The following is a 71,269-nucleotide window of genomic DNA, read 5'->3' as shown; positions in this document are numbered from 1 at the left end:
TGCCAGATAGTAAAAGCAGCATGAAGAAACCAAAGTAGGGAAAGGAAGAAAGAGTTTATGTGAAGGATGCATTTTTATAGGGTGCCCAGGGAAGATCTCTTGAAGGGCAAATATTTAAGCCTAGACTAGAATGTTAGGAAGAGACCCACTAGGGAAACAGTGATCCAGGCAGAGGGAGCAGCAAATACAAAGACCCTGAGGTTGGGCTTAGATCAACCAATGCATAGTAAATGCATGAATCTATATATAGCAATTCCTGGGCTCAGAACATTCTTCCTGCCCCCATGTGGAATTTTTTTAATGTCCACTTTAAGAAAATAGGCAAATTTGAGAATTTCTGTCATCCATACAACTTCTTCTTGCTGCCAACTCTCAGAAACTGATTCTGCCAAGGTCATGTTTGTGGGGAACCTGTGCCTGCCCTTTAGAATTTCCAGGCCTGGCCTTGCATGATTCTACCTTCCTGAGCAGCCCACTGTGCACAGGCTCTGACTCATCTAATCCTCTCCCACCCCCTACATGGTAGAGACCATTATTTCACCTTCCAACGGCAAAAACTGAGCTCAAGAAGGTTAAGTGACGTTCCCAGGTTCACTCAACTAGAAGGTAGAAGGATTAGCCCAGGTTGTCCGAGGCCAGAGCCCCAAGACTGGCTGTCCTCCTGCAGCCAGGGTGTGCAGCAGCGTGAACTAGGCTGGGATCTCCACCCTCAGGGCTCAGAGTCTGCTCTGTTAGGGTCCAAGCCTTGGTGTCGCCCACGTCTTTAGTGCATTGCTGGATTTTCAGGTCCCAACTGTGGTACCTTGAACCCATCTCCTCACTTTGATGAAACTCAGTTTTTCTCAACCACAAAATGGGTACCATAGCACCCTGTTCCTCTGGGTATGAATTTGGAAGTGGGAGCACTGTTAGTGGCCCACAGGAAGGCCTTGGCAAGTGTTCCCTGTAGTAGCAGCAACAATAATAATAATAACCACAATTGTCCCCATGGACTGAGCCCTCTGAGTGCTGATGGTGATATATATTGATCTAATTTTATCTGCCAGCAGCTACACAAGGCTGGTAGATGCTACACTGACCCCATTTCACAGGTGAGAAAACTGAGGCTCAGAGGAGCCAGATCCAGTAACTCCAGAGTCTGTTTTTCTTAACCTCTTGCTCTCCGGTAGTTGACCCTGTGATTGTTGACAGTGCTGTTATTCCTTGTATATACCAACAGTGACAACATCTTCAGTGATTGGGGCAGTATGTGTTAAATGCCAGGTGCGGAACAGGAGGGAAGATGCTGTGAAGTGAGGGGTCAGAGATGGCTTCTTGGAGGGAGGGAACTTGAAGGATGTCGCTGCCACCTTGGGGTTGGGCGGGGGGGCCTCAGCACTGCTGCCCCTGACCCTGAGAGCCGGAGTAGCAGCATCACAAGGAAACGTGAATGTGAAAAGCCAACTGAGGACAGGGCAGAATTCACCCTGGCTGGAGGCAGGAAGCGCTTGCATCAGGAAGTCTTTGGCTTGAGGAGGACCTGAAACAAAGGCTGGGCCCAGGACAGGCTTCCGGGGAAAAGTTTCTGATTAGTGTGGGAGCAGGGTGGCCACGGTGGGCGAGGCCAGGGTCCAGGGAGAGAAGAGGGTAGGCATGCCCTATGGCTGGGATGGTCAAATGTTTGCTGCTTCCAATCCAGGCTGGGCTTCCCATGCTGTCTTCCCCACCTCCAGGTCCCGTTGGTTGGGGCTTGGGGTATGGATGGAAGGGGCATTCCTTTGTTAGGGAAACGGAAGCATAGGAGAGCCAGGGTGATGCCATTTTAAAATCATCTCCATTTTAAAGTTGGCAAGGCACATTCCTTCCCAATCACAACCCATGATCACAGGATATTCACAGCTAAGGAAGCCACTTAATAATACTTGCAAGGACAAACTCCTATGACAGCAAAATGTCCAGATGTTTCCATGTTACATAACAATATGTGCTTTTAAAATAATCATAGTCATGCTTTGATGTGCTTACACATTAAAATGCCAAGGATAACTTTCTTTAAATCAACAAAGTCATAGATTTTGTCACACTGTCAGTCCACCCACAGAGAAATAGCTTAGCTTTTACATAAACAAGACTCATATATGAGAAGAGTTTAAAACAAAGACAATGTGTTCCTCCTCTTGCTTTCTGAGAACACCATTCTCTGTAACTGAGTAGCTTTCAATAAACTATCTGTTCTCAATGCACTTTGCGACTTGCCTTGAATTCCATCTTGTGTGAGGCCTAAGAACCCTTTATTTTTTTTTTTTTTTTGAGACGGAGTCTCGCTCTGTCGCCCAGGCTGGAGTGCAGTGGCGCAATCAGAACCCTTTTTTAAGGTTAGAATCCTGATTCCTTTTCTGGCAACATCTTCCTAGCGATCATGAAGGAAGCATAAGACGAGACCCTATGCAAGAGAAATTCAGTCTGCGGCACCAATTGGCCACTTCTGGTAAGTGAGGTCCGTCTTGGTGTACTATGTGAGGCTTAGGCAAGGACACTTGCCTAGAAACTCAGGCTAGAGGCCTGGCCCATGGAGTCAGAGGCCCAACTCACAGGGTTGGAGGCCCTGGGGTATAATACTCAAATTAGAGGCCCAAAGACCCCTGGGGTTAGAGCCCCTGGGGTATATTTGGAAAAATGGAAGTAGCTTTGCAAGATGTTTGCTATGAACTAATCCATATTGTCCCCTTTGCCAGGTGTGGGAATGCTGTAATTCTCATCGTTTCCCAGCTTGTTACCTTTGCTTTACTGCAGCCTTATAACAGCTCTGTATGGCCAGCCCAGAAGTTTGCTACTTTCACTTTCCATGCTTGCCTCTGATTATTGCTTCTAAAGCTCTCTTATCTATTTCTCCCTTTTCTTTTCTGCCTGCTTTAAATCTGCTATTATTAAGCTGCTGGTGTTGAGATAAGACTCACTGTTTATGTATTACTAATTCAAGGCTACTTGGAGATTTTATTTTTCTTACACAGTTCAGTCAGTTCTAGATGAAATGGAAACATTAGAAGCTCATTTGACACTGAAGGAAAAAAAGTGGAAAAGGCTTTTTTAAAATTTAATTTCATTTATTCTTTTATTTATTCTTTATTTCTCTTTTTTTTTTAGACAGGGTCTTGCTTTGTCACCCAGGCTGGAATGCAGTGGCACAATCACAGCTCACTGCAGCCTCAACCTTCTGGGCTCAGGTGATCCTCCTACCTCAGCCTCCCAAGTAGTCAGGACCACAGGTGCACACCACCACATCCAGCTAATTTTTTTAATTTTTTATAGAGACAGAGTCTCACTATGTTCCCCATACTGCTCTCAAATTCCTGGTCTCAAGAGATCCACTCGCCTCAGTCTCCCAAAGTGCTGGGATTACAGGCGGGAGCCATCATGCCCAGCCAGGCTTTTAAAAAAAAAATCTTTAAATCTTTTGTTAAATCTTTTTTTTCTTAACTTCCATAAAGACCACTTTACCCAAAATTTTGGTCCACAGGTTTCCTTAGATTACTCATCAGATGTCTGGGTTATTTCCAATTAAGAAAAGTTGATGATATGGGAAAACATGTTTCTAAAATTATAGAATGGTTTTATCTATAAAATGCTAACATCTGACAAACAGCTCAGGATTTATTGCTTTTTCCAGTTTTGGATTCACAGACTGGTAAGTGCCCTTCCCTTTGTTGTCACTTTTCAGCCTAGCCTTCTGAGCCCCAGGAGACACAGGGACACTCATGTTCATTCATATTCTCAGGGCCCAGGGGTTGGAGCCCCCCACTCAGAGCTGTTGGATCCTTTGGGATATGTCTGCTAGGAAGCCTGGAGTTGTGGGATCCTTCTGGTCAGCTGCCACCCTGTTGTGCGGCATTTTTCTGCTGTTAGGGGCCCAGGGTTGCAGTGTCACCCTGATGGATAAACTGTTTGAGGCTCAGACGGATATTTTCCAGCACCTACTGCTTCTTGATCCCTTTGTCCCTTTTGTTGACTACATATTTGCTGTCTGTGCCTCAGTAGTGACACATGTCGCCCTATGCTGACATGCCTTGAAGTTTACGCTTAGCATTTTCCTTCCAGTCTTGATGATTTTTGCTCCTTATGTTGTTTCATTTGGCGTCTCTCTAGGTGATATTAGAGGCCAAAAGCCTGCCAAGATCTAGTGTTACTGAGAAAAAAAAAAATTTGTCTAATTCAGAAGTTATCTGAAGGTCAATTCAAATTATGAACTTGAAAATGTTTACTTATGAAACAAGGTAGAAAGGGACCAGTAGGTAGGGAAGAGAGAGAGATGTAAAGAAAGTTATAAATATGAATATGTATTTATGGTAAGAAAGGTTATAAAGAAAAGAGAATAATTTTATACGAAAAAGAGTCTTATATGGTAAATTTTTGTCCTGAAGTAAAATGACTGATTGTTTAGCAAAGAGGGAAGTTCAGGACAAGTCAGAGAGTCCAAGCATATCGTAGATGGTCTATGTAAATCATGAAGGGGAATTTATAAAAGGGATTTTGTATGTGATTAGTTATAAAAATTATTTATAATAATCTGTCTAAAAATTGGTCCTTTACATCAAAACAAGGTTTTCTTAAGACATTGATATGCTCTTTAAATAAATTATAGAAAATCTTACCTTTAATTTTATAACCTGTTTCTTTTTAAAACTTCTCAGAATCACATCTTAGAAGTTCAACTGTTGCTGTGCTGTTGAAAAAAACAGCTTTCAGCTGTTTCTCCCTTTGAGAATGCTTGAGATAATAACTCTCTCCTTTAATTTTTGTGTCAGTTTTCTATAACCGACACAACTTTTTGTGAGAAAGTTTTCTATAACTTTCTCCCCACTCTGGTTCTAACTGTCGTTATGGCCAAGTGCTAAAATATTGCATCTTGGAGGTCTAGAAAAGCAATGTTTTCCTCTAGTATAACTGCATTCTGTACACTGGCTTTTCTTGATATGTCTAAATTTTCAATGCAATCAGAAAACTTCTCATGCTGTTCCTAGAAATCATGTATTCCCCTGCTATATTCATAGCCTTGAAAACAGTCTTCCTGTGTCTGATTAAATTCAAGCAATTTTTTCATCAAGTTTGACTTCCTGGTTATCTAAATGAGCTTCAAATAAGTAAAAGTAGTCACACTGCAGTAGGGCTTTTTTGCTTTTTTTAATAGATGGCTTAAAACACTGAGATTTTACATATGATCAAGATAATTTCTATGCTGTCTTTATTAGGTTTTTGATTGCTAAAGAAACTGAGATTTTAAAAAGGTTAAGGTTTTTACATCCATGTAACCTTCTGTATTGCCTTTAAAGTATTTTGATGATCACTTTAGGTAAATGAGTAACTGCTATTTTTACCATGAACTGTGCTTCTGTTTTGATCAAATGTTTTGAGCCTTTTAAAATCTTTAACAAACGTCTTCAAAATCAAAATCCTAAATTAAGTCTCTGACTTAGTCATATTGCTGGGGCTTATTAAAGCCATAAAAATTAAGCACTGCAAGGTTGTAAGTCTTTACAGCTTCCAGTCAGACCATGAACTCCAGGATCACCACCTCCAGCCTGATAATTACACATACTGGAAGAACAGCAATTAAAGGACTCACTCTATCCCTCTCGAAAGCATCCTTATCAGATGCTGTTAACTAATCCTTGTGTTGTTAAGTTACAGGGCTTTGACTTCTGGGTCCAATATCTCATCTAAAGAAGGCACTGACTGCCAGGCACAGTGGCTCATGCCTATAATCCTATCACTTTGGGAGGCTGAGGCAGACAGATCGCTTGAGGCCATGAGTTTGAGACCAGCCTGGCCAACGTGGTGAAACCCTATTTCTACTAAAAACACAAAAATCAGCCGGGTGTGGTGGTATGTGCACATCTGTAATCCCAGCTGCTTGGGTGGCTGAGACATGAGAATTGCTTAAAGCTGGTAGGTGGAGGTTGCAGTGAGGCAGGATTGCACCACTGCACTCCAGCCTGGGTGACAGAGTGAGATTCTGTCCCAAAAATGAAGAAGGCACTGACTCCTGCCAGTATCTGACACCAAACTCAAGTTGACCAAAGTCTCATCTTTAGACCTGGACAAAAGTGACAATCAAAATAAACTGCTTTCATAAGACACAGAGGCAGTCCTGTATTCAAAAACATTAAGACTTATTTAATAATTTTGCCTTTATCTGAAATAATATAATTTATTCTATGCCTTGATACTAAGTAACTTAAATGCTTAGCTACCTGTGAACTTTCTTTCCTGTCACTCTCAAAACTAGGTAGGGCTTATGACCTTTTGTTTAAAATGTTGTTAATGCCTTATGTTTTGTTTTACCTCCAAAATTTGAAACTATTCAATTCCTCCATGCCCAGGGACTATCACATGAGATTGTAAGGGCCAGTTTTGAGGAATAAAATTAGTTCTGACCCTCCAAATCAAGGACAAGCACACAGATCCCTAAACAGCTAAACATAATGCTTGAGTTTGTATAGCTAATTGCCACAAGCCAAGATTATAGTAGCTCTTGCATAGAATTTATAAATAAGCCAATTTTATACCTTGCCTTCTGGCTTTTGATTTTTGGCTCTTATGTTGCTTAAAGAGGCTTTAAGGTTAATGAGTGCCTGCTCACCTCCATTCCCATCTGGCCTAGAACATTTGATTGGCTATAAGTATTTTGACTCTAAGTTCCTTGACCATAAGGGTTCCACCAAGGGAGGTAATGGACCAGGGCAAGCAGCACACCACCCCAGCATTGATATGGGACACAATAAAAGCTTAGCCTTCAATACTGCCTCTGGCACCTTGACAAAGTGGGATACCATAAACTAAACTAATAAATAAATAAATATCCTAAGCCACCCAACAGAATGGACCTCTCTCTTGGCAAAAGGAAATAATAATTTTTTTTAAATCCTGAAAAACTGGTTCTGGCCATGATGGGAAGAGGGGCTGGGGGGTCAAACACACCTTGCTGTACAATTCTCCCTCTTGGAATTCAGGCACAACCGACCAGCATTAACATTAAAACAGAGATCATAAGACTGATAGAATAGAAACTTTATGGAAAGAAGATATCAAATTATAAACAGGATCTAAGACCATGCCTGGCAAGGATTAAGTCTCCACCTTAAGGTGAACAGAGTCATATGTTACATGCATGTTTGTTCAGTATACATGTGTCAGGACCATCTTCATAAATATTCTCTCCTGTTCGACCAGGAGATTTCATGCTATTGAAACCTTGGAAGGAGGGATCCCGTGCAGATCAGCTTTCCCCAAAATAGAAAGAACCTTACCATGTACTTCCAGGCACTCCTACTACAGTTAAACTTAAGGGATTACATAGTTGGGTACATTTATCCCAAGTTAAATCTGTCTCTCATGAAGTCCCACAGGCATCTGGTGCAGGGATCACCATTCCAGAATACTCCTGTAAGCCAATAGTGGATCTACGGCTTCTCTTCCAGAAAAAGCCATCCAGTGGATAAGTGATGCTCTGAAAATAAGACCACTGGTTTTAATGTTGAGCTTGCTGTATTATAGAGTTGGAGCATATCTGTTTGGAGAATGGGTACAAACTTTGTCAACCTCGGGCTTACTTTGGCATATCCAATCAGCTAATTTAAGTACAGAAAATAAGTACCCTCCTTTTCCGAAAAGGGCACACGTCACTCTTTCTTCCCTTCCTCCACCGAAACCAAGAAATTCCTTCTTCAGTTAATCCCAAATAACTTAGTAGCATCCCTACCTTAGGCTATACCATACATGATGGACTCAGTTGGTTGACAGGTATCCAAATTCAGGTATCAAGCAAAGTACCCTTATGCCTTGGAAGGCATAATGGTTATGAGGACTAGGCTCTGATGTTTTTTCTTGTCCAAATTCCTACCTAAGGGGTTTGGGGGGTCATGCCCTACAAACCATAAATTGTCCTCAGATGGGTTTTTTTTAACCCTACATATTGTGACTTACTTTCCAACCTGACTCTGGCATAATGCTATGAGACAAGGAAGAAAATTAAAATATTTTACCCTAAAACATGTTTCTTTGCTATATTTCGAAATGGTCCTGCAAAGCTGTCCTTTGTGGGGACAAATGTGCATCTGTAAAGAATCTCTATTAACATAGCTACATCTTTTTCTTCCAGGCCCTCCCAATCCTGAAGAGGTTAAGTAAGAGTCTATCACCTTTTTAAAGGTCTAAATAGGAAACATTTGTCATCTATTGTCTCTGAGGGCAGCTACTATGAGACTTCAAAAGAACCTTGGTCTCCACTATCTTTTATCTTAACCTAAACATTTCCTTTCTATTGATCCCAGGTCTTTAGACAAACTCAACCAATTGTCAACCAGAAAATGTTTAAGTTCACCTATAGCCTGGAAGCCTCTCCTTCCCCCCACTGCTTTGAGTTGTCCCGCCTTTCTGAACTAAATCAATGTACTTCTTAAATGTGTTTGATTGATGTCTCATGCCTCCCTAAAATGTATAAAATCAAGCTGCACCCCAATCACCTTGGGCACATGTTCTCAGGACCTCCTGAGGGCTGTGTCACAAGCCATGGTCACTCATATTTGGCTCAGAATAAGTATCTTCGAATATTTTACAGAATTTGACTCTTCATCAACAGTAACCACCCCCAAATCAACATCTATAATATCGAATGGTTGCCAACCCAACAATGCAATCAGACTCTCCTTTCAATTGACCAAATGTGGATGGGATGGCAAAATGAATCTCCATGGTTAGGTGACTATCCTTCCCCTTGGGAATGATTATGGGCATGTGGGTCTCATAGTTGGCCATATTCACCTTACAATTGGGCTGGATGATGCACTAGGGGTCATCCCTACCTTCTAGGATGTACCCTTACACATCTAGATTCCCTCTCCACCAATTGGGAAGTAGTCAAGGTCTGTGATAGGCAACAGAAACAAAATTTTTGGTGGTTATATCCTGTGGCCTTATTCTGTCTTTAAGCAGCATCTATAGACGTTGAATTGCAGGTGGGAGCCCCAGCAAAACATACTGCTGTGGCTTTCAATGACACTCATCTGGTGATCACCCTTCTGACAGAAGAAATGTCCTGAATAAGACAAATGTCCTCACAAAGCCATATGGCTTTAAATATTTTAACAGCAGCCCCGGGGAAATCTGTGCATTGATCAAGACTGAACGCTGTGTCTATATTCCTGGTCATTCTCATAATGTATCTCAGGCCATGAACTCCCTAGAGACTCATACCTCAGCAATTGACTCCCTGTCATAACAGCACAGTTTGGCCAGCTCCCCAGCACTTGGAAGGCGTTCCTTTTTAGCATGCTTCGTGTTGTCACACTTATTGCTATTGGTTATTGTGCTTTTTACTTCTGTTACACTTATTGCATGGGATTACGGAGATAAAATAGTCCAGCAGCTTATCCGCCCCTACACTTACTAAACCAAATCACTGGGATGTCATTCAAGTGAAGAGTTTCCCTGGCTCCCTAGAAGATTCTCTGCAAACTCTTATGAGAGAACTCTCTCCCAAAGGTCAACAATGTCCACTGTCAGCAGGAAGTAGTTACAGAAAAATGGCCTTCACCTTTCATCTCCCCTTAAGATTAAGGGTTCTCTCTTAAGTAGAGGGGGGATTATGTTTGGGAAACCGGAGCATAGGAGAGCTAGGGTGACACCATTTTAAAATCAACTCTATCTTAAAACTAGCAAGACACATTCCTTGCTAATCACAGCCCACAGTCATAAGATGTTTATGGCGAAGGAAGCTGCTCAATAACGCCTGCAAGAGTAAACTCTTACGACAGCAAAATGCCCAGATGTTCCAATATCACATAACAATTTATGCTTTCAAAACAATTACTGTCATGATCTGATGTACTTACTAAAATGCCAAGGATAACTTTCTTTAAGTCAATGGTGATGGATTTTGTCACACTGTCAGTCCATCTGCACATAGACATAACTTAGCTTTTACATAGATAAGACCCCTACATTAGAAGAGTTTAAAACAAAGACAGTGCGTTCTTCCTCTTGCTTTCTGAGGACACCCTTCTCTGTAGCTGAGTAGCTTTCAATAAACTAACTCTTCTCAGTGCACTCTGCAACTCGCCTTGAATTCTTTCCTGTGCAAGATCCACGAAACCCTATCTTGGGGTCTGGATGGAGACTTCTTTTCTTTTCTTTTTCTTTCTTTTTTTTTTTTTTTTTTTTTTTTTTGAGACTGGGTCTTGCTGGAGTGTGGAGTGCAGTGGTGCCATCTGCGCTCACTGAAACCTCCGCCTCCCAGACTCAAGCGATTCTCATGCCTCCGCCTCCTGAGTAGCTAGGATTGCAGGCATGCACCACCTCGCTCGGCGAATTTTTGTATTTTAGTAGAGACAAGGTTTCGCTCTGTTGGCCAGGCCGATCTCCAACTCCTGGCCTCATGGGATTGGCTTGCTTCAGCCTCCCAAAGTGCTTATATTACAGGCATGAGCCACTGCATGCAGCCACTATGCCTAATTTCAAGAGGGAAGGCCCTGGGAGGAGGAGAGACCTGGAAGTCTTGGAGAGCACTAGGGATTTGGATTTACACTTACATGTTGATACTCTCCAGAAAGCTTGGAAGGATGAGTACGTTTTTGAGAAAGAGGCAGCACGGAGAACAAAGAAGCAATAAGAAAGGTCACAGGTCACATCTAAGACCACCGTGATGTGAAAGAGGAACCCCTCGTTATGGGGTCCCTGCCATGTGATACTGACAGGTGCCATCTCATTCAATCTTCACAATGACTTTGAGGGGTGCATATTTAATCCCCCATTGTACTGAGGAGAAAACTAAGGCTCAGCAACTTGCCCAAGGTTCCCAGCCAGTAACTGGTTGAGCAAAGAAAATGCTGGGTGGAACTGTATCAGTGTTGCTATCTAACAGACCACCTCTAAAATTCAGTGGCTTAAAACATTTATTTCTCACATCTCTGCAGGTCAACTGGACTTTGCTTCTGGTCTGCACCAGTTTGGCTGGGCTAGATAGATGGTCTAGGATGGCCTCACTCACAAATCTGGTGGATGGTTTAGTATCAGCTGGGATGACAGGATGACTTGGCCCAGTGTGTCTCATCATCCCTCAGGCTAGCCAGGACTCATTCACATGGTGGTCTCAGGGTCCCAGATGCAGCAAGAGAGCAAGCCCCAGAGCATAAGCCCTTTTCAGGCCTCTGCTTGAAAATGTCCCATTGGCCAAAGCAAGTCACATGGCCCAAGTCAGCATTAAGGGAGTGGAGAAGTGAACTTTGCCTCTTAATAGGGAGAACTGCAGAGTCACATTGCAAAGGAGCATGCTTACAGGGGTGGGTAGCATCTGTGGTCAGTTTTGCAATCCTACCACAAAAACAAACCCTGTTGTCCAACAATAGGGAATTGGTTAAGAAAATCCCAGCAACACCCCAATGGAGGCTTTCAACTTATGCCACCTCGAAACATGCACGTACAGAACAATATTCTGCACAGGACAATAGTTCCATAATATACTGTTAAGTAGGGAAAGCAGGCTATATAATTACATGTATGATTTCACAGCCATCAGATTGGAACAAAGGTAAAGCATGACCATCTCAAGGGGTGGCAGGGGTGCAGAGCGATGGAGACCCCTGCACCCTACTGGAATTAACTCGACAGAAAGACTTGGAGCACAATTTGGCAACTGCCTCAGGCTGGCAGCACATATATTCCATGACCCAGGAGGAGCATGCCTGGATGAGTTCCCCAGAGGAGCCCTTGCTTGTAAGCACAAGTATTCCCATATAAGACGGTAATAGCAGTACTGTCAGGAATAACAAGATAACTGAATTAATTTAAATATCCATCTGCCAAAAACTGGATAAAGAGTGTTAAAATTATATAATGCAATGCTGCACAGCAGTGAAAAGGAAATGTCCTTGGTGACAAGATCTATAAGTGTCATTTTTATCACTCTGGAAAGTATAATATAAGCAGGACATTGCATTCAGTATAATAGCATATACTTAAGTTTTGAGAACACAAAAATATTATACATTATTTATATACCTAGATATGAACCTATGGGCAGGGAGGGAGAGAAAATGAGACCAAGAAGGAGTTATAAGGAATACTGACATTACCTGTAATATTTCATTGTTTTAACAATCGAAGACAAATATGCAAAATGTTAACATGTGCCCACTTGGAGTGATGACTATATGGGAGTGTATTATGTTATCCTGTGCACTTGCCTGATTTTTTTTTTTTTTTGAGACACAGTTTCCCTCTGTCTCCCAGGCTAGCATGCAATGGCATGATCGCAGCTCACTGCAACCTCCACCTCCCGGGCTCAAGCAATTCTCGTGTCTCAGTCTTCTGAGTCGCTGGGATTATAGGCGTGTACCACCAAGCCTGGCTAATTTTGTATTTTTAGTAGAGATAAGGTTGCACCATGTTAGCCAGGCTGGTCTCGAACTCCCGGCTTCAATAGATCCACCTGCCTTGGCCTCCCAAAGTGCTGGGATTACAGGCATGAGCCACCGCACCCGGCCAACATAAATTCCAATTGGAAGTCAGGAGGTTTCAGTATTTTTTTTTTTTTAAGAGACAGGGTTTTGCCATGTTGGCCAGAATGGTCTCGAACTCCTGAGCTCAAGTGATCCTCCCACCTCGGCCTCCCAAAGTGCTGGGATTCCAAGCATGAGCCACTGTGCCTGGCTCTAAATTTTTTTCCAAAAGAAAAATCCAAAATAAGTAAAAGAAAATAAAAAATAGTTGAGACAATATTCCTTTGTTTGTTGATTTTTTTTTTTTTGCTAGAAACTCTACCAAAAAAATATGCATCTATATGCAGAGGAAAATTATTTGGGGGGAAAAACTCCAAAATGTTAGCTATGGTTTTTGCCTCTGGCTGGTGAGAGCACAGGCAACATTTATTTTCACTTTCTTGCCAATATGTATTTTCTGGCTTTTCTATGAGAGTCATGTTGTGCTTGTTTAATGAAAACAAAACACAAAGGGGCCTGTTAGTTTTCTGGGTCACAGGGTCCTCTGGGTCTTTATGGGGTCCCAGGTTCTAAAATAGATCTGCCCTCTGACCTGGCAAGCTTATTCTTCATATCCTGGAGGGAGTGCCAGATGTGGGTTCAGAGGCAACCGAGCTCCCCGGGCCTGAGAAAGAACAGGCATGGCTGGTGGCCCAGACTGGGCACAGCCAAGAGAATGCATGTCCTCCGCCCTCATCCCCTCAGCCTCCGAGGAGGCAGAGCCAGGACAAGCTCATGGTTCAGAGGGGAAACTGAGGCTAAGGAAGATACCCCAGGAAGTAGTAACAGCGTTACTAACAGAAGCAGCAGCTATGTCCCAGGCCAGTCTTGCTCGGACTGGGTGCTGCTGATACACTGGGTGACTTGGGACAAATCCAGTGCATTTCTGGGCCAATTTCTCCAGCAGCCCTGATGGAAATTATCCTGCTTCCTCCTGCACCTTTGGCTCCCACAGTTTCTGAAGGACATTTTTATGCAAAGAGATGCTGGGTCTTTCCAATAATCACAAAGATAATAATAACAGCTACCAACTATCAAGCACTTACATGCTAAACACTTAAATGGCATTTTATCATCCGACCCTCCCATGGCCAATTGTATTTTCTAAAAATGGCCATAACAGGCCAGGCCCGATGGCTCACACCTGTAACCCCAGCACTTTGGGAGGCCGAGGCAGGTGGATCACTTGAGGTCAGGAGTTCAAGACCAGCCTAGCCAATGTGGTGAAACCCTGTCCATACTAAAAATACAAAAATTAGCCAGACTTGGTGGCATGTGCCTGTAATCCCAACTACTTGGGAGGCTGAGGCAGGGGGATTGCTTGAACCCAGGAGGCAGAGGTTACAGTGAGCTGAGATCACACCACTGCACTCCAGCCTGGGCAACAGAGGGAGACTCTTTCTCAAAAATAAATAAATAAATAAAAATTTAAAAATAAACAAAATAAACAAACAAAAATGTCCACAACACTATCCGCCATCCTACACCTTCTTCTGAAACCTTGATCCTCCTCATCAAGAGGTAGAGTCTGTTATTCCTCCCCTGGAACTTAAGTAGGACTTTGTGGCTGCTTCTGTGACCAGATACAGAGGACTTGGCCCTGCATGACCCATGAGGCTAGGTCGTAAAGATCACCTACCTTCTGCCCAAATCTCTCTCCTGAGATGCTTGCTCTGGGAAGCAGCCACCATACTGTGAGGAAGCCCTAGCCACATGAAGAGGCCATATGCAGTTGTCCTTGCTGAGTGCCCCAGCTGAGGTTTCAGATATGTGAGTGGATGAGTTTCAGATCCAAACCCCAGCCTGCAAGTTGCTGCAGCTGACACGGAATGGAGCACAGTTGAGCTTTTCCCAGGGAACTTGGCCACAATTGCAGATTTGTGAGTAAAGTAGATGTTGCCACTGCTTTAAACCGCTAGATGTGGGGATACTTCGTTACACAGTACCAGTAACTGGAAGACCCCACCATCACCACCTTCCCGGTGAAGGATTATTTTCCCCATGTTATAGATGAGGAAACTGAGTCTCATCTACTGAAGGGAAGTCAAGATTGAGCACCAGGAATGTGGGGCTCTTAACAGCTAGGCCTGGGTCACAGCATGACCTCAAAACCCACCCTAGGCCCCTTGTGATCCAGCAATTCTGTTGCGGCTCTGGGTTTGGGTTGGTAGAAAATGGAGGCAGGGCAATCAACAAACAGACTGTTGTCTTGGGTGGAAAGGCTCACGGGGACACCATGATATTTGCTGCACAAGATTCACCACCAGACCTTCTGAGGACACACAGACTATCCCCTGGGATTGTCAATGGCCCCAGAGCTTCCCACCAGGCTCTTGCCATGTTGCCATCACTAGCTCTGGGAGATGCCCAGACAGTGCCCTCAGGGGCATGAGCAGCACAGGACCAGAGGCCTGGGGTCTGTTTCAGCTGCCCCAAGTGCAACCCTCAATGATCACCCAGGGTGTTGAAATGCAAGGAGTTGCCAAGGGAGGGGCTGGCAGAAGGGCTGGATTGTGGGAACAACCCAGTAGTGACCATCTCCCCAGAGTGGGAGATTCAGACTGGAGACAATCTTCTTCTTTTGGATCCAGATACTTGGCAAGTGGTCCTCCAGGAATGACCCTGTTTTCCCACCCTTCACTCCCAGGAGCAGGAAGGTCTGTTCTTCCAGGAAAATAGATTCCAGCATGTAACACTGGGCAAGTGGCCTCCCTCTCTGGGTATCAGTTTCCTCATGAGTGAAATGCAAAGTAAGGGTCCATGGCATCTCTAATTACTCCAAGGGTCCATCAGCTCTGAGCGGGAGGTGGTTCACTTGGTGGGTGGTAGGGATGGAGAGACAGGGTGCAGGCAGGCAGGTGCTTTATGCCCACCAACTCCACCCGCCTCCTGATCATTCTACTCCAGGTTTCCTTGAGAGTCGCTGTACCCCACCCTCAGTCCCTTCGGATCCTGTGAGGTTGACCTGCTCCAAGGCTCCAGGCCTGGACACAGGACCCAGCCTGACCATCCACAGTAGCTCATCCCTCTGGCTATAATAATTGGTTCAGGAATGACTGTACAGCTCAAGCTGGAACTTTTCCAAGAACTATTAGGAAAGAGGCACTCTTAAAAGAGGTTACTGAGTTGATAGATTGGAGCTGCTGTTGCCAGTAGTGGTGGTGATTATGGTGGGAACTCTTATAGAATGAACCCAAAGGAAAATAAAGAAATGAAGGAAAATAAGAGCCTGGAGCTGGAGGAAAAAAAAAAAATCTAATGTCATTTGAGCACCTGGATCCAGCCATGCCTGAAGCTAGATACTCCTAAAATTTTCAGTTAAATTGGCCAATAAATTCCCTTTTTACCCAAGCTATTTGAACAAAAGCCAAAGTATCCAGGTGAATGTAAGTTTATTCTCCATGCTCTACCTCCATGGTAGCAGCAGACAATGGGAAAATCAACCTGGGTTGGTTTGTTTTTAGGATTTGGAGGCCAGACACTCAGAACAACTCAAACAGAACTTCCTGCTGCCCCTGCTGGAGAGGAAAGGGCGACTGCCTTCCTCTCTGCTTTGGGACTGCAGCTCCTATTCATTCAACATAACACTCATGAGGACCACTATGACCCTAACCTTAGGACAGGCAACAAACACAGAAATGGAAAGTGTGACAGCAGCCCTGGAAGAGTGTTCAGTCTAGACGGTGACCAAGGCCTACAGACAAGCCTTTCTAATGCAGTATGAGTGCTTTGGTGACGGACAGGCAGGCAGGGGCCTTTGGGCTCCCAGAGGTAGAAGGCCTACTCCCATTGAAGAGGGAGGGACAGATGCAGAAAGGCTTTCCAGAGGAGGTGATTCCTGAGATAAGATCAAAAGACAGGCAGAAGGAAGCTGGGAGAATACAGGTGGGGGGAAGTTTTTAAGCAGAAGTTCCTGCCAGAAGCATAGACACTGAGGCCTCAGAAGGCAGAAAGCATGCGGGGGAGTAAAACCAATTCCAAATGATAAGGTATAAAGTGCCAGGGAAACAGTGATGAGAATGGAGGCCACATCCGGCAGGGGCTTGTAAACCACAGAAAGAGTTGGAGTTTAAAACTGAAGAGTTTTAAACAAAGAAGTCGGGGCTGGATTGTGTCTTAGAAAAATCACTCTGAGCTGGGCATGGTGACTCACACCTGCAATCCCAGAACTTTGGGAGGCCGAGGTGGGTGGATCACCTGAGGTCAGGAGTTTGAGACCAGCCTGGGCAACATAGTGCAACACCGTCTCTACTAAAAATAAAAAAATTAGTTGGGCATGGTGGCGTATGCCTGTAATCCCAGCTACTGGGGAAGTTGAGGCAGGAGAATCACTAGAACTGGGGAGGCAGAGGTTGCAGTGAGCCAAGATCATGCCACTGCACTATAGCCTGGACAACAGAGCAAGACTCTGTCAAAAAAAAAGGAAAGAAAGAAGAAAGAAAGAAGAAAGAAAGAAGAAAGAAAGAAAGAAAGAAAGAAAGAAAGAAAGAGAGAAGAAAAGAAAAGAAAGAAGGAAGGAAGGAAGAAAAGGAAGCAAGGAAGGAAGGAAGGAAGGAAGAAAAGGAAGCAAGGAAGCAAGGAAGGAAGGAAGGGGAAAGAAAGGAGGGAGGGAGGGAGGGAGGGAGGGAAGGAAGGAAGGAAGGAAGGAAGGAAGGAAGGAAGGAAGGAAGGAAGGAAGGTCACTCTGGTTGCAATAGCAAAGGTCAATTAACCAGAGTTCACTTCTGAGGCTGTTGTTCTCCCTGCAAGAGAGGAAGCACCCTGGTCTAAGAGAGTGATGGTGGGGTGTCTTAGCCCATTCAGGTTGCTATAACAAAATGCACTAAGCTGGGCGGTTTATAAACAACAGAAACTTATTTCTCACAGTTCTGGAGGCTGGGAAGTCCAAGATCAAGGCACCAGCCAATCTGGTGTCTGGTGAGAGCTCCCTGCTTCATAGATGGTGCTTTCTTACTGCATCCTCACCTAGCAAAAGAGAAGGCCAGCTGTCTAGGACCTGTTTGATAGGAGTGTTAATCTCATTCCCAAGGCAGAGTCCTCATGGGCTATTCACTCCCAAAGGCCCCACCTCCTAATACCATCAACTTGTTGACTAAGTTTCAATAGATCAATTTGGAGGCACACAAACATTCATATCATAGCAGGGAGTAATGATGATAGCTGTCATTGGCTGAGCATGTATTATGTGAAAGGCTCTGTGCTAACCTCACTGCAGGAATCAGTCTTTTAGCCACTGTAACATCACTAATTTGACAGAAGAGGAAACAGAGACAGGTTAGGCAACTTGGCAAAAGGCACACAAATGGGGGGTCAAGAAAGCCAAGATTCCAATCCAGATGTGCTGGCTCCAGCATTCTGAGTAGTGAAGAGGTGACAGAGTGGGAAATATCTAAAAGATCATGTTGGAAGAACAGGTCTGATTGGATGGTAAGGTCAGGAGCAGAGTGAGGGATGAGGGAAGCCTCATGTCTCCCAGGCAGGGCCTGCTACCTAATTTGTGGAACTCAATGAAGAATGCAAGTGCTGAGTACTTTGTTCCAAATGTATTAAGAATTTCAAGACAGTGCTGGCAGAGTGTAAACCAAGCACGGGGCCCATTTAAGCTTGGAGCCTGGTGTAACTGCCTCATTGGGATTATCAAGCAGCTCAGTCAAGACAATCATAATGATGACCACCATTCACACTGGCCTCCTCTGCACCCAGCACTGTGATAAGCTATCAATCCACATTACCATGCCTCCTCTCACACGGCCAGGATGCTATGACCCCATTTACAGCTGAGGCAACTGGGGCCAAGCGGGGCACGCAGAGCTCAGAGCCTGGGGGAAGGCTCAGGGGAGGCTGGAGGCTGATAACCAGCTGCTTTTCCTTTGCCTGCCAAAGCCCCACACCTGGTGTAATGTTCTCAGTCCCCAAATGAGACCCCAGTTCACAGCTGCCCAGAAGCAGCCTGCCCCAATTCAAAACTCTATCGGGATTTGGGAGAACAAAAAGGAAAATACTAAACAGCCAGACTGGCCCCTACTCTGAGGAAACAAGCAGGGAGAGAGGAAAAGCCCAAACAGCTGGCAGAACACAAAGGCAGCCCATGCAGGAGAGGCCCCACCAACTCCTGGGCACCTCCTGCCTGGAGACCATGTCCCCCAGGGACAAATCCCTGCCGTAGAGGGGTTTATGCTCCAGTGGGTTGTGGGAGGGGAGGTGCAATGGGAACTATAACATTGACAACGGAAACTATTTATTTAGTGTTCACTCTGTGCCAGCCTTGCTCTAACTCACCTAATTTTCATGCCCTGTGAAGTAGGTGGTATTATTTTCCTCATTCAGGAGGAAATGAAGGCACAGAGAGGTTAAGTGACTTACTCAAAGTCATACAGCTGGTAGATGGTAGAGCCAGGATTTGAACCCAGAAGCTGAAAACTTCTCCATCCCCTTGCTGAGGAGTCACACGCATTCCTCCTGCAAGAGATAAGGTTTATCCAGTTTACAGATCAGGGTGTGGAGGCCCGGAGAGGCAAAGCTGCCCACCCTAGGTCTCGTGGCCAGCTGTCGAGGAGTGAGATTTAGGGTTAGCCTCCTGGCACTCCAACCTCCTCTCCCCACTGCCTCCTCTCCGCCTCCCCACTCCAGCAGCCCCAGGACAATCTGCCCCAGGACATGTTACAAGCAACCAAGCCAGGGCCATCCTGGGGCATACCACTTTCCCCTGGCCCTGAGGGAGAAGAGAGGACAGGAAGCAACTCCCAGCTGGGTTGCTCACTTGCCCCACCTTGGAAGGATTTTCTGTGTCTCTAGAAGCAAAGTGGATTCGCTGGGCCCTCCCCAGCCTCATCCCTCTGCCTCCTCCCCTCCCTCTGCTCTCTCTGGGGGTCACTTGTACTCCAAGCACTAACATGGAACCAGAGGGAGGAAGGTGCAGCGGGCAGAGAAGGGGATGGCAGCAGGGCTGAAACTTGAGATCTTAGCCTTGGGGGGCAGGGGATGGGGGTGGACGGAAAGAGGGAGACTGAGACAGAGACAGGAAGGGAGAGTTAAGTTGCATTTGGTTTTCCAAAGCGGGCAGCATTGGAGCTTGGCGTCTGTGTGTACATGAATGTGTGTGCGTGTCAGCGTGCGTGTGAGTGTGTGTGTGAGTGTGTGTGTGTGTCTGTGTGCTGTTTTCTTCCCTCCCCTCCAGCAGGGAAGCCAGGCCTCACTGGATAATCAGAGGGCTCAGAGGTGAGGCAGGCAGAGCAAGGTTGGTGCACGCTTAGGATAAGGGCAATGTCCGGCCAACACTGAGGAAGGAAGAAGGGAAGGAGTGAAGAATAGAGGTGAGAGGGTGTTGGGTGGGGGCGGAGGGAGGCGGTGAGAGGAAGCAAGCAGAGCAGCCGTGGTATTCAGAGCAAGTATAAATAGCTGCCTGGACAGAGCTCGGCCAGACAGAGGTTTGTAGCTGCAGCTGCAGGCAAGCCTGGCCACTGTTGGCTGCAGCAGGACATCCCAGGCACAGCCACTGGGGCTCTGAGCAGACACCCCTCGCCATTGCCACATCTTCAGAGGCTCTCCCAGCTAGCCATGCTGCAGGGCAGCCTCCTCCTTGTGGTTGCCACCATGTCTGTGGCTCAACAGACAAGGCAGGAGGCCGATAGGGGCTGCGAGACACTTGTAGTCCAGCACGGCCACTGTAGCTACACCTTCTTGCTGCCCAAGTCTGAGCCCTGCCCTCCAGGGCCTGAGGTCTCCAGGGACTCCAACACCCTCCAGAGAGAATCACTGGCCAACCCACTGCACCTGGGGAAGTTGCCCACCCAACAGGTGAAACAGCTGGAGCAGGCACTGCAGAACAACACGCAGTGGCTGAAGAAGGTACGGGGCATGGGAGGTTTGCAGGGGGCAGAGGGCGGCTTTGGGGTCTGTCACAATCGGCAGGTGGAGTGTCCATCCCAGAGGCCTTCCCTGAGCATAGAGGGCTGGCTCTGAGCTGCACAAAGAGGGACAGGGATGGGTCTGAGGCCACACAGCAAGATTGGGCAATGTCAGCTGGCAACCTGGCTTTTTAACTGCCATCCCTTCATTCATCCAACAGAAATCCATTCAGCCCTGACCAAGGGCTGAACGGACCAAGCCATCCTGGGTGCTGGGGATACAACAGTCTAGTACGTCTCCCTCTGGACTAGTGGGGGAAAGAGGCAATAAGAGATAATCTACTATGTCAGATGGTGAAGCAAAATGAAGAAGGAAGAGGGCAAGTGGTGGCCCTGGGTGGCTGCTTGAGGTCAGATCATTAGAGAGTACGTCTCAGAGGAGGTGACATTTGAACCCAGAGAACAAGGGAAGTGATAGAGTGGGCCAGGCAGGTATTTGAGGGAACGTTCTGCAAAGGGAGCAGCATGTATTTTGACCATGAGGAGGGAATGCATCCGCAGCGGTGTGTGCCTGGAGAACCGTGGGGCGAAGGCCTGTGTGGCTGGAGCAGAGGAGAGGGAGCAAGGGTGCGGGGAGGTCTGAGAGGTGACAGCGGGGCAGGTCATGCAGCTGGGGGAGCCACTGGAAGGACTTCAGCTTTTGTTCTGAGTGTCATGGGAGCCACTGAGTGTCAAGGTTGTGAGCAGAGACAGACACCCGTGATTTGATTTGAACAGCATGGACTGTAGGAGGCAGGGTGGAAGGAAGAAGCCCAAAGAGGTGGCCACTGCAGCCATCAGGCGCAAGGTACCGGATGCCTGGAGCAGAATGGGGCTGGCAGGGGGTGTGGCCAGTCAGATTCTGGTGGGTTCTGGAGGTAGAGCCCATCAGCTCTGCTGGTGAATTGGATATGGAGTGGGAGGAAGCAAGTTGCTGAGGACACCACTGTGGTTTTGGCCCAAGACCAGGGCTGCTGTAGAATGCCCTGTCATGCTTTCGTCTTTCAGCAGTGTGAGCACCTACTGTGTGCCCTCGGCGAAGCACTGACTACGGAGGTGTGCAAAGCAGGCTTGGCCCTGGCGGGGCATGAGGGCACAGGAGACATCCTGGGGGTTCTGAGATGGGACTCTTCAGAGTCCCTAAGTGAGAGCTACCAAGGAAAGGGAGAGGGACCCAGGAGATAGTCTGGGTGATGACTGGGGAATGAAGGATGCAAACTAATTCCTGGAGTTTTAGAAGGTATTAAACAGCAGACAAGCTTGACAACCACCTCTGGCTCCAGGCAGGATAGCTGTCCTGGCTGCCTCCCTGGCTCCCTGCTAACACTTGGCCCCTACCTCCTATTCTCCATGCAGCAGACCAAAGAATCCCCATCAAAACCTAAGTTACAACCTCTCCCTCCTCCCAGGGCTACCATGCATCCGAATAAAAGCAAGAACCCTTTCTCCCTGGAGTTCCCTCTCCCAGACTCCTATTTGGCTTATCCCAGCCTCCTATCCTCTCCAATGTCATCTCCTCAGAGGCCCTCCCTGCCCTCCCTGTATAAAATAGCTACCCTCCTTCTTCCACCCTTTATCCCTTCTGCTGGCTTTGTTGTTGCTTTTTTTTTCTTAGCACTTATCCCTAACTAATGTTCTTAAAAACATTTCTTTTGGTCTGTGAGCTCCCAGAGGGCAGGCGCCATGTCTCTTTTGCTCACTTCTGGGTTCCCAGGGCCTAGAATAGTGCCTAACACATAGTAGGTACTCAATAAATGCCTGTAGCATGAGTGAATGCATGAATGCATAAATGTTCTTCCAACCTCTCAGGTCCCAGGTCTCCATCCTGCTCCCGGATGATGCAAAATTGGCATTCATGGGATCCTGAGCCCAAAACTCATGACCTGGATCTCCCCCAACATCTCCCTGAGGGTCCATGGGTGTCTCAACTCCAAAGCTGCCTGAGATGACTCCCTGCTTTTCTCCAAACACCCTCCTCCTGCCTGTCTCTCTCTGTTTAGGGTGACACCACCACCCAGCCACAGGCTGTCTGTTCCCTGGGGGCTTCCTGTGGCTCCCACCTATCCCCCAGGCAGCTGGCTCAGCCCATCCTGTGGCCTAGGCTTCTCTCATGGTCCATCTTTCTGGCTGAGGCCTCGTCATCTTTCCCAGGATGCTGTCATCACCTTCCACTGGGCCTCCTACTCCAAGTCTCACCTGTCACTCTCATCCATCTTTGAATCCCCCGGGTGTCGGATGCTTGGGAAACATTGGCTGAGAGCTGATGGCTTGAACTGATGGCTTGCAGGATCAGAAGGTCACCTGGTCCAATGCCTCAGCCTGGGGTGGAATGTCCTCTCCAGGCATCCATTCACCTAGCCTGAAAATTCTGAGCTGGGGGTCACTCAGGTCACCGTAGAGTGCCGTAGGGCCTAAGATCACTGATATGGGAGTTCAGCTGACCTGGCTGCAGGTACTTCCTTACCAAATGGCTACGGATGAGCAGGTTTCAGTCTCCCTTGGTTCATGTAAACAATAATTTCTCTCTCCCCCCACCGACACTCCTGGTCCCCAGTGGAGAGTGCTTGCTACCTTCTGTGGCTGTGGCTGTGACCTTCCTCTGGTTATTCTCTTGGTCCAGGCATATCTCAGATCTTCTGAAACTCAAAGCCTTTTTTGGCTTTTTCTCTAACATCTTAGAAAAGTTAAAAAAAGAGTTTTAAAATACTCTTATCTAATGGCACCATCAGCAGCATCATCACCATCATCACCAATGCCATTAGGGATGAACAAGCTCTCAGCAAGATTCTGTTCATCTAGACAGACACAGGGGAGACCCTTCCTGTTGCGAATCCCAGAGGCCATCATCTGCTCAGCCTGTGCCCCCAACTCCCCTCCTGTTCCCCCAGTGTACAGGTGAGGAAACAGGCCAGAGAGGGAAAGTGACTTGCCAGAGCCATGTAGCAGTGAAAGCCAATCTGGATTCTCACTCCAAACTGCAGGTTCTTTTTCCTGACTCTGGAAGGTGTCAAGGAGGCAAGGGCAGCAAGATCTAGAGAGGATGGGGTGCTCTTGGTGCTCCCTTCTACTGCAGAGTTTCCAAGTCCCCAGATACCCACTCTCTTTTCCTAGCATACGGCTTGCTGTGTCCTACTGCCAGTGCTCATCAGGCATTGCGAGAGCCCCGGCCTCACCCCTTCTCTCTCTCTCCTCTTTCACACTCTCCTCCTCCCCTGCACTCCCCTTCCCTTTCTTCTCCCTGCTCTCCCCCTCCTTCTGCCTCCCTCTCTCTCCTCCTCCTCCCTCCTGGAAAGCCCCTGCCCCAGTGACTCCCATCTGGAGCCAGCTCATGGGGCTGCACATCAGCTCTGGGCTCTGCTCCACCCCCCTCATACGGATGAGAAGCTGCAGGCAGGAATATTGAGGAGGTTGGGCGACAGAGCCAGCTGCAGTGCAGGCATCTCTAGCTGGGCTGGGCAGCTCAGTGGCTAGTCACATGACCTCCTCTGTCCACCATGCCCTCGCTCTAGGACCCAGAGCTGGCCCTTCCCTCTCAGTGCCTCATCCGGAGGCTGGGAGGAGAATGACAGCACCTACTCCTGACCTTTGATGTGGGGTCAAGAGAAGCAGAGCCTCTGCACACAGCAGGTGCTCATTAAGGGCTCCCGTGTGTGACTGCCATTCCCCCAGTTGCCCCAGGTGTCCCATCCAAGAAGTGCCATCCTCTGCCTTCTCTTCATGTCCCCACAGATGAGGAGAAAGGAAAACTAGGGCCAGACACAAGCCCCAGCCTCCCTGGCCCACCCCCACCACCTGAGGGCAGCACATCTTCCCCAGTCTCTGAGCTCCCAGGGGCAGGGCTGACTCCACCTGGAAACTGCAGGTGAGAACTACTTTCTCACCTTTAGGGAGCAGCCAGCAGCTGCTGGCCTGGGGTCCGTGGCAGCCCTCTCTCTGCCTATCTCCCTGTCTATCTCTGTCTGTCTCTGTCTCTTTCTCCCTCTCTCTCTCTCTTAAAGACAAGATCTGGCTCCCTCAACCACGCTGGGGTGCAATGGTGCAACCACAGCTCACTGCAGCCTTGAACTCCTCAGCTCAAGCGATCCTCCCGCCTCAGTCTTCCAAGTAGCTGGGATGGCAGACACGAGCCACGGTGGTCAGCCCGTCTCCCTATTTCTGAGTCTGTCTGCCTCTGTGGATCTCTCTTGGGGCGCTCGCAGTGGCCCTGACTCACTGTTGTTAACTCTGTGGGTGTCTCTGTCTCTGATTCTCTCTCCTGGGTGGCTATGAAAGTGTCTCCCTGCATCTTTTCCTGTCTCTTTCTCAGCTCCTCCTTTTCTCACCCCGAGGCCATCCCTCCCACCTCTACCTCCCTGGGTGTCCACACTGAAGACCCAGGGCACAACTGCCAAATGACCAATGCCCACCCTGCAGCTGGCTGCTCACCCGGGGCCTCCTTCTCTTCCTGCTTTGCACCCAAAGCCGAGCAGAGAGGGGTCAGGGGCTGGGCAGGGGCCTCCCAACCTGGCACTGCCCCAGCTGCTGCTGTTTGCTCCAGGTCTCTGACACCAAACCTCAGAATAACTGGGCCCCTCGGCCTGGCAGTTGTGAGGCCCTGCCTAGCTGGGTGTGGGTCAAGAAAGCACCAAGGAGGAACCCAGGGTGGGGTCCTTGCCCAGCCTGAGACCCTCCCAAACTGACCTGGTTTGGGAGTCAGGGTTCCAGTTGCCCCAGCCTTCCCAGGCTGCCCACAAATTCTTGGCATTTTCAGGCTTCAGTTATCCAAACAAGAAATGAGTCTCCGTGCCGAACAAAATATCTTGGGATTTGATTTCCTAACCTCACCGCTGGCTCCTTTCTAAGCAGTTTGGGACTGGGGGATGGGGTGGGGGAAACAGCATCTGCTTCTTAGAGGAATGGGATTATTTTTCCAAGAAGGGGGCCTAGAAACAGCTGGCACAGATACCCTCGGCCTGGGGATAACCAGCTGGCTCATGCCTGGGATGAGGTGGGGGTGCAGGACAGGCACCAGCAACAGCAGCCTCCCTGACGACTGCCCCCAGAGGGATGGGTTTATTTGTTCAACTGGCTTGGCCAGCCATCCCACAGAAGACAGGGCCACAGAGGGCAGGGCCACATGTTTCTAGTTCTCTCCTCCCCGGCCTTAGAGCTCAGCCAGGCTGGGATGTACACAGACCTTTTTCCCCTTCTCCTTGGGCAGGAAATGTTAGAAAACAGGCCCCAGGTCTGCCCCCTAAGCCTGCACCTCCAGTCAGACTCCGGCCGCAGTTTGTTTGCATAACCTCAGAGCCAGCTCTGAGATGTCAGGAATGAACGCTGAGAGTTGGCTGTGGGGTCTGGGGAGGACAAAGTTGGGGTCAGGAGGTCAAGTCCCAGGGGTACCACTCCAAGCTATGGGAGCCCGGGGAAGCCACATGTATCAATTGGCTCCTCTCTAAAGTGGAACTCAAAATACCTGTGCCTCCCAGAATGAGTGGAGGATGAAAAAACAGTTATGACATAATGAGTAACTACTCATTTAGTGAGCATTTACTGTATGCCACACACTGTCCTGGGTGCTTTATGTTACTGCCTTTAATTCTCACCATGACCCAGTGAAGTAAGATTGCTTGTCCACTAACAAATGAGGAAACTGAGGCACCAAGAGATTAGGTGACTTGCCCAAGATCTTACAGCCGAGAAGGGCAAAGTCAGATTCGGCCATCTGATGCCAGAACCTATTATCTCAGCACTTAGGCCAGTTTCCTGTCCAATAAATAAGCCATGTCCATGGTGGGCAGGTCCCTGGGCATTAGTTGGGACCTGGAAAATATAGAGGACCCTGGTCCCCAAAGGGGAGATCCATAGCTGCTAGATTTTTCTTCCTCCAGGAGCCCTTTGCCCAAGGAGAGCTTCCCTAGGGCTTTTCTGCCAGGGATGATTCAGGTGGGCCTCAGGCAGCTGTGGCTGTTCTGAAATGCTAAGAGGCTCTAGAAGCTGAGTCTGGGTGTCCCCACAATTACACGCCCCATTCTTGGCCCAGAGCCTGGGGGTAAATCCCACAGAAGCCGAGTGTAAGGCCCTGAGTCCCAGCTGACTCAGTCTGAATCCCAGCTCCACTGCTTACTGGCTATGCCTTCTCAGACCATTGCTTTTCCACTCTGTACCTTGGTTTCCTTATCTGTGAAGTGAGGACACTAACAGAAGCTACTTTGCAGGTTATTGAGGAGATTAAATGAGGCAATGCACATGTGGGGCTCAGTACAGGGCCTGGCAGAGAGTAAGTGCTCAGTAAACGTTAAGACTCCAGGATTCACAGTGCAAGGAAGGAATCCTGTCATACCATCCATATCTTACTATAGTTTGCTTTTGTTCCCTCAACTTTACATCTGTGAGATTATTAGCTGTGTAAATATGAGAAAGACCTGAGCTTCAGTTTTTCAATCTATAAAATGGAGGTGATGATACACACATTGCCTGGGTTTGCTGTGAGGCTCAAATGGCTGGTCAGGGGATGTGCCTGGCACTGCCCCAGCATACAGAGAACCAGGAGATGCTACTATTGTTTCCTCTGTCTTCTGGGATAAGTGCTTTGCTGTGGTGAATTCACATATGGGACTTTGGGCCAGGCACTTTATATGTGTCTTATAAACATTGACGCATAAACCTCGTGGCATCCTAAAAGGTGGGGCTGTTATGATCCCCATTTATTGTGGGGAAACAGAGGCCCAGGGAGTTTACACAGCTAAGAAGTGAGGGAGGTGAGTTCGTACCCAGGCAGACTGGCTCCAGACCCCCCACTCTTAACCACTACGCAGGCCACCTCTCTGTGCCCACCATTTACAGATGGGAACACTAAGCCTGGGCAAGGGAGTGACTCAATCACATTCACCCAAGGGCCAGTGGCAGGAGTTGGCCCAGAACCCAGGGTTCCTGACACCCAGCTGAGACCCCTGTTTCTCCTCTCCAGAGGCAACCAGATTCATAGCATGCCATAAATGTCATGAAAAATTCATGCATCCTTTCAATTCTGGGACTATGTGTAGATGTGTAACCCCAGACCCCTGCCCCCCACCACACACAAACACAAATGTGTATACACAGCTCTGAACTTAATTTGCCAGGTAAGAGTATTCATTCCTGCTTTCATTTAATTGTCCCTTCCACCAGTGTTTATTGAGGGCTTACAATGCGCCAGGCACTATGAAAGTGGCAAGGATTTAGTAGTGAGCAAGGAAGACCATCCTTCCCCCTTGCCCCTGGAGCAGCGGGTGTAACTAACCTAGTGATTTCCCATGTGCAACGATCAACCATGATATGTGCCGTGAAGGAGGGACCAAGAGATGCTAGGGGTGGATAATGGGTGCCTGACCTTGAGGGAGGGAGGCACTAGGAAGAAGGACAGAGCTAAGATCTAAAGGCTGGGTTGGCAGTGGCGAGGCAGGGAAAGGAAGCAAAAGCATTCCAGGCACAGGGGACAGCAAGTGCAAAGGCCCTGGGGGTAGAATGGGCCAAAAGCAAAAGGCATTCTGTGTGTCTACAGTGCAGAGAGCGAGGAGAGCATGGCCAAGATGAGAATGGAGTGCTCACCAGGAGCCAGACCAGATGTCCCTGGTCTTGCCCCTGTTCTCCATGGAGGACCATGGAGACTGGGAACTGATGTGGCCACTTTTCTGTCCTGTCTTCACTGAGGATCATTCTGTGATAGACTGTGGACCTCTGGGCCTGCTTCTACCATCTTTGTCTGACCCTAATCTTATCCCTGTCACCCCATCTGCAGGATCAGCCTCAGCCACCAAGAAGGCAAGATAGGCACATAGAAAGAGCTCAGGCATTAAGTTAAAAATCTTCCTTTACCAGCTGTGAGTAATGCTTGGCCTTTCTGGGCCTTAGTTTACTCATTTGTGTGGGGAACAATCACCATTTTCCTCCAGGCTGCTGGGGATCCAGTAACAGAAGACGTACATGCTGGAGTTGTACAGGCAGAAAGGCCTGGTGCCACGTGGGGAGATACCCCAGCAAAGCCTCCGTCTGTCTAGAACATACTTTGCCCTATTTTCCCAAGGTTGAACTGAGGTTGGGGGATGGGCAGGGGTGCTGTCACATGATCCCTCTAGCCAAGTGGCCTTTCAGAAGCACCACCTGGTTACACCTGTGAAGAGCTACCTGTCCTTGGACAAGTTGTTAAACCTCTCTGTGCCTCATCTGTAAAATGGGTTGATAATAGGTCCTACCTTGGAGGGTGGCTGCAAGGACTTAATATACCTAGTGGTTAGAACAGTGCTGAGCACATAATAACTGTTCAATAAGCATGTTGCCAAGCAAAATGGACACACCACCCCATTCTGTGACGTTCAAGTGTCAGGGAGGTGAGCGATCGCAAACACCTTCCAAGATCAAGGTTGAAATATAGACGACCACCAAAGGCATACCTGAGCCTGAGGAGGCAGGGACCCTGGCAGCCCCTCCCAAGTCCAGATGGCAGAAGCGGGCCCTGTTCCCTTCCCTCTGCATCCCCTTCCCCCACACTCCTCATATTCTCCTTGTGGCCTTTCACCTGGGATGAACACTGGACCTGCCACCCCATGAGAGGTGAGGCTCAGGAGCCAGGGAGGTCCCAAATATTCCACAAATACTGGAAGCACTACTGTGTGCCAGGCACTGTGCTAGGCCTCATGAACAAGACAGACAAGAATCCCAGCCCAGACCCGCAGAGCACAGATCCCAGTGGCCATTTCCCTATTCCTTCCAGGCCCTCTGCAAGGGGGAAACAATGAGGCCACTGAGGTTCAGAGAAGCTCATCACTGGCAGAGAAAGGAAATGGCAAAGCTATTGAGCAAGCTTGCTGACTCTCAGTGCAGTGCTCCAGGCCCAGACCACACTGGACGTTTGGAGAGGCTGGGCCTGTGTCAAAGAATTGAGGGTTGAGCTAGGGTTGAGAAGCTCAACCCTCCGTGAGAGCCTGTTGGTCCCCAACTCTCTCTACCCCTGGCTCTCAGCCCACTGGCTCTGCTTGCCCAGAGCCTGACCCAGAAGAAAAGCAATAGAATGTCTTGCAGAGACGAAAACAATGAGGAAGGCTTGGGCCCAGCTGCTCAGACAGGACAAGACAAACCATGTCAGTTTGCATTGAGCCACAGGGTGAGGGCCTGGTGCAGGCCCGGGGGACAGAAGAAAGGCAGAGGAGGAGGGGCCAACCCTCAGAAATTACAAGTCAGCCCATTGTCAAAATGAGGCAACTGAGGCCTGGGGATGGCAGAGAAGAGAAGCAAGAGGGTTAAACCTCTGTAAGCTCTGGAAAAGCAGTATATTAGTTATCTATTGTGGCATAACAAATTACCCTAAAACATTTAGCAGCTTAAAATAACAATAAACATTTATTATCTTTCACAGTTTCTGAGGGTCAGGAATTCTGAAACAACTTAATAAGGTAGTTCCGACTTGGGGTTTTTTTCATGTGGTTGCACTCAGATATCAGCTAGGGCTGCACTCATCTGAAGGCTTGACCTGGGCTGGGGCTCAGCCTCCTGTGGCTGGTGAGCTGGCGCTGGCTGTGAGTAGAAGGCCTCCATTCCCCTCCAGATAGGTTCCTCCAAAGGGCTACTTAAGGGTCCTCAGGCCGTAGTGGCCTACTTCCCCTAGAGCATGTGGTCCAAGAGAGGGCAAGACAGAAGACACGATGCAATGGTTTAGCCAAGGAAGTCACAGTAACATTTCTACAATATCTAATTAGTCATGCCAGCCAGTCCTGACTTGTTGAGAGAGGGGACTACACAAGGGCATGAGCACCAGGATCCCTGGGGTCATCCTGAAGGCTAGCTGCCACAAGCAGCCCACTGAATGGCTAAGGGTGTGGTCTTTGGAGACCAAAGGCCTATATTTAAATCCAGTCTTTGCCACTTAGGCAAGATGCTCATCTTCTCAGTGCCTTCCTTTCTTCATCTGTAAAATGGTGACAATGGGAGAACCAAGGACTAAATGAGCTGTATTTGTAGGGCTTTGGGGTCATGCTTGGGACACAGTAGCCCTTTAGATGTCTTCCTTGGGAGCCCCTGGCAGCAGTGCAGAGCCTGGCCTGTTCTGGTAGCTGCTCTCTCCCCAGCACCATGCCCAGGTCTCAGCACATCTAAATGAGTTGGTTGGAGGAAGTAAATGAGCACCAAGACTAGGTCTTGTTCATTTCTAGAACATTCCTCCTACAGATACCCCAAGCTGACTCCCTCCCTTGCCATGGGCCTCCCTCCACTCCCCCTGGAACACTCCTGCCTGCCCTTCCCGTCTCTGTGCTGGTGTTTCTTCCCCTTTCTTTCTGCCCTGGCACCAGTTAGCTCTCTGTTCTCTGGCCTCTGTGGTCTCCACTGCCTTTGCCTCTCACAGCCTCCAGCAGTGGCTGGGCCTGGGCTCGAGGCTCCAAACTTGCTTCTAGCTGCTAAACAACTATTCCGTGGAAATCTGGTGCCCCTTACACAAAACTGACCCATTTGTTCTCTCCACAAATATTTATCGAGGACCTCTCATGTGCCTAGCCCTATTCTAGGCATAGAGGATGTGCTCATGAATAGGGCAGACAAACCTCTGCCAATCCTGGGGCTCTTCTGGTGGGGGAATTGGACAAATGACAAATGACTAAAGTGATTTCAGATGGCATGAAGTACTGTGTAGAAGCCAGACTGGACACTGTGATAAACAGGTGGAGTAGAATGGGGGTGGTCAGGGAATGCTTCTCAGAGGAGGTGACATTTTCAGGGAGACCTAGAAGTCAGAAGGATGCTGGTGGGAGATGCTTTGGTGCTACTGAGATTGGGGGGTGTGGATGTGTGTTGGGAGGGGGTGCAATAAGCAACTCTGTGGCTCCTGTGGCCACCTCTGCAGACCCTAGGGCCTCTCCTCCAAAGGGGCAGAAACCACTAGGCACAACCTCTGCCAAGGGCAGTTTATTAACGATAGTCAAAATCACAAATGTTTTGGGAGGCCAAGGTGAGGTGGGAGGATCGCTCCAGCTCAGGAGTTCGAGACCAGCCTGAGGCAACAAAGCAAGACCCTGGTCTCTACAAAAATTACCGAAAAATTAGCTGGGCCTGGTGGCACACACCTATAGTCCCAGCTACTTGGGAGGCTGAGTGGGAGGATCACTTGAGCCTGGGAATTCGAGGCTGCAATGAGCCATGATCACACCATTGCACTCCAGCCTGGGTGATAGAGCAAGACTCTGTCTCAAAAAACAAAAGACCAGAAAAAGTGTGATTTCACTCAGCAATTCTACTTGGAAGTATTTATTCCCCACATAGACTTGTGGGAATGTTAAGTGACAGGTGTACAAGGATATTTGTAGCAGCCCTGCTTGTGATGGTTAAAGCCTGGAAACATCTTACAGGCCCAGCTAGAGGGGACTAGATGAGCAAACAATGGAGGCCCATAGATGGAATTGCAAGCAGCTTACAATGCTGAGGCAAGTCTACCTGGATGAATGTGGAACATGCTATGAATAATGTTAAGCAAAAGGAAGCCAGGTGTGGAATGGCAAGCTGAGGTTTTTGTAGCCTGAAGGGCAGGTGGTGGGATGGAAACACAGTTACTGCAGATGTATGCATAGCGTTTCTCTGGAAGGAAACCCAGGAACCTCCCTCACTGGCCTGTAGGGAGGGAACTGTGGGTTGAGGCAGGGACAGAAAAATTTGTTTTTCACTTCACTCCTTTTTGTTCCTTGGAATTTTGAACAATGTGTTTATATCACCCATTTGAAAAATAAAATTACAAAGATTTACATTTAAGTTGAAACACACACACAAAGCTATGAAAGATCTGATCCCCCAGATTTTCATACGTCTGGACCAGATCTGGCCGTTGGCTCCTGTGTCTCCATTAGCCTCCGGCACTTTACTTTCCTGACTGGGACCTCAGTTTCCCCATCTGTGAAATGGAGGGGATGGGAGCTGAGTGGTCCCTGATGGCATCATTTAGGTCTCCCCCTCACTAAATCTTTGCTCCCCAGATGTCTCCCTGACTGGGCTCCTACCCCTGGGGCATCCCTGCTAAAGCCCTTTTCCTTTTACCATCAGGCCAGGCTCAAATCTCCACGCCCTGCGCCACCCCAGCCATGGGGCTTTGGTTCAGCCTAGGACCTAGAACAGGCTTCACCCCAATTCCCACACCATCCCAGTACAGCCTGGTTTGGACTCTGTTCACTGGGGACTGTTTTACCTGTTTCCAGAGCAAAGAATTTTGTTCTCCACTAAAGGAATCTGCAAGGAGTCCTGGTCCTCTCTAAGCCACACGGGACCCACGGCAGGGTTTAGAGCAGAGAGGGTCATAATCTGACAGGTTGGCCAGGACCTCACTGGTTATGTGTGGAGCATAGCCTGGGGGCCCAGGGAGCAAGGACAGATGCCAAGAGTATCAAGGAAGCTGTGATCCCCACTAGAGATAATGGGGGCTGGGACTGGGGTGGAAGTGGCAAGGCTGGGCAGAAGTGGTCAGATTCTGCAGAAGGCTGGGCAGAAGTGGTCAGAAGAGGGTAGAGACAACAGATTGGATGCAGGATGTGAGAGAGACAAAGGAAAGCAGGGCAGCTCTGAGAGGCTGGGTCTGACCAACTAGAAGGGTATAGTTTACTTAATGCACACCCCGATTCACAGAAACCCTGGTGCTTTGGGTCTGTTTCTGGAACAAGTCTAGGCAAAGACCCAGGAACTAGGTCAACAGGCAGAAGCCAGCGGCAGGGTTCACCCCGTCCTCTGGGCTCACTGGCTGCAGGGCTAAAGCCTGGGTCGTACCCTGGGTGAGGGAAGCACCACTTTCACCTGCCCAGCCCCTGCCCTGACCCTCTTACACCCACCAGACCTGACCTCCCAGCCTTCTAAATCAGTAGACCTGGGGATGAATCTAGCATCTGCAACTTGATGGGTGACCTCAGGGAAGTGACTCTGAGCCTGAACCTCCATTTGCCCATCTATAATTGGGGTCAACAGCAGAGCCTACAAATATCCAGACAGTCTTCCAGGCCCCAGAAGGCAGGCAAAGTCCCTGCACTCTCAAGAGTTGGTAGCCTACTGGGGACACCAGTGAGGAACCTTGTGTGGGACAGGCCTTCAGGGGTCTTAACCTTTCCTGTGCCTTGGGGTCCTTTGGCATCTGGTGACCCTCTCTCAGAAAAAAAAATTTTTTTTTGAAATGTAAAATTAAATGCATAGATTTATAAAGGAAATAAATTGCCTTGAGATGCAAATGTCAACATAACAGAAAACAGGTTTCTGATATAGTCCTATATTATCTCTGTATTAATGCACAAAACAACAAGACTGAGTGGTGAATCAAGTACCTTCCATCATTTCGAGGCTGAGGTGAGTATACACAATGTGTCATAGATGTCCACAATCACTGCAATGAGACATTAGAGTTATCTGCGGTTTCTACTAGTGACAAAGCCGCAGGCCCTGCTATCACCGCTCTAATAGCCTGTGGCATATACTCACTACCACAGGAAAAGTTAATTTCAGTTAGAGACTAGTGAGAAAAGAATGTCCTTTTTTTAATGCAAGTTTACAGGTTCCTTGAATTCTATTCACAGATCCCTGGGGGTCCAGGACATCGGTTAGGGACTCCTAGTGTTTATATACTAGTTGTTAGATATTCTATTAATTATACCTGTATACACTCTCATTCTACTTTTAAAATCCAAACTATTTCAATACAGGTAATGTAAAAAGAAAATGCCATGACCATCACCCTATTGAAACCCCCTCCTCTGAAGCAAATCGCTACTGTTAATAGTTTGGTCTTCTCGGTTTTTATATAAAAATACATCATTTGGATCATGCTTACACACAAATGGATCCACATTGTATACAGTGTTCTGCCTCTTGGTTGTTTTTTACTCACAAGCATGACAGGGACATCTTTTCAGATCAGCATCTGATGTAGCTCAACCTCATTCTTGCTGGTTTGTTTGTTTGTTTTGTTTTAAGATAGGGTTTCGCCCTGTCACCCAGGCTGGAGAGCAGTGGCATGATCAGCGCCCACTGCAACCACCTCCTAGGCTAATGCCATCCTCCTGCCTCAGCCCCCCAAGAGGCTGAGACTACAGGCACGCACCACCACCTTCAGCTAATTTTGTTCTGTTTTTATTAGACACAAGGTTTCACCGTGTTACCCAGGCTGGTCTCCAAATCCTGAGCTTTAGCGATCCACCCACCTTGCCTCCCAAAGTCCTGGGATTACAGGTGTGAGCCACCGTGCCCAGCCATCAACCTCATTGTTTTTAACAGCTACATAGTGTCACGTGCATCCATGTGACGAGACCACCAAACAGGCTTTGTGTGAGCAATAAAGCTTTTTAATCACCTGAGTGCAGGTGGACTGAGTCCGAAAAAGGAGTCAGCAAAGGGAGATGGGGTGGGGCAGTTTTATAGGATTTGGGTAGGTTGTGGAAAACTACAGTTAAAGGGGGTTGTTCTCTTGCGGGCAGGGGCGGGGGTTACAAGGTGCTCAGTGGGGGAGCTTCTGAGACTCATTGTCCAGGAGAAGAAATGTCAGAAGGCAATGTCATCAGTTAAGGGAGCAACCAGCCATTTTCACTTCTTTTGTGGTTCTTCAGTTGCATCAGGCCATCTGGATGTATACGTGCAGGCTTGGGCTCAGAGACCTGACATTCCTCTCTTCTTATATTAATAAGAAAAACAAAACAAAATAGTGGTGAAGTGTTGGGGCGGCGAAAATTTTTGGGGGTAGTATGGAGAGATAATTGGCAATGTTTCTCAGGGCTGCTTCGAGCAGGATTAGGGGCAGCATTGGCACCTAGAGTGGGAGAGATTAAACTGAAGAAAGATTTTGGGGTAAAGGGTGATATTGTGGGGTTGTTAGAAGGAGCATTTGTCATATAGAATGATTGGTGATGGCCTGGATGCAGTTTTGTATGAATTGAGAAACTAAATGGAAGACACAAGGTCTGAATAAGAGAAGGAGAAAAACAGGTATTAAAGGACTAAGAATTGAGAGGACTTAGGACATCCAATTAGAGAGTGTCCAAGGGAGTTCAGTGTAATTATTTGCTTGATTGGCAGTTTTTGTGCTCTTTCCTTGAGTTTTTTTATGTTGTCATATACCAGGCCAGATTGATTTAGGTAAAAACAACATTCTTCATTTGGAAATATGCAGAGTCCTCGTTTCACAGCAGTGAGTAAGTCAAGGCCTATTCCTGTCTTTTTATATTAATAATAAGAAAAATGAAACAAAATAGTAGTGAAGTGTTGGTGTCATGAGGGGAACAGGAAGCTGTTTGGTCCCATTTGCAAACAGAATTTTGGGAGTAAGGAAAACAATTGTGCATGTGCCTGTCCAATTAGCAGGTAGACACATGTAGGTAGAGGATCCGCAGAGGAAGAAGAGACCTTGTGCGAGGCAAAACTGGAAATGCAAAGTAAAAAGATGAGAAGGAGTACTAAAAGGTTTCTTGTACCCAGATTCCTTGGGATCCAGCTAGGGTGGCAGCCGTCAGGGGTTGTAATGGGGACTGATGGGGTAACTGCCTAGAGGAGGAGGTTCAATTTTCATGGTGTATGAGAAAGCATCGAGTATCTACAAGCAACCGTTCACTGTTATTTACAGGGCTGGGTATAAGCAAACAAGAAGAGGGCCTGGGAGGAGAGTCTGAAGAGCAAGGGGAAGGTAGCCAAGGATGGAGTGAAATACAGGGTAAATGTCTTAAAGGAAATGAGAGGTTTTAAGAGGTGGGCTAGTGGCTTGTAACCCACATGGAAGAGGTTATGAAAGGATGATAGAATGGAATGGGCCTGTGAGGCTGGAAGGAGGAATTTTTCTTGGTCCAAGAACCATTTGCCTTGTGTGGGAAGAGATTGATAGGTGGAAGTTTCAGTGGGAGAGTGGGTGGGAGTGATGGAAAGAAAGTAAATCATGAGAAAGGGCTTGACTGAAGTAATAGGGGCAGTCCCTGAAGCCTTGTGGCAGTACAGCCCAAGTAAGTTGCTGAGGCTGATGGGTATCAGGGTCAGTCCAAGTGAAACCGAAGAGAGGCTGGGATGAAGGATGCAAAGGAATAGTAAAGAAAGCATCTTTGAGATCCAGAACAGAATAATGGGTTGTGGAGGGAGGTATTGAGGATAGGAGAATATATGGGTTTGGCACCACGGGGTGGATAGGCAAGACAATTTGGTTGATAAGGCAAATATTTGGACCAGTCTGTAAGACTTGTCTGGGTTAAAATGTTTCAGCCTAATAAGGGAACTGGGCAGGTGGGGATAATTAAAAAAGAGTGCATAAAAGAATGTTGTCCCAGGCCGGGAGTGGTGGTTCATGCCTGTAATCCCGGCATTTTGGGAGGATGAAGCGGGTGGATCACAAGGTCAGGAGATCGAGACTATCCTGGCTAACATGGTGAAACCCTGTCTCTACTAAAAAAAATAAAAAAAATTAGCCGGGCATGGTGGCAGGCGCCTGTAGTCCCAGCTACTCGGGAGGCTGAGGCAGGAGAATGGCGTGAACCCGGGAGGTGGAGCTTTCAGTGAGCCGAGATTGCACCACTGCACTCCAGCCTGGGCAACAGAGCGAGACTCCATCTCAAAAAAAAAAAAAAAAAATGTTGTCCCAGTTGGCACCAAAGCTGGGGAGTTTTAAGGAGTCCAGCAGCCTGGCCGTCAATACCCGCAACAGTTACGGAGGCAAGGGAAACAGGCCCTTGAAAAGAAGGTAATGTGGAGTGGGTAGCCTCCATATTGATTAAGAAGGGGATGGACTTACCCTCCACTGTAAGAGTTACTTAAAGCATCTGTGATGGTCCAGGAGGCTTCTGAGGCACTCAGGCAGCGTCAGTCTTCAGCCGCTAAGCCGAGAAGGTCTGGGAAGGAGTCAGTCAGAGAGCCTTGGGCCAGAGTTCCAGGGGCTCTGGGTGTGGCTGTTGGGTGAGTTGGACAGTTCGATTTCCAGTGGGGTCCCACACAGATGGGACACGGCTTAGGAGGAATCCCAGGCTGTGGGCATTCCTTGGCCCAGTGGCCAGATTTCCAGCACTTGAAGCAAGATCCTGCAGGAGGAGGTCCTGGAGGAACAACTGGCTGCTGAGGCTTAGGCGTTTTGAAGTTCTTGTGTGCTGGAGATGTGGCTGGGGTTTCTCTTACAGTGGAGGCAAGTAAATGCAACTCAGAAATATGTTGCCACTTGGCTGCCTCTTCTCTATTATTGTACACCTTGAAGGCGAGGTTCATTAAGTCCTGTTGTGGGGTTTGAGGGCCAGAATCTAATTTTTGGAGCTTTTTCTAATGTTGGGAGCAGATTGGGTAATAAAATACATATTAAGGATAAGGTGGCCTTCTGGCCTCTCTGGGTCTGGGGCTGTGAAGCATCTAATGGTAGCTGCTAAGTGGGTCATGAACTGGGCTGGGTTTTTATATCTGATAAAAAGAGCCTAAATGCTAACTGATTTGGGAGAGGTTGGATAACGAAAAAGGAGCATTAACCTTGACTATGCCTTCAGCTCCAGCCACCTTTCTAAGAGGAAATTTTGGGGCAGGTGGGGAGGGCTAGTTGCAAAATGAAACTGTAAGCCAGACCAGGGGTGAGGAGGGGAGGTGATAGAAGGATTATAGGGTGGGGGAGTGGAGGCTGAGGAAGAATTGGGACCTGGCTCGGCCTGGCAAGGAGCAGCCTCAGGGAAGAGGGGAGAGGTCAGATGAGTCCGTAGAAAAGGAGGATTCAAAGGACTCAGAGCTTGGGGTGGAGATTGAAGGAACAGACAGGAGAGAAAAAGAAAGATTTGGGATGAGTCGCATTGAGAGCAGAGACTAGGGAGGGACCAATGTGTGAAAGAATGCCTGGACGTCAGGCACCTCAGATCATTTGCCCATTTTTTGACAAAAATCATCCAGGTCTTGTAAGATGGAGAAATCAAAAGTGCTGTTTTCTGGCCATTTAGAACCATTGTCGAGTTTGTACTGGGGCCTAGCAGTATTGCAGAAGAAAATAAGGCATTTAGGTTTTAGTTCAGGTGTGAGTTGAAGAGGTTTTAAGTTCTTGAGAACACAGGCTACGGGAGAAGAAGGGGGAATGCAGGGTGGAAGGTTGCCCACAGTGAAGAGGTAAGTTTGAAGAGAAAGCCAGAGACGTGGAGAAGCGGGTGGTGAGCAGCCCTGGGCTGTAATATGGGTGACCAGCCAAAGCAGGTGTCCCCGCGATTGACTTGCCACCAAGGGAATGTGGGTGAATGACCAAGGCAGGTGTCCCCCTGGTGATCAGACACCAATGGAATGTGGGTGAATGATCAGGGCAGGCGTCCCCACAGTGATTAAACACCAAGGGAAGACTGTCTTCCTGAGTCCATGACCGGTGCTGCAGTTTTGGGTCCATGGATAAAATGTGTCTCCTTTGTCTCTACTAGAGAGAAAAAAGAACCAGAATTGGAAGGACAGGGAGATTGAAGGGTAGTGAGAGAGGCTGAAGAAGAGAGTGAAAAGACCGTTTACTCGATTTGAAATTGGTGAGATGTTCCTTGGGCTGGTTGATCTGAGAATCCGAGGTCATAGGTGGATCTCCGCAAGGACAGGGGACTGGTCTCCTGAAGGAGTCCTCCTGTCCTGGGTCTTCAGCACCAAATATCATGTGTGTCCATGTGAAACAAACAGGCTTTGTGTGAGCAATAAAGCTTGTTAATCACCTGGGTGCAGGTGGACTGAGTCCGAAAAAGGGAGATAGGGGTGGGCAGTTTTATAGGATTTGGGTAGGTAGTAGAAAATTACAGTTAAAGTGGGTTGTTCTCTGGCGGGCAGGGGCAGGGGTCACAAGGTGCTTGGTGGGGAGGTATGGAGACTTATTGTCCAGGAGAAGGAATGTCACAAGGTAGTGTCATCAGTTAAGGCAGGAACCAGCCATTTTCACTTCTTTTGTGGTTCTTCAGTTGCATCAGGCCATCTGGATGTATATATGCAGGCTTGGGCTCAGAGTCCTGACACATAGTAAGCTATGGCCCAGACATACCAGAATTTATCATGCATTCATTATGTAACTACAACAACAGTTATCTCAGGAATGCTCCCTACAACCCAGGGGAAGGAGCTATGATTATCTTCATTTCAGAGAAAAGGCTCAGACCCCAGTAGAGGCCCCAGCCTAAGGTCACACAGCCAGTAAGCTAAGAGCTGTGATTCACACACAGGTCCATCCATACAAAGCACTACTCTCTCTGCATTGATTTTTATCTGCAGTCGACAACATGCATTTCCCAAACAGGAACCTCATGCACCATTTTCCATGGAAGAGAGATAGATGCAGGGCATATCGTTGTTACTCATCTTCATTTTGATCCTCAGATACCAGACATGCTCCCACTTCAAGGCCTTTGCACTTGCCTTTTCCTCTTCCTAGAGTTCCCTCCCTCCTGACTCTCCCAGACCTTGCTTCTTCTCAGCCTCTCAGCCCAGATGGCCCTCTCTGGTGGGGCTTTCTCCATCATCCTGGCTAAACTTGCCTCCAACCCCACATATTACCCTGTCTTATTTTCTTCATAGCATTCATCGAGATTTCAATGCAACTGATATATTTAGTAGAAGTGCCCTGGAATCAGAAACTTTACCAATTTTGCTCATTTCTGATTATCTAATACCTAATACAGGATGAGCACATAGTAGGTGCTCAAGAAATAATTCCTGAATGAACACATGAATGAAACTCAGAGAGGGTGAGGGGGTTCACTGGAGGAAATCTGTTTAATGTTACATATGTATATCAGCGGCATTTTATAGAACCTTGTGTTGGGGGTGTTGTTTTTTATTGAGATATGACCCACTTACAGCAAAATTTACCCTTTTCACATATAGTTCCATGAGTTTTGACAGACATATACAGTTATGTAACCACCAGCAAAATCATGACATAGAACATTGCCAATATCCCAAAAAGCTCCCCCGTGTCCTTTAACAATCAATCCCCACCCCCCAGACCCAGGCCCTGGCAATCACAGATTCTGACATTTTTAGAGAGTCATACAAATAGACTCCTATAGTATGGGGCCATTGGAGTTGCATATTTTTCACTCATGATCCATCTGAGGTTCATCTGTGTGTTCGTACACATCAATGGTTCTTTCCTTTTTATTGCTCAATGGAGTCCACTGCATGGATGGACTGCAGTTTCTCCATTTGCCAATTGATGTCCATTTTATATAAATAATGCAGGAGAGAAGCAGGCTTGAGCAGATCTCCTTGGCCACGGAGGCTGCTCATCCATGGATCTGCACCTGTTATTTGTCTGGATCACCCCTCCTCCCCCAGCCCCTGCCTGTGAAAATTTCTTTCTTTTCCTTCAAGACCCTTTGCAAATACCCTCTCCCTAGCAAGGAGCAGGGTGTGCTGACCCATGACACAGATCTGTAAGGGGGCTCAGAGAAACACAGTACTCTCCAAGGGCTCACAATGAAAGTGTGGCAGAGCCAGAACTCAAACCCAGGGCCAAGGGGATGGGGCAGTAGACCGAGGACCAAAACTCAGTCTCTTTGCCAGCTGGAAGGGTGATAAGAGGTCAGGCCTTTGTACCCCATCATAGGCCTGAGAATTCGGCAGCCTGAGAGTGATGGAGAAGGGGCAGGTCTAATCCTGGAGTCGGGGCAGGGCATAGAGAGAAGCAGATCCAAAAAAACAAGAGAAGTAGATCCCACGTAGGGTCAGTTCCTCCACTGGGATCCATCCCCTGCCCTTCCAGCTGGTGCCTCAGCCCTGGGCCAGACCTAGCTCCCACCACCCAGGCCAATGTTAGTCTCCAGAGCCCAGCCCAGCCTAACTGAGCCCATCTGGCCCAGATTATCCATCCCAGGGCCTGTGCTGGTGGGCGGGTGTGGCAAATTGGGTGATGGGCTCCAGCTGTGGGTAACCTTTGCCCTGCCCAGCCACTTGCAACCACAGGACAAGTGGGGAACCAGTGAGGTGCTTGGGGAGCTCCAGTCACTTGAGAGGACCCTGAGCTGCCCTGAATCACCAGCTCAGCTCTGCAGCCCTCAGGCAAGGAGTCTAGAGCCTAGCCTGCCAGATGGTGACCTTGGGCAAGACTTCTGGGCCTCAGTTTGTCCATGTTTAGGCAAATGAGAAGCTTGGGGAAGATGCCTGGGAAAGTCTCACCTCAGGCATGAATTTGCTGTTTGACTACTTGGAGCACGTGCTCAGTACCTGAATGTCTGCTTTTTAATTTAGGTTCTAGGAGGTCAATGATGCATGAAAAAGTCTGAAACCAAACTCGATATAGCTATATTTGTCCTCATCCATGCTGGTGGGCCCAGCCAGCCACACATTAGAATCTCCTGGGAGCTCACATGCGGTCCATGGCTAAGATTTACCGCGGACCCCTGGACCAGCCTGCTAGCCCATGCTCTGATGTTAATGACATCAAAGGCACCCCTCCCGAGGAAATCTCAACTGCACCACCTCTACTAGGCCCCAATTCAGCAGGAAGCAGTTAGTGCAGTCATCAGCCGACCTCCCCAACAGCACTTGGGTTTTCCTGTTGAGAGTGGGGACTGAGAGACAGGACTAGCTGGATTTCCTAGGCTGACTAAGAATCCCTAAGCCTAGCTGGGAAGGTGACTGCATCCACCTTTAAACATGGGGCTTGCAACTTAGCTCACACGCGACCAATCAGAGAGCTCACTAAAATGCTAATTAGACAAAAACAGGAGGTAAAGAAATAGCCAATCATCTATTGCCTGAGAGCACAGCGGGAGGGACAAGGATAGGGATATAAACCCAGGCATTCGAGCCAGCAAGGGCAACCCCCTTTGGGTCCCCTCCCTTTGTATGGGAGCTCTGTTTTCACTCTATTTCATGCTATTAAATCTTGCAACTGCAAAAAAAAAGAAAGAAAAAAGAATCTCCTGGGAGCTGACAGAGGGGTTAAAGACAGGAAGGCACAAAAGGCAGACCCATGGAGAGGAGGGCAGCCTGGCCCAGAATAAGGCGAGTAAACAGATTTGAAATCCACACTGGGGTCACAGTGGGCAGTACTTACTACTGGGTTGAGTGTGGCTGCTAAGAAAAAGAGAAGTTAATATTGAGGTCTGGGTTTGGGGCTTCAGAACTGGGCAGAGCCATTTCCTGAGATGGGAAAGACTTGGAAGAATGGGGTGGGAGTTACAGGGACAGAGGCGATGGGAGCTGAGGAATTAAGAGTTTCACACTGGGCTTGAGATGCTCATTGGAAACCACACAGAGATGGCAAGTTGGGGACAAGCAGGGGAGAAGTCTGAGTGGGAGATGGTGACGGCCCCATCAGCACAGGGGGATGTGGAAGTCCAAAGACCGATCTCAGCACCTGGGGCAGGGCCCTGATGCATTTGGATCCTCAGACCCCTTGGCATCTGGTCCTGGTGAAGCTTAATAATCCTTTCTCAGAAATGCATAAAATCAAAGCATAGGAACACTCAGTAATATGGAAATCATAAGCAAAATACGAAAAATAAAATCTGTGATCAGGCATAGCATTATCCAGTGGTGGGTGTGATGTCTATAACTCCAAAGTCCAAGTGAGTACAAACAATGTATTAAGATACTGTAAGAGTGTGTTGTGATATAAAAATATTTGAGATTTCTATTGGTAATGACTCTCAGGACCTGCTAGTACGGCTGTGGTTTGTGACCCAGGCTCATAATTGAAGGAAATGCCAAATTTTAATTGCAGATTAGTGGACAAAAAATGTGATTTTTTTTTCTCACTCAAGTTCATGGAGCCTGTGGTTCTTCATTAAGGACCCCTGACCTAGGGAGTGAATGTACATAGAGACAAGGATCCAGGACTGGGCCATGGGGGCCCTGCCGTGTAGGAGTCTGTAAAGGAGGAGTCAGAGAGTGGGTGGTTAGGGGCTAGGAGGAGACCAGGATTGGGGGGAAGTCGTCCAGTAACAGGGAGTGGCCATCCAGGTGATTGCTCCTGAGATGTCAAGCAAGATGGAGTGTCCCTTGAGTGCAGTGTCAAGGAGGGCTATCTATGACAAGGTGAATTAAAGAGCGAAGGGGGGAACTGGGCATGGTGGTCCTCGCCAGTAGTCCTAGCTATTTGGGAGGTGGGAGGATTGTTTGAAGCCAGTAGTTTGAGGCTGCAGTGAGCCATGATCACGTCACTGCGCTCCAGCCTGGGTAACAGTGAGACCCCGAAAGGCAAAGGGACCTCCCAGGATGGAGAGACCTGACTGGAGGTATACAGGAGGATGAACACTATGGGCTATATTTATTCTCTATATTTTTTTTTTTTGAGACATGGTCTCACTCTGTTACCCAGGCTGGAGTGCAGTGGTGCATCTCAGCTCACCGCAACCTCCCACTCCCAGGCTCCAGCGATCCTCCTGCCTCAGTCTCCTGGGTAGCTAAGACCACAGGCTTATGCCATCATGGCTGGCTAATTTTTGTATTTTTAGTAGAGATGGAGTTTCGCCATGTTGCCCAGGTTGGTCTCAAACTCCTGGGCTCAAATGATCCACTCTCCTTAGCCTCCCAAAATACTGGGATTACAGGTGTGAGCCACCGCACCTGGCCTCTATGCTTTTTTGTATGTGTGAAATGTAGCATCATTACATTATTAATGTTATGTTGTTGTTGTTTTTTTAAGTGAGGGTGGGTATGGAGGTGACAAACTGGAGACAACTTGTAGAAGTTTTGTGTTGATGAGATCAGAGAGATTGGAGAAGCAGCCAGAGAGGCTGTGGAGTTAGTTTTTAGATGGAAGCTGTTAGCACATGCTTGTGTGCTGCAGGGAGGGAGTGCGCTGACGATGCAGGGAAAGAAGGAGGGGGGTCTCTCTGGTCTTCAGTCCCTGCTGCCACTCTGCATCAAGGGCTTTCACACTTGAGCAGGCATCTGACTCAGCCAGGGGGGTTGTTAACCACAGATGGCTAGGCACCATTAAGAGGTTCCGGTTCAGGAGGTCTGGGGTGGGACCTGGAAATTCACATTTTTAATGAGCTCTCAGCTGATGCTGACAGAAGAACCACACTTTGAGAAACATAGCTCTAACCAGTACTACTACCGCCCACAAGCACCCGCTCCAGGATTTGATAATGGAACTTGCTCCCTTTCAAACACTCCAGGGTGAGGAAGGGATGGGAATGAACAGTCAAGATGGAAGAAGGGAGAAGAGATGAAGGAGGAAGTGGTTGGAGCCTGGCCCGAGCCAAAGTCACCACCTCTCCCGGGGAGCACCCATCTTCCCAGGGACCCTGGGAGCTGTCCAGTTGGACCTTCTGAAAGACTGAGTGAGAGGGCAAGGGAAGGAGCCAGGGACGGGGGTGGGGGGCGTGGTGAGAGGCCAGCATGTGTGCCGAATGGCGAGGCAATGGTGAAGGGGAGCTGGCTCTCTGCCCGCAGGCACTGAGCCCTGAGAACACACTGTTCACCTTCACAACAGCATAGTGGTGTCATGCCAGACCAGCTCTCCTGCCCTTGGGAAAGAGAGCAGCCCTTTCAAAGAAATGAACATTTGCATGTGGGATCCCAGAACATCAGAGCTGGAAGAACCCTTGGAGACTGGCCAGTCCAGCCCCATTTGGCAGATGGAGGGGATCTGAAGATAGAAAACACAGCTTGGCCAATGGACCTGCAAACTCTTTGTACAAGGGAGAGATGCATTCCCACTCCCTGCTGGCTGGCTCACCCCGAGGAAGCTGGGGAAGGGGCATGTGATTGGGCGCTGTGCTCTGACCCTTGCTATTTCCCCTTTTTCATCAATTCATTGAACGCACATTTATGAGCACTCACTGTGCGCCATGCATTGTGCTAAACATAGAAACAAGGTAGTGAGCAAAACCAAGTCCCTGGCTTCATGGAATTGACATTCTAGAGAGAGAAACAGACAACAGACAGATAAAAAAGAGAGATAGTGATTTTTAAAAGTCAGGTGGTGGTAAGTGGTATGAAGAAAGCTGAAACAGCATGAGGGTGTGTGCCATGCAGATGGGGATCAGGGTTGGGGGAGGATTCCCGAGGGAACAGTGAGGGAACAGCTTGTGGGTGCATGCTTGCTTCGTTGGAGGGATGTCATGGAGGCATTGCATCGGGATTGAAGTAAGTGAGGGAGAGGGGTATAGGAGAGGAATGAGAGTGTAGTGGCAGGCCCAGTCATGGAGGAACCTGCAGTCATGGCTTTTCCTCTGCGTGAGATAGGAACCCTGGAACGATTTTGAGCAGAGGAGGAGTGTGACTTGACTTAGGTTTAGCAGGATCCCTCTGGCTGCCTAGTGGGGGATGGACTGTGCAGGGGACAAGGATGGAAGCAGAGAGGCAGATGAAATAGGCATATAAATCCCTCCCAGGGAAAAATCTACTGGGATAGTCCAGGCAAGATGTAATGGTGGCCTGACCTGGCCCGGCATGTTCTGAGCCAGGGAGGCCTCACGTGGCTGCTCAGTGCCCTCCCGTGGTGACACGTGGGAGGGACAGGGGGCTTCCCCCAGCCCCTCCCCGGTGACCCCAGCCCATGGTCTCCCACAGCTAGACAGGGCCATCAAGACGATCTTGAGGTTGAAGCTGGTGCAGGTCCAGCAGCAAATGGCCCAGAATCAGACGGCCCCCATGCTAGAGTTGGGCACCAGCCTCCTGAACCAGACCACTGCCCAGACCCGCAAGCTGACCGACATGGAGGCTCAGGTAACAGAGGGTGACTGAGCGGGCACTGAGGGCCTGTGGCTGGCCAGGCTGGTTCGTAGCCCCAGTCATCTTACCTTGATCTCTGACCCTGGGTAGGGTCAAGGCCTCCTCTGGGCCTGTAGCCCCCGGGGTCCCTCCTCCCTGATGAACTTGTCATAAAACTATCTCCCTCCAAGCTATGAGCCCTGGGGGGTGGATGCTGGGCTTGGCTTTTCTGCCTCTGTAACTTCAGTGCCTGGGTCTGTGCTGGGCACTGGAATGAGGGGTATAGTAGCATAGCTCCCTTGCCCTCAGAGGACTTAAAATGCACCAGGGGAAGATGGATAAGAAACAATTAATTGGGCCTCTGGGGCCAAGGACTTGGAGAGAAGAGGTATCTGAGCAGCAAAGAGCAGGGAAGGAACTAGTGAATAAATGAAGGGTAGGGAAGTCAGTGGATGAAAAAGCGAATAACAAATAGACACAAGTTTGTGCCCATTTGTTTGTTTGATCCCCCGTGTGCCAGGCACTGCTTGAGAAGACTGGTGTCTAGTATATAGCAGGAAACAAAGCAGGCATACATTCCGACTCCTGTGAAGCTTCCCTGAAAATGAAAAGATAAGTGACATATATGGTTATGCGCTGCTTAATGTTCCAGTCAACAACTTGCCACATAGACAACAGCAGTCCCATAAGAGTATCGTATGCTGTTTTTATTGTACCTTTTCTATGTTTAGATATGCATACACAAATACTTCCCACTGTGTTATAACTGCCTACTGTATTCAGTGCAGTCACATGCTATATGGATTTGTAGCTTAGGAGCAATAGGCTGTCTCATATAGCCCAGGTATGTAGGCGGCTATACCATCTAGATTTGTGTAAGTTCACACTATGATGTTTGCACAATGACAAAATTGCATAATGACGAGCTTCTTACAACGTCTTTCCGTCATTAAGCAACACATGGCTGTATATGTTAGCCAGTGACAGCGCTAAGGAGAAAATAGCATGGAAGAGAGAGCAAGAGGGGGCGTACACTGGGAGTGGTGGGAGGGATGAGAGCTGCAAGCTCATACAGCAAGGCCAGGAAGGGCCATGGAGAAGGTAGGGCTGCAGCCAGGCTTACTGCAGAGAGTGCTCTAGACAGGGGATGCAGCACGTGCAAGGGCCCAGAGGGAGGATGGACGTGCTGGCAGGTTCAAGAACATCAGGAGACCAGTATGCTGGAGTGACCAGGAGGAGAGTGGCAGGCAAGGAGCTAGAGAAGTGATAGGGACAGATCACACCATAGGGCCTTGCAGGCCATGGTGAGGACTGGGGCATTTCCGCTGCATGAGATGGGAGCCACAGGAAGCTTTCAAACAGAGCAAACATGTTTTAAGAGGCAGCCCCAGGCTACTGAGTAGAGAATAGACTGCAGGCAATGAGGGAGGAGCCCAGGGCCAGAGTGAGGGCCACAGAGCAGGAGAGAAGTGGTCAGGTGCCACCTGGAAGGCAGGGCTGACAGGACCTGCAGATGAGTTGGATGTGGGGGACAGGGATGACAGCTCCTGGGGCCTAAGCAGCAGGGAGAATGGAGCTGCCACCGCAGTGATGGAGAAAGGCAAATTTAGGAAGCAGATCATAAGCTAAGTTAGGGCCTGTGAGTGAGTAACCACAAGAACTAAGACTGGGAGAGTGGAAATGGGTAAGTTTCTGGAGTAGCAGGGCCTGTGGGCAGGTGGGTGGTTGGGCAGGGCTCCTGTGGTGCTTACGCAGCCCCCTACCTGCTTCTGCTTGCTGGGGCAGCTCCTGAACCAGACATCAAGAATGGATGCCCAGATGCCGGAGACCTTTCTGTCCACCAACAAGCTGGAGAACCAGCTGCTGCTACAGAGGCAGAAGCTCCAGCAGCTTCAGGGCCAAAACAGGTGGGTGTGGCACCTGGCACCAGACTAGGACAGGGGCTGGGGCTGGAGTCAAGTTTAGGACCTAGGGCAGGCACCAGAGCCAGGGCTAGGACTGGGGCTGGAACCAGGACTGAAAGCTGGACGTGGGCTGGTGTCTGGGATAGGGCCTGTGGCCAGACCTAGGAGCTTGGATTAGGACTGGGGCAAGGAGGTACTCTGGGAGTTAGGGCTGAAACTAGAGCTGGGAATAGCCCCTGCTGGGGAAGGACTGAAACCAGGGTTGGAATCCAGACTGAGGCTGGAAATGAGAGTGGGTACGGGGCTGGGCTGGGGGCCAGGCAGGCATATTGCCTGGCCCCGGCCCCTGCACTGGGTGGGACAGGGGATAGGCATTTTCCTGGGGCCCAGGACACCCTGATTCTTTCTTTCCCTTTCCTTCCTTCCTTTCCTCCTTCTTTTATTTATCTCGTAAATTTTAACAACTTTATTGAGATCTAATTCACCCAAGATACTATTCACCCAGTAAATTGTATTGGCCTTACTTCTTTGCAAATAAATAAATCTGGTGCTATCCACCTGCTTCCTTTCCCAGAAGCAACCACAGTTACCAGGTTCTTGTCTGCACTATCAGAGAGTCTTCGCATTTATAAGCAAATAGGCATCAGGGGAACACCCTTTAAATTACAAAAAAAAAAATGGTCATGAGGTTTAGATAAAGCAGAAAAATCTAGCAGCTAAGGCTGATTTCACCTCAGTTTCAAGCTGAGTGAAGAAAAAAGCTGCCAAAGTCAGAGTTCTGGAGAAGGCAAAATCTACCCGCTGAACGAGCCACAGGCCTGTGAATCAGGCAAGATGTCGTTCACATGCTGGTTCAGGATAAGGCCATAAGATCCCCCAGATCTCTCTGATCTGGGTGCAATTAATGACAGTCTGCCCATCTTCTTATTCTCCCAACCCAAGGTCTCAGTGGCAAGGACTGGGACACTTTTAATGACTCTAAATTAACACCAGGTGTCTAGAAATCAGTGAGGATGGAGGATGTCATCAGTAAACTCTTGGCCTATGAAGACAGAGCAGGAATTCTAGAATTTCAGTGTGCCCCAATTCTCTCTTTTCCTGCAGCATAATTGGGAGTCCAGAGGAAATTTCTTCTACCCTAGCTGGACTCATTTTCTTAGTCTGCAGAATGAGTTGGCACAAGTGGATATACAGTAAAATATCTCCCTCCCAGCCCTGTCCCTCAGCCACCCACCCAAGCCAGAGGTAGCCACGGTTCCTAGTTTCTTGTGTATCCTTCCATTCATTCAACCAACAATTATTTTTTGAACTCTTTTCATGTGTCAGGCACTATTATAGACAATGTGGATACAGAAGTGAACAAAGAGACAAAAGCCCCTGTCCTCGTGCAGCTGACATCCTATAAGCTGACATTCCAGGGTTTCTTATTAATGTGCAAACACATACATACAGAAGATTGCTAACTTACAATGGTTGGACTTACAGTTTTGTGACTTAACAATGGTATGAAAGTGATACACATGCAGTAGAAACTGTACTTTGAGTACCCATACTGTCTGTTTTTCTCTTTCAGTACAATATTCAATACTTTACATAAGCTACTCAACATTTTATTATAAAATAGGCTTTGTGCTAGATGATCGTGCCCAATCACAGGCTAATGTAAGTGTTCTAAGCATGTTTAAGGTGGTCTAGGCTAAGCTAGGATGTTCAGCAGGTTAGGTGTATTAAATGAGTTTTTGACTTAGGACATTTTCAACTTATGATGGCTTTATTAGGACGTAGCCCCATCATACATTCTGGAGCATCTGTACATTCCCGTTTTTATCCTTTTTAAGCCCAAATCTAGCCTACTACTTGCTTATACCTTGTTTTTATAAATTATTATTCAGTTACCTTGGAAAGATTCTATAACTGCATGACATACTTGCTCATTCTTTTCTCCACCTTTATAATGCTCCACCATATGTGGTCCCTGCTTTTATCCCTCCAGTCCCCAGTTAATGGATATTGAGGTTGCTTCCAGCGTTTTACTAATCCAGCCATGATACGATGAGTAACATTTCCATGTCTCATTTCACACACTGTGAGTAAATCTGGAGGATAAAATGTCCAAAAAGAAAGAGCTGAGTCAAAGGCTTTCTTTTGAAAAACTCCTCTTTGCTTCTAAATCCATTACAAAAAAAGTCTCTTGACTATTATAATATCATCGGACAACAGGAACCTGTACAAAATAAAAGTGAAAGTTGGGCCCTCCATCCTGCCCGCATCTTCCTCCTCTCCCTCTCCATCCACTCAAACCTGCTCCGCGGAAGTCACAGCCCTTGAGGGAATTTCTTTCATATTCTCCCCAAACACAGGCACCACGGAAGTCTTTCCATCCTTCTCCTATATGTTCACCCCATTTCTCTACATTTACATTAATTCTTTCTTTCTTCTCTTGCCACACATGGGGTTAGACTTGATGTGCCCCAAGTCCTGGGTATCTTTCCGATTCTGTGCAAATGCCTCCTCCTTCATGACTGCGGAACATTTCCAGGGAAGCCAAAACGCAACAGATTCAGCCAGTCCTGGCTTTTGGGCATCTAGGCTATATCGTTGTTTGTTTGTTTGTTTTTCTATTACAAGCTAGTCCCCAGGGCCATTCTTGACCATGCTCCCCAGAGGATATCTCCTGAGAGTAGACTGCTGAGTCAGAAAGCAAGCGCATTTGGGATTTGATAATAGCTACCCAGTTACTGGTGTCCCTCCCACACCACCTCTTTCTTCCACTAAACCTCAATCTATATTACTCCAGGGCCGGGTGTCTCTTTTCTCCCCTCCTCAATCTGTGCCTACAGTGGGCACAGGACGTTCCATCACACTTGAGTCTCATCGTCGGGCTGCAGGGACTCCAGGGCCCAGGGGAGGCGCGTGGGGGTGCATGCTTCGCGAAGATGCCAGGCTCACCTCTGTGCGCCCCCTACTCCGCAGCGCGCTGGAGAAGCGGTTGCAGGCCCTGGAGACCAAGCAGCAGGAGGAGCTGGCCAGCATCCTCAGCAAGAAGGCGAAGCTGCTGAACACGCTGAGCCGCCAGAGCGCCGCCCTCACCAACATCGAGCGCGGCCTGCGCGGGGTCAGGCACAACTCCAGCCTCCTGCAGGACCAGCAGCACAGCCTGCGCCAGCTGCTGGTGTTGTTGCGGGACATGGTGCAAGAAAGGGCTAACGCTTCGGCCCCGGGTGAGTAAGCGGGGTGCGCCACAATGTGGCTAAAGACGGGCGGGATAGGGCAGGCAGACCCTGCTCACACTCCAGGGTCTCCGGGCGCCTGGGAGCCATTGCCGGCCCCACCCTCCCCGACCATCTGTGAAATAGAAATAACAATAAACAGTAATAACAATGGCGGCAAGAACAATCCTAATCCAGGCCCTGTCCCCTGATTCCATGGGTGACCTTGGGCATGCCCCTGCCCCTCCCTTGGCCTCAGTTTACCCATGGGTTTTGGAGGTGAGGATAAGGGCAACAGCAGTCCAGACTGACAAGTTTGGTCTCCAGGATTCATTCTCCAGCCCCACTTTCTTGGGCTTGTCTTACCCCTCCCTGGGCCTCAGTTTCCCTAGCTGTAGAATGGCAGGAACTGGGGGGTTGGACTCAATGCACCCCAAGGACCTCTCTCATCTTAATGCCCCTGCGCCTAAGCCCAAGAGGGCCAAACAGAAGTGAAGAGGCATCCCTGGCCCTGGCTTCTGGGGCAGGAAAACAATGCTGGACCAGGCTCCCAGGCTCTCACTGACTCCTTCTAACACGGCCTACTTGGGGTGTCCAAGGCATTCTTGGCCCCAGCCGCAATCACTCAGTCAACAAACATTTACTAAGCAGTTACTGTGTGCCAGGCCCAGTGCTGCGTGCTGGGGATACAGCAGCGAATGCACAGTTACAGCCCCTGTCTCTTGCAAAAATGTCCAATCCCTGGTCTATGGGTCCCAGAGGGAAGGAGAAAGAAATACATGGTTCTTGAGTGCATAATATGTGCCAGATTCTCAGCTATCAGTGTTCCTGAAGTTTCCAGACCATGAAAACAGACAGCTCCAAAGGCTGTGCGAAGGAGAAGGGCTCTTAGCCTGAGGCTAGCAGGGAGCATGGGAGGCTTTTGAACAGAGTGGGACTACTTTCAAGAAGCTCTGATTGGAGCCATGAGTGGAGATGGCTTGATGAGAGAGAAAGACCAAAGCGGCTACTGCTGCTCCTGGATCCATAGGGGGAGGCTGGAAAGCCTTTAAGACCCAATAGTGATGGCACTCCACGCACCACCAGGGCTGACAAGGATTTGAGGGCAGGGGATCCCACCCTGGCCCCATCTAAGTCTGGCAGACCCAGCTGAGTAGGGATTTGAGGCCTAAGGAAGCTACAGGCAGGAGAAGTAGACACCTTCCAAACCGTGACATGTGGATTAACTTGAACCCATTACTGGCGTATGCATAGACCTGGCTGCGAGCTGCCTGAATTCATCCCATGTATGGGTTTCTTGTAGCTCAGCCCAAGGCACAGGGCCTGGGCCCAATGCCTCCCACTAACCCACTGCTAACCCAGTCCCCAGCTGAGGCTGAATATCTGCTCAATCGTCTTGAGTAGGAGGTTGTGTTGGGCACCTCACCTTGGGCACCTTTTGCCCAAACACCCTGTCCCGCGTGCCCCACTATCACCAGGGAAGGACACTAGGCAGCTGCTTTCACCCCCTTCTGGATGGAGAAACTGAAGGAGAGACTCAGTCACCAGGTGTAGAAGAGAGGGTTGGATGGAGATGGGGCACAAGAACCAGGCATCCTTGAAGTCTAGCAGGAAGGGAGCACTAGCTCTCTGCATAGCTTTGTCCTAGTCAGGTGGAGCCTGGTGAAAGGAGAAGAGAGTCAAGTCTTCTGATGTTCCCAGGCACTGGGGAGTTTGGCTCAGAAGGTTACAAGGACAAGGGCACAGGCAGAAAAGATCTAACCTGTGCACGATATAAAAGCAGCAATTGTTAATGCAGGCTGTTTGCCCAACCTTACGTATGTTCAGTGGTGGAAATCCAAAGGGAGATGTGTAAGAGGAAGGACACTGGCTTTGCAGTCAGATGGGCCAGAGTTCAAGCCCTGGCTCCTTCACTTATTGGCACTGGAACTTCATACAAGTAATTTATTTAACTTCTCAGAGCCTCAATTTTTCTTACCTGTAAAACGGGAATAATAATCTCATAGAGTTCTTGCATAATCAGATGAGTTCATGCATACAAAAGGGTTCAGCACAGTGCCTATGCCCAAAAGTGAGGGAAACTGGCACAAATTACCAGCCCAGATATTCAGAGGAGGACCAGATCAAACTGTTGCATATCAATATCAGTCCATCCTATTCTTATGCCTCCTAAAAATATTTTTCCTGGCCCCAAACTACCCCTGGCATTACATGGCACCTTGGAAACACTACAATACATGGTGAGTATTTCACTTTTAGTGTTGATATTATTGTTGTTATTGTTATTGATATTGTTGTAGACAATAACAGTGTAGGAAAATAACAGTGAGCAGAGCCTTGGAAAGGGTGGCTGGAAATCTCAGGCCAACCCTGGCTCTGTCCTTGCCTTACTGGGTGAGGTTTGGCCCATCCCTGCTCACCTTGAGGCCAACAGCCTCCTCATGCCTTGCTGGACTCCAATTACCCATGGGGAGCTAAGGGGGTGCCGACAGGTGGGGCAGGGGTCTCCACTGCCCAGGAAATGCTTGTGGGTGAACCGGAATGGATTTGGGGGTCTTAGTCATCTCATTTGTGACATGAGAGCAATAGCCTTCTCTGGACAAGTGCCCCAGATCCAGGATCTGGGATCCCTGAAGTTCAGATAAAGCCAAACCAGGAAGTCCCACCCTGTGGTAGCCTCATGGTTCCTCACTGGTGTTAACAACCTATCCATCTGGAATTTTAGCCCCATTCTGGGTACCTGCCTACCCAGAGATGCTGCTAGAATCATAGTTCAAAATTCTAACTGGATTCCACTAATTGAGACAGAGGAGATTTTAAATCTCTGCACTTTATTTGTCAACAGTCACTTTTTCCAGGCCAGGCCTAGAAACCTCTGGTAGGTTTTGGTCATTAATACTATGTTGATCTCATGTAGTCCAGAGGGAAGAAACAGGGGCCCTTTAGGGCCAGCAGTCAGCTTCCAGGGAGGACAGAATAAGGGAGCATATGCCCAGGGCAGCAGGGAGATCCAGCCAAAAGGGTGGGCTATGGAGGGGAGCCCACAGCTTCCCACCCAAGGGGGCTCCAAAGAAGGAAGGTTCTGCCTTACCTGGCTGTGTGCCCTTGGGCCAGTTGCCTCACTCTGGGGCCTCAGTTTCCTGGTCTGTGAAATGGGAAGTGCCTCACTGGAGTTCAGGCCCCAGTAACTCTCTCCCAGAAAACTCTAGCAGCCTCCCAGGCCTTCCAGGCCTCTGGCCTCCCAGCTTTGAGTCTCATCCCCTCCAGACCCCACTCCACACTTTGGACAGAGTGCTCTTTCTCAGCCCAGAGAATCTGGGCTCCACAGCCTGGCATTCAAGGCTGACTTGGCCCTTCTGAAATCTCAGCTTCCTCTCTCCTTTTCCTTCCCCACCTTCTCTGTGCCAGCCTTGTTCTACCCTCTCAGTTGCATCAAACAGCAAGCAGCCTCCCTGATCTCAACTCGTCTCTCACGGTGTGGGTCATTTCCTCTCCTTGGCCTCAGCCTCAGTTCCCCTCCCCATGCCCTGTCCTCTACACACACTAGGGCCCTTCCTACCTTAGGGCCTTTGCATATGCTGTTTCCTCTGCCTGGAATGCCTTCCCCTTCTCCATTGGGCAACTCCTGCTCATTGTACAGGTCCCAGCTTACTGTCACCTCCTCTATGAAATCTTCCCAGGTCTGACTCATCTCCCTGTCCCCAGCACCTCCCAACCCAGAACTTGGCACAAAGCAGGAAGGCATGCCCACTTGGCCCCTTTTGTCTTTCCTTGCCCACCTCCAACTGACTTTTGTGTTGTCCCTTTGCAGCCTTCATAATGGCAGGTGAGCAGGTGTTCCAGGACTGTGCAGAGATCCAGCGCTCTGGGGCCAGTGCCAGTGGTGTCTACACCATCCAGGTGTCCAATGCAACGAAGCCCAGGAAGGTTAGGGGGCTCCCTGGGAGCTGTGGCTGTTAGAGGGTGCTGAGCCAAGGGCTTCCCAGACACCCCCCACCCCATCAGGATCAGGCTTTGTCCAGTATCTGAAATACCAGAGGTGTAGGGGTGGCTTTGACTTCTGAAACCCCCAGCAGTCAGGGGTCAGATTGTGGGGATAAGCAGAAGTTCCCAAAGTTGGAAGTGCATCCTTCACCAACATCACTTCAGAGGTGCTTTCACTGGAATAGCAGGAAATAGTTCTGTGTTGGTTAAGATGATGATAGCTGATATTACAAAAAAAACCCAAAATTCCAGGGCCTTAGCCCAAAGACATTTCTTTCTAGTTTACATATAGTCCAGTTGAAGGCAGGACTTGAGGTTCTGCTCCATGTGGGAAGTTAGAAACCAGGGCTAGTGGAGTTGCCACCATTTTCAATGAGTGGCTGTCAAGGTTGTCCTAAAATTTAAGGTCATCAGATGAGGAGGGTGACAGAGAAGAGCACGGATGCCAGGAGGGAGGGTCTGAGAGCCAGGCCTAGAAGGGAATAAACTAGCAGATTCCCACTTCATAATTCCCTTTTTTTTTTTTTTTTTTTTTGAGACAGGGTCTTGCTCTGGTGCCCAGGCTGGTGTGCAATGGCATGATCACAGCTCACTGCAGCCTGGGCTCCAGTGATCCTCCTGCCTCAGCCTCACAAGTAGCTGGGACCACAGGCACAAGCCACCATGCCCTGGCTAATACTTTTAAACATTTTGTAGGGACAAAGTCTCCCTGTGATTCCTAGGCTGGTCTGAAACTCCTGAGCTCAAGCGATCCTCCCTCCTCGGCTCCCAAATTGCTAGGATTACAGGTGTGAGCCACCATTGCTCTATTTCCTTTCACCCCCTCTTAATATACCAAGAAGAATGCCTCTGTTTGTCTCCAGGTTGTCTTTTACACTTCTCACACACCTGCTAAACTCTCCTTTCAACAAAAAGAGGTCAAGCTTCCATTTACCTAGTATTGCCAGGCACTGTTCTAAACACTTTACATGACTCATCTCATTTAATTTTCACAACCCCTGTTTGCAGATGAGAGACTGAGGCACAAAGAGGTTAAGGTATGAACCTCCATTTTACAAATGAGGAGAGGAAGGCTCTGAGAGATCATTACTTACCCACCACTTTAGAAAAATGATGACAATGGATGGGGAATTTAAGCCTGAATCTTTCTGATGCCCAGGACTCCCAGGCTCACCTGTTGCTCTGTGAGGGTCTGTCTGCCTAGCCACATTTGGGCCAGCACAGACCTGGCCTCTGGCTGCCTCCAAGGGCTCCCAGCTGTGCCTTGCCCACCCTCTCCAGGTGTTCTGTGACCTGCAGAGCAGTGGAGGCAGGTGGACCGTCATCCAGCGCCGTGAGAATGGCACCGTGAATTTCCAGCGGAACTGGAAGGATTACAAACAGGTAACTTTGCTGCCTTGGGGAGGGGCCGTTCTGCTCTGACACCTGGGGCAGGGGCTGGGCTGTTGGAAGGGGACTGCTTTGCCCTCATTCCTCCCCCAGAAAAAATCAACTCATCTAAAGCTGACAGTGCACATCTGCTTTATGGGACCTCATGACCTGAATTTGAATGTTCTTTCTGAAAGTTCTGACATATGTTCTAAGAAAAAAAGTTTACCTTTATTTTTGTTTTAATTTAAAAAAAATACATATACATTGCTAATTTTTTAAAGAATACAAAGGAGGGGACAGAATAAAAATCCCCCCAGTCAACCCTGACTGCATTGCTTTAATGAAGTTTCTTGTCTTTTCATACATCTTTGATCATATCTGCAGGAGAGATTCATTAACGGGGAATTGCAGGCCCAAAGATCACATGTATTTTATCAGATAAGAAGCCCAACTGTTTTCCAATTTTTTACTTAGGTTTTGAATAAAGGACTTTTTGTCAAGCTGACTTAAAATACTTAAAAGCTCTTAAAGTTTTCAAGGCCAAAGAAATAGAAAAAGATACCCTCAAGGTGATACAGCAGTTCTATTATTTGCGTCTGCTTGCTGTTCATTTAAGGAATACTTAAAAATAAATACCAAATTAAGTTATGAGTGTTTTGAACTAATTGGGTTTTAAACAGCTATTAAAATGGCAAGGAGGAATAGGGTGTCCAGGTGCAGAAATACACAAAAGAGCACTCAATATTAACCATCAGGCTAACCCGCATTGCATCGTGACTAAATTGGGGAGCGGGCCTTGGGTGTGCCCCTGTCCTTGGTGCTGAATTCTTGTTCTGTCCAAGGGCATTGGGACATGACATTCCCCACACTCTCAGTTTTACATTTCTGTGTTGCTGAAATCTTGCAGTGGCTGCACTGTCACTGAACAAAGTTTGCTCTACTATTTATGTAGCTGATTGAAATATTTTATTCAATTTTTGTTGAGGTTTAACATACATGTGGCTAAGCACACAAATAAAGTGTAAGGCTTAGTGAACCTTTAGATATGTATTCAACCACGTGACCACCATTCAGTGCTAGATGTACAACACTCCCAGCACCCCAGAAGCCCACTTTGTGCCCCCTCCCAGTCAATACTCCACCAAAGGTAGTCACCAAATATTCGTTTTTCCTGTTCTTGAACTTCAGAGGAATGTGATTTCAATAATTTTAACAGGCTTTTACACTTACAAAAGTCTTAGTCTTTTCCCTCTAGCAGGTGGAGGGCTCCCACTCCCAGTCCTGCCTACACTGTACTTATGAACTCGATCATTAAGCACAGTGGTTTTGTATAAGTAGCCCTGGAGCCTGGCCCAGCCCAGCTCCTCAGCCAGGGACATGGCCTCCTCCTCAGCATGAGTCTCACCCCACACTCCCCTCCCTATAGGGCTTCGGAGACCCAGCTGGGGAGCACTGGCTGGGCAATGAAGTGGTGCACCAGCTCACCAGAAGGGCAGCCTACTCTCTGCGTGTGGAGCTGCAAGACTGGGAAGGCCATGAGGCCTATGCCCAGTACGAACATTTCCACCTGGGCGGTGAGAACCAGCTATACAGGTGGGTTCTGGGCCCAGGCTGGTGTGGGGGCTGGGGTCTTCAGGCTAGTGTCTACAGAGTCTGCTCCAAGGATCAGTCTCTGGGCGTCTCCTGTTCCTACCATCTGTCCCCCATTTGGGTGCACGTCATGGGATCTGGAGGCGGCTAGTTAGCACTCAGCATGTCCTAGCCACTGGGTGGAGTGGAAAGAATGTCATTGGCACTGCCATCCGAGGAGCAAGAAGGGGTCTTCCAAGCTCAGTCACCCCAAGTCAGCCTTTTTACAGAGACCCAGAAGCAAAAGGAGGTGACTTGCCCAGCCTGTCCTGTGCCCTGGGGCTGGGTGGAAGGGTCCCTGGGCCGGAAGTTGAAATTCCTGTGCTCATTGTGGCCTTGCTCCAGCTTGCTTTGGGAACTTGGACAAGTTAGTCTGGCTTCTCTGAGCTTCTGCTTCTTCAATAGCAGGATGAGCTTAAACATGACGATCTTGTAAGATCATCAAGGTTTCTCACCCCTTCCTCAGCCTGGTTCTTGGTATATTTGAGAAAAGGAACTAGCATTTATTGAGCACCTACTATGTTCCAGGCACCATTATTCCACTTAATCTTCCCCACAACACTTTGAGGTAGGCATTACTGTACCTGCTTTAGTAATATGGAAACTGAGACACCAAGTTTAAGTATCCTGCCCAAAGTTACAAGTTAAATGAGCTGGGATTTGAACTCAGATCTCCCTGCTGCCAAAACTCATGATGTCTCCACAACATGATATTGCCTCTCAGAGAAATTTAAGGATCTTTTAGATAAGCCTGGGTCCTGGCTATCTCTGAACCAGGACTCACACTCACAGGGCTGCAAAAAACCTCACACGTCATCTGGTTCTTCATAGATTCCCTCCATAGTTGCAATCATCATCCAGCCGTGCTGGAATACCTCTACTGATGGGAAGGTCGCTTCCTCCCAAGGAATCTCTGAATGACTCTCTGTCCTCCTGAACTTTATGCCTGATTCCACTTCTGGGAACTTCTCAGTGATATGCCCCCACTGTTTCCTCCAGCTGAGTCCCATTTAAGCCACTGGCCACTAAAGCAAAGGCTTTTTTGAGGCAGGGTCTCACTCTGTTGCCCAGGCTGGAGTGCAGTGGCATGATCACAGCTCACTGCAGCTTTGACCTCCCAGACCTCCCAGGCTCCAGTGACCAGTGACCTCCCCACCTCAGCCTCCCAAGTAACTGGAATTACAGGCATGCACCACCATGCCCAGCTAATTTTTGTATTTTTTATAGAAACAGGGTTTCTCTATGTTGCCCAGGCTGATCTCGAACTCCTGGGCTCAAGCACAGCCTGCCTCAGCCTCCCAAAGTGCGGGGATTAGAGGCATGAGCCACCCTGCCTCCAGCTTCAGCAAGACCTTCTTAATTGCTCCCAAATTGGCTCCCTACTTCGGCTGCCAGTGCAGCCTCCCCCAACCCTGCCATACAAACACCCTGCATTCTCTCCAACCAGGCCCAGCCGTCTGCCAAGGGCCAAATAATAACAAGCACTGAATGTTGAGCACTCATCCCGTGGCACTGCTCTCCACACTTCACACACTGACATCACCAAATCACAATAACAAACGAGGGCGGCACTGCTAATTTCACTTTCATTACCACTGGAACAGATGAAGAAACTGAGGCTCGGTGGGGTGAGCCAATCTTCCAAGGCCATGCAGCCCTCAAGTGGCAGAGCTAGAATTTGAATCCAGGCTTTCTGCCCCCAGATCTCATGGTCTTCATCACCAGGCAGGCTTGGACAGGCCCACCAAGGCCACAGAGCCTGGCAAAGAAATAGAAACCCTCACCTGGCTGGCCGCAGGTGTCGAAGCTGCAGAGCTGGGGTGCCCTGGAGCCCAGATCCATGGGGACTGGTGTAGTCAGGAAAGGTTCTTTGGAAGAGGTGGGTGAATGTGAGGAGGTGTGATGGGGCTGGGGTTGCCGGATCATCATCAGCTGGGGAGCAAAATGCACGTAGACTCCCAAGTCAGGCCACACTAGGCTGGCATGTGGCTCTGACCCTCATTCATTCTTAGACTTCAGCAGGTTTCTTTAGCTCTTGAGATTTCTGTTTTCGCTTGTGTAAAATGGGAATAGGGTGTTGTGAGGATCAGAGGAGAATGAGTTAACCTATGCAAAGCACTTTGAACGATGCCTGACACATAGTAGATGCAAAAAAAGAAAAAAAAAGAAAAACAAGTGTTGCCGGGCACGGTGGCTCATATCTGTAACCCCAGTGGTTTGGGAGGCAGAGGCAGGCAGATTGCTTGAGCTCAGGTGTTCAAGACCAGCCTGGGCAACATAGTGAGACCGTATCTTTACAAAAAATACAAACATTAGCTGGGCATGGTGGCACGTGCCTATAGTCCCATTTACTCGGGAGGCTGAGGTGGGAGGATTGCTTGAGCCCAAGAGGTCAAGGTTACAATGAGCTGTGATTGTGCCACTGCACTCCAGCCTGGCAACAGAGCAAGATGCTGTCTCTAAAGAAAAAATATATATATATTAGCCATTATTACCATTATTGTGACCATTATCACTTCTCTCCAAGACTCAGGTTCAGTGAGATAGGGGAGGCCTGGCATACAGTAAGTGCTTTGTCCCTGGGAGGCAGCAGGCAGGAAAGGCAATCCAGGAAGGGAAACAGCCCAAGCACTCCACCCAGGCTGGGGCTGTCCCTCCAAGAACACCTGGAGGGGAAGCCCAGCCTGGGACAAAGCCACTGGGGATGTTCTTCCTCGACACAGCCCCAACCTGACTCTGGGCCCTTCTGCCACCACCACCTCTGGGTGGCCTCCAGGCTTTCTGTGGTTGGGTACAGCGGCTCAGCAGGGCGCCAGAGCAGCCTGGTCCTGCAGAACACCAGCTTTAGCACCCTTGACTCAGACAACGACCACTGTCTCTGCAAGTGTGCCCAGGTGATGTCTGGAGGTAGGTGCAGGGTGGGGTGAAGCTCCGCCCACCCACGGGCTCACCCAGATTGACATTCCCATTCCCTCCCCAGGTTCTTGTGTGCCCAGGTGCTGTCAGGAGGGTGGGTGCAGGTCTGGGCCTTGCCCACCCATAAGCTCACCAGGCTGTGCCCCTTTGGTGCCTTCCCCCACTGGGTCCTTGAGGTCCCCTTCAGGTCTCACCTCCTCTTAAAGCTGGCACCACCAGTTTTCCTCAGAGACAAGGCTAAAGTAACCCTGAGTGCGGGGCCCTGGGGGGAGGCACCCTGCCCTATCAGTCCCAACCCCAGGCAAGCCGAACCAGGATCAGGAGACCAGAGGGAGGCAGAGGGGCAGCTCCCCACCAGCTCTGGCTCAGGCAGTGTTCCTTGGTAGGCACAGAGGTCAGAGAACAGGAAGTGGGGTGAATGGGAGACAGAGACAAAGTAGGAAGAACAGAGACAGGGAGAGAGACCTTCTGAGACACAGAGGGCAGATGGAGAAAGAGAGAGACACCAAGGCTGTCAGAGTCATTGAGCAGCAGATGGAGAGCTATACCGGGGCAGAGAAGTACAGAGGGAGATGGGGGAGAAAGACTCAGCCCAAGGAGAGGCCAGGAGATGAACACAGCATGTGAAAGATTGGGGGCCCAAAGGAAGGGAGGGCCAGAGACACGAAAGGCAGAGAGGGACAAAGATCATCAGAGAAAGATGAACACAATGGGACACACAGAGACAGACCCAAGCACAGAGACCATCAGAGAGAAAGAGATGAACCCAGAGAGTGAGAGACTCAGAGAGAGTGACAGAGACCACTAGAAAGCAGTGGGGAGAGCGATTGGGGGAGGTTGGGGAGCTGGAAAGACAGAGGGTCAGTGAGGGAGGAAGACAGGGACACCAAGGGCTCAGGGAGAAGGCCGGGAGGAGCAAAGGGGCTCCAGGAGTGGCCAAAGCCCCTTGCTGCCCTCTAGAGGCCCCGGCTGAGCAGAGGGTCTGTTGTCCACTCCACCCCCACTCCCACCCAGCCCCATTCCCAGCCAGCTGGCTTCCCAGAGGAGGCAACTGCCCCGATTAGTCTTTGTTCTCTTTGGGACACAGGGGCTGCCTTCTTGCCACTGGCTGGGCTCCCGCCTCCACCAAGCGCCTTTCCTCCCTCTTCCACCAGGGTGGTGGTTTGACGCCTGTGGCCTGTCAAACCTCAACGGCATCTACTACCATGCTCCCGACAACAAGCACAAGATGGACGGCATCCGCTGGCACTACTTCAAGGGCCCCAGCTACTCGCTGCGTGCCTCTCGCATGATGATACGGCCTTTGGACATCTAACGAGCAGCTGTGCCAGAGGCTGGACCACACAGAAGCTCGGACTTGGCACTCCTGGACAACCTGGACCCAGATGCAAGACACTATGCCACCGCCTTCCCTGACACCCTGGGCTTCCTGAGCCAGCCCTCCTTGCCCCAGAAGTCCAGAAGGGTCATCTGCCCCCCTACTCCCCTCCGTCTGTGACATGGAGGGTGTTCGGGGCCCATCCCTCTGATGTAGTCCTCGCCCCTCCTCTCTCCCTCCCCCTTCAGGGGCTCCCTGCCTGAGGGTCACAGTACCTTGGATGGGCTGAGAATAGACCAAACTTGTCTCCCATGACCAATGGTGGGGTTGCAGGCAGGTGGGAAGGTATTTGCACATCGGAAGCTGCCCAGATGGCCCAGGTTCTATCCCTTGGGTTGGTGAGAAGGCCATCTCCCATTCCAAGCTCCTGTTCCAAGTTTTCTGAGTCTTGAGATGTCCTTGAACTTTCTTTTCAAGTCTGAAGGGGCTGCATCCACCCCTTAATGGGTGGGTTAATCATTATTTCCCCTTCACACTGCCCCACTTCTAGGCTCCAATTACCCTAGATCTCAGGGTCTTTAGACTTCACCACTTCTAGGCTCCAGTGTTTGGAGCTCAGGGTCTTTAGGAGACCCAAAAGGACATGCTCCTTCACCTCCAGCGTATCCTAGAGGATGTGTTACAGGGAATAACTATAGCTTGTCTCTAAAAGTACCAATGAGCAATGAGAAAGGGAAACAGCAGGTTAAGCAAAGTGAACAGGCACACTTCACTGCAGGACTGATCAGAGCCTCTAATATGGCTAAGTGCCTTGTGACTACCCATGAAGGGGCTAGAGTGGGCAGCTTTCTCCAAATTTACTTATTTGAAAATGGGCTCGGTTTGTCCCAGAGCATCTCACAGGACTGTAGATGGTCTTGGACAAAGCTAGTGCTCCCCTGGCATAAGGAGGAGCCCCACGGCCCCATCCCCACCCCAGCTATACTCACCCCTTTTGGCTACAAGGGCCACAGTGACAGCCTCAAACAACCTCTAAAAACAACTGGAAATAACCTTTCAGTTAAAACAGATATCATCCCTGAAGAAGGGTCTAGAACTAAGTCCCTGTCTGTGTTATAGGCTCATGTCCTCCAAGGCTCCTTGAAGTCCCAGGAAGCTGATCTCTACCTGGGTGGCTTCCCTCAGGACTCCCTGTAACCTCAACTCCCCCAGGCTCAATTACAGGGACTGTTGGGCAGGACATCTGTCTCCAAGTCCAGATCCTCTCTGCCTCCAAGCCAAAACCCCTAGCTTCCCTCCCTTCCCCATCCAGCAGTGATGGGGCCTCTGTGGTGGTAGGCGGGGAGCTGCAGGGGAGGAGATCAGGCCTCTGACTGAGTTTGGGAGACCAGGGCCCTCATAGCTTCTTTCAGAGGATGGAGTCAGAAAGGATCCACAGCCACTCTGTCATCTGCCCCCATCACTGTATCATGCTCTCTGCCCTGTTGTCATCAGCCAACACCCAGCCATAGCCAGGAGCCCACCTGCCCTACCTCTCTCCTCAGAAGGTTTTCTCCTGGATGAGACTGAGCCAATGGGAATGGGACACCTTCATCCCCCTGGCTCTGCCCCAGCCTTCAGTCCCACTCTCAGCTGATCCCTGAGTAAACCCAGCACAGACTTTGATCTCATTCCTGGGAAACAGCACTTTTCCCCTTCAAGACCCAAAGGACATGGTTGCTAATGGTTGCATTTCAGGCATGATGGGAAATCTTTAGGGGCAGATTGCTGCCCAGAGAGCTCAAATTGCCTTAGGCAGTATTTGCCCAGCAGACCTTTATTTAGCCTCTACTGTGTGCAGTGTGGTGTGGTGGGCGGGGCTTTGGAGTCGGACAAACCTGCTCCAGCTCTGACACTTTGGTCCAGTGGCTCAGCCTCTCAAGGCACCAGTTATCTTCTCAATCATCAAAGCCTCAGTTGTCCCATCTGTAAAATGGAGATGATAATATTCCTTCCTGGCTGGGCTGCGGCAAGGAGGAAATGAGACCATGTATGTCATCTTCTTAATAGAGCCTGGCATGAAGCAGGTGCCTAATAAATGTTTGTCCTCAAAGAGGTGAATGGGGTGAGGAAGGCATTCCCCAGCACATGCCGCCCCTTCTCCTGCAGTCAGGTGAGGAAAAGGCATTTTATTTTTGTATCTACATCATTTATTTTTCTATTGTAGTTTCTAGGCTGACTTCAAGCTAGAGATGAGACAGGGCAAAGCTGTGAGGCCCAGGGACAGAACTCCTCTGGGTGGGATGAAGGCCCAAGTCCCTCTCTGTACTCCCATTTTATAAGGGGGCAGGAAGCTGATTTGAGTCACCCTCAGACATCTGTTCTTTATGTCATTTTATTTTATTTTTTTGAGACAGAGTCTCACTCTCTCACCCAGGCTGGAGTGCAGTGGCATGATCTCGGATCACTGCAATCTCTGCCTCCCAGTTCAAGTGATTCTCCTATCTCAGCCTCCTGAGTAACTGGGATTACAGATGCCTACCACCACACCTGGCAAACTTTTGCATTTTTAGTAGAAACGGGTTTTCACCATGTTGGCCAGGCTGGTCTCAAACTCCTGGCCTCATGTGATCCACCTGCCTCAGCCTCCCAAAGTGCTGGGATTACAGGCGTGAGCCACCATACCCAGCCTCAGACACCTGTTCTTAAATATTCATCCTTCTTTCTTATCTTCCTTCCTCTTCCATGCCAGGACTCAGATATAAGGGATAGAAATTCTATCTCTAAGGAATAAATTGACTCACGTAACTGGGAAGTCTAAGGGTAAAGGCAAGTGAGGTTAGATCCAGAGGCTCAAATGATGTCAGCTCCACCTCTCAGCCCCTCCATCTGCCCCGCTGACTTCATTCTCAGCCAGGATCTTTCCTCACAAGAAGGCTCTGGCAGCCCCAGGCTCGTGTCCTCCCAGCTCAGCATCCCTGACCCGGGGAGCTCCCCTGTCTCCATGATTCCAGTAAAGGAATGATTCTGCAGCCAGGATTGGTCTTGTGTCCATCCCTGTGCTTATCACTCTTACTCTGCTTGACCAGACCTCGGTCACATGATCATGCCTGGCACCAGCAGTGGAGCCAGTGCACCCAAGTCATGATTTCAGGAAGTAGAGATGCTAGGCGGGCAGGAGCAGGTGTTCACCTTCCCTCTTTCCCCGTCCCTGGCTCCCGTCTCTCTTCTCTCCACCTCTGTGCCCTCTCTCAGCCTCCCTCTCCCCAGGTCCTGACCCCAGGATCCAGTTCATCCCAGATTGCCTCTGACTATCAAGGACACAGCTGTGTCCTGCCCAGGAATATTAGACCCTGTTCTCAGTCCTGGCTCTGCCATTGGATCAGAGCCCCTGGCCCTCTCTGAACCTCAGTTTCCCATGGACAGAGCACCTAGCAACCTCCGAAAGCCCTTCTGACAGTGAGGCTGACTCACAATGGCTGCAGACAAGACCAGCCTGAGGATCCTGGGCAGCACAAAGCACTGTAGAGGGCACGGCTGGTGTGGTCTCAAGCCTAGCCTGGGTCTCCTGGGGGCCACAGCTCATAGGGACCAGCCTCTAGGATACCTGCATCTGCAGGTTCCTATGCAAAACCCTTGTCACTTCTCCCTGCACCAGGTTAGTTTTCTTCCCATTTCAGTGATGAAGAAATTAGGCACCAGGCACAGTGGCTCCTAGCCTGTAATCCTAGCACTTTGGGAGGCCAAGGCAGGTGGATTGCCTGAGCTCAGAAGTTCGAGACCACCCTGGGCAACAGAGTGAAACCCTGTCTCTACTAAAAATACAAAAACTAGCTGGGCATGGTGACACATGCCTGTAGCCCCAGCTCCTTGGGAGGCTGAAGCAGAATTGCTTGAACCAGGAGGCAGAAGTTGCGCTGAGCCGAGATCTTGTCACTGCACTCCAGCCTGGGTGATGGAACCAGACTCCATCTCAAAAAAAAAAGAAAGAAAAAGAAAAAGGAAATTAGGGTTCAGAGAGGGAAAGGGTCTCATCCAAGGCAGCACAGCCAAGCACCACCTCCAGCACATTTGCATTTGTGAGCTGCCTTCCTCTCCCAGAGCAGTCTGGGCATCTGGGCATCTACCACCAAACTCCTATACCAAGGGCAGGAGGAACTTCCTGGAAAGGCCTCCAAAACCACTCAGTCTCTCCCACTGGCACTTGATGGATCTTGAGGGAGCCAGATCAGCAGGACACATCATTTCTGAGATCTCTGCATGTTCCCAGCAAAGGCAGTTTCCACACTGGGGAGAGAGTTCCCTGAGTACACCCCAGAGACAACCACCACGGGTGAGGTAGAAAGTGGCCATGTGCTGGGGGGTGAGGGATGGTCCCCACCATGATGGTTTGTAGCCCACATCAGCCCATAGGCTATAAAAACAACTGACGGATATCATAATGCACAACCACTCAATATCCATGTGACCTTAAGCAAGTTGCACCACCTCCCCGTGCCTCAGGTTCCCCTCTGTAGCAAGCTGGTAACACTACTGCCTCATGGGGTCATTGAAGGATTAATCAATGAATTTTTCTTTGCTGTGGCATGGGTGTCTTTGGCATCTGGTGAAACCATGGACCCCTCCTCAGAATGGTGTCTTCACATGCTTAAAATAAAATTAAATGCATTGGATTATGAAGGAAACAAATTATATTAAAAACACAGTCATTGGCCAGGCACGGTGGCTCACGCCTATAATCCCAGCACTTTGGGAGGCCGAGGCGGGTGGATCACAAGGTCAGGAGATCGAGACCATCCTGGCTAACACAGTAAAACCCCATCTCTACTAAAAATACAAAAAAAGATTAGCCAGGCATGGTGGCGGGCACCTCTAGTCCCAGCTACTCCGGAGGCTGAGGCAGGAGAATGGTGTGAACCCAGGAGGCAGAGCTTGCAGTAAGCCGAGATTGCGCCACTGCACTCCAGCCTGGGCAGCAGAGCGAGACTCTGTCTCAAAAAAAAAAAAAAAAAAAATACAGTCATCAAAATATTTTAAGCTGGGCACAGTGGTGTGTACCTGTAGTCCCAGCTACTTGGGAGGCTGAAGTGAGAGGATCACTTGAGCCCAGGGGGCCAAGGCCACCCTGGGCAACATAGCAAGACTTCATCTCAAAAACATATATATATTTTTAAAGAACACACTTTTGATATTGTACCATATATGCTTCTTTGCTAACACATTAAATAACAAGATCTACTGGTAGGTCAAAACAAATGATGAGTGTTAATATTTTGAGATATCTATAATCATTATAACAAGATATGAAAATAGCTATGATTTCTAATGATGACAAAGTTCCAGGCACTCCTGACACTACTGTGGTTTGTGCCCTACATTCACAATGGAAAGAATGAATTTGTGAATGCCCTACATTCACAAATGAAGAATGAAACAACTGAACTTATTTAAAGGTCAGTGAAGATACACATCATCCACGGACTCCAAAAAGACATCAGTTTATGTATCCTTAAATTAATACATATATTAACTTAGAACATATGTGCTTAGAATAGTACCTGGTATATAGCAAGTGCTTGACAAATATTGTTTTTATTAGTATATCTTAAGCATAATATAACTCATATATAGTTAATACTCTGAAATGATTGATTTATTAGTATATAAATATGCCATTATGCCAAATACATCTATCCAGATATTGCATATATGCACATATATGAACATATATGCACATTTGAAACACTGTATGGTTACCTGAATAGTAGCCACGTACACTGACCTGTGCATGAACATGTATGTGCATTTCATACTTGTTGCTACGGATGCAAATATGGAGGTAAAAAGATATCTTCCATGTACACATGCAGGTCTGTTAGGCACTTGCTCATGCACACAAGTGCTCACAGGCAGAGAGCCAGATCCACTAGAGATGCTGCCACTCAACTCAGCCTGTGAACGGGTTAGCCCATTTGGACTATAGATAAGAACCCTAGAAGTCTTCAAGATCCCTGTTCAAGTCTTGTCCTTGTAGGAGGGTCACTACCTGGGTCCTTTCTAGTGATGGCCAACACCCTGTCTGACCCACATCTTGGAAGAGATGCTACATAGCAAGACCCTGAGCAGTGAGGGACATGAATCATGCCCTTTCCCTTTCCCTTCCTAATATCAGTCCGCAGCTCCAGGGCTGGGTCCTTTAGTCTGAAGGAGTCCCCCAGCCACTGATTGGTTCAGGGACCCAAACTGCAGCCAGTCAGCACATGATATTTCCCTGGCCGTGGTTCCTACTGCCAGGGCTGGTCATGTGACTTCAATTAGTTCACGCATACTAAAGAGGAAGACCTAGAGTTTCAGGGATACAGAAAGGTTTCTTCTTCTGCTGGCTGGGCGCGGTGGCTCACGCCTGTAATCTCAGCACTTTGGGAGGCCGAGGCGGGTGGATCACCTGAGGTCATGAGTTCGAGACCAGCCTGGTCAACATGATGAAACCCTTGTCTCTACTAAAAATACAAAAATCAGCCAGGCGTGGTGGCAGGCACCCATAATCCCAGCTACTTGGGAGACTGAAGCACAAGAATTGCTTGAACACAGGAGGCAGAGGTTATAGTGAGCTGAGATCGCACCACTGCACTCCAGCCTAGATGACAGAGTAAGACTATGTCTAAAAAAAAAAAAGAAGAAGAAGACAGAAAAGAAAAACAAAGGTTCTCTCTTCTGTTGATGGAGAAGACACTACACAGCATGGATGCTACTCCAGTGTGGACCACCAGGAGAACCACATTTGGGACCAAACTGACAGGGAGGTGGGAGAGTGAGTGGTTGAGTGGAGGGTCAGAAGAGGCCTGGAGCTTTACTGGCATCATTGAGGTCCTGAGTCCTGTCACCCCTGAAGCCCATCTCTAGATGATCAATTTCTTTTTCATTTAAGCCAGTGGAGTTGGTGTTCTGTTACTTGCAGCCCAGAGCATTCTGAATGATGCAATGCTTACATTTCTGTTTCCTCACTGAACTCCACCCTTACTCTGAGAGAAGAGAACCATATTATATTCCAGAAAACTGAGTCTTAGAGAGGTCAATCAGTTTGCTCAAGGTCACATAGACAGTAAACAGAGAAGCCAGGCCTTTTATATCCAAAACACATCTACCTTCGCCTTTCCATCTTCCATCAGCTGGAAATCATCAACAAGGGCAGCCAGTTTGGAGTTTGGCTCTTGATCCTTTTGTAGCATGCATGTGTTCCTGCCATGTGCATACAAGCTCTGTGCACAGGTACCCAGATGCGCACGTGTGTGCTGAGGTTCAACTCTGGAACTTATTCAGGTATAACAGATGTGTCCTCTGGGCCCTCGCAGAAACCTGGTATAACACACGTGCCTACAGAGGATGTGTTTGGCATCGCTTTCTGTTGCTTTTCTGCTTCTTCGACCATATGAATTGGCTTAGGATGCTGAATGTAAGATTTTGTATTTTCTTCCTTTCCCCTAATTTCTACACTCCGTCCCACAAAAAAAGAGCAAAACAGTATTTTCTGTCAAACTGGAAGAAAGGGACTCTGCCAGTCAGGTAAGGGAGGGCAGCTGATAATTGGAATGGCACACCTTGGGACCCAACACAGAGCCCTTCCCTCCTGGGCCTCAGTTCCCCCATCTGGATAATGGGGGCTGGACACCCTCTGGTGACCCTTAGGTGTGGCCTTTGGGAATGTTCAAATCCTCACCATCCGAGCCCAGGCCTCAGTGATCCGCATGTGCCACCTTTCCCAGGATCCCACTGCAGATCTCTTACTTTCATTACTTCTTCCTGAGACCAGCTCAAGACCAAATAATGGGAAAGGAAAACTTCTGGGAATAGAAAAGAATCTAAAAATGCCTGCCCAGTTTGAGCAGGAATGAGCTTGTTGCTCCAACTTAATATATTTAAAAGGAGGAAGGGATCCTCTCAGACCCACTAATGTTGACTGAAATGAGAAAGAGGAAAGCAGCCCTGACATCCAGGGGCCGTCCTGAATCGTCGTCAGCTAGGACTGGGTGTTGCTGCAAGTCAGCCCAACATGCACAGAGAACAGCTTATGTCCTGTCCAATGTTAATGATTGCCCAGAGCACCAACATCAGATGAGGTCCTCAGTGATTGATGAATCAAGACGAAAAGTGGAACACTCTGTAATCATGTCTGAACAAAGACAAATCATGCACATTTCCAAGCCACGAAAATGACTAAACACCCCCCAGTCCCAGCAGTGACCGCTGCTTCTTTCCCAATGACAGCGTTAGCCTTGCCAGAGTCTGCCTTCTCTATAGACAAGACTTGTTAAGATCACAACAGCATAATTACCCCCACTTCCTGAGAGCATCCAATCTGAAGAAAAACCCCACATCCTCAAACCCTATTCAAGTCACCTAACACAAGACCAATCCTATAATAAGCCTTTTCTAACACTCTTACTAAGACATTCCAGGGTTCCCCATGGTGTGCACTTTCTTGTCCCAGTGAGTAATAGAAACACTTGTTTAACTACAGGTGCGTTCCTGGTGATCTTAGGCCCTTAGGAGGGCATTGACGGTAAATTATTTATGTGCATTCATAAAGTGAGCTATCAACTCCTTAGGCTTATAGTTCCCGAACAACTAAAAAGACTGAAACAAAATTATCAATTAAATACTAATGCACTACAAAACTAATAATTATTATTGTTATTTATTTATAATTAAGTTATTAATAATCATGATTTTTTTTTTGAGACAGAGTCTCACTCTGTCACCCAGGCTGGAGTGCAGTGATGCAATCATACCTCACTGTAACCTCTGCCTTCCAGGCTCGAGAGATCCTCCCACCTCAGCCTCCCAAGTAGCTGGGACTAGAGACATGTGCCACCATGCCCAGCTAACTTTTGTATTTTTTGTAGAGACACGGTTTTGCCAAGTTGCCCAGGCTGGTCTCAAACTCCTGGGCTCAAGTAGTCCACTGGGTTTGGCCTCC

General features: G+C 48.7%; 1 protein-coding gene across 1 annotated transcript; it reads left to right on the top strand.

The window, feature by feature from the left end:
• The first annotated feature begins 19,934 nt into the window (after window positions 1–19,934).
• On the top strand, window positions 19,935–65,324 carry ANGPT4 (angiopoietin 4). Its single transcript, XM_030825997.1, has 9 exons — window positions 19,935–20,357; window positions 45,842–45,997; window positions 47,768–47,889; window positions 50,860–51,107; window positions 54,907–55,022; window positions 56,361–56,462; window positions 57,877–58,043; window positions 60,856–60,986; window positions 62,150–65,324. Exons 1-9 carry the CDS (start codon window positions 20,067–20,069, stop codon window positions 62,308–62,310), a joined length of 1,494 nt encoding a protein of 497 aa, XP_030681857.1. The 5' UTR covers window positions 19,935–20,066; the 3' UTR covers window positions 62,311–65,324.
• The last annotated feature ends 5,945 nt before the right edge of the window (window positions 65,325–71,269 follow it).

The sequence above is a fragment of the Nomascus leucogenys genome, chromosome 13 (genome assembly GCF_006542625.1).
Source record: "Nomascus leucogenys isolate Asia chromosome 13, Asia_NLE_v1, whole genome shotgun sequence".
Classification (NCBI taxonomy): domain Eukaryota; kingdom Metazoa; phylum Chordata; class Mammalia; order Primates; family Hylobatidae; genus Nomascus; species Nomascus leucogenys.
This window is presented reverse-complemented; position numbering and strand designations above follow the sequence as displayed.

What these genes read in the sequence shown, in the direction of transcription:
- ANGPT4 (XM_030825997.1), top strand. Translation starts at nt 20,067, where the DNA reads ATGCTGCAGGGCAGCCTCCTCCTTGTGGTTGCCACCATGTCTGTGGCT. An exon ending in GGCTAACGCTTCGGCCCCGG is followed by an intron (nt 51,108 to 54,906) that starts GTGAGTAAGCGG and finishes GTCCCTTTGCAG; the next exon opens with CCTTCATAATGGCAGGTGAG. An exon ending in ATGCAACGAAGCCCAGGAAG is followed by an intron (nt 55,023 to 56,360) that starts GTTAGGGGGCTC and finishes CACCCTCTCCAG; the next exon opens with GTGTTCTGTGACCTGCAGAG.